Source organism: Callospermophilus lateralis, chromosome 15 (genome assembly GCF_048772815.1).
Source record: "Callospermophilus lateralis isolate mCalLat2 chromosome 15, mCalLat2.hap1, whole genome shotgun sequence".
Classification (NCBI taxonomy): domain Eukaryota; kingdom Metazoa; phylum Chordata; class Mammalia; order Rodentia; family Sciuridae; genus Callospermophilus; species Callospermophilus lateralis.
The window spans coordinates 18,368,527-18,440,615 of record NC_135319.1 but is presented as its reverse complement, the minus strand read 5'-3'; the positions used below and the strand labels follow the sequence as shown (position 1 = coordinate 18,440,615).

The 72,089-nt window shown below is 41.3% G+C and overlaps 2 pseudogenes; both read left to right on the top strand.

Moving 5' to 3' along the window:
- Window positions 1-1,179, top strand: part of LOC143381531 (calmodulin-like) — a 16,128-nt pseudogene extending 14,949 nt beyond the window's left edge.
- A 29,445-nt stretch (window positions 1,180-30,624) lies between these two features.
- LOC143381529 (T-complex protein 1 subunit zeta pseudogene) lies at window positions 30,625-44,983 on the top strand (annotated as a pseudogene).
- Window positions 44,984-72,089: the final 27,106 nt, after the last annotated feature.

The window sequence follows — 72,089 nt, the reverse complement described above, 5'->3', positions numbered from 1 at the left end:
TATTAAATACTGTGAGGAAAGTGAAAAACAGAAGAGTTATATGGTGTTACATTCTCACACTGTCATAAAGTAAAACAAAAAATCCTAAATGGAGCCATCATAAATTGAGGATTGTGCATATGTTTTCTCTCATGTGTAGAAGCTAGAGAGGAAAAAGAAAAAGAAAGGTAGGGGGTTGTCTTATGAACGTCAAAGGGAGATTAGCAGAGGGAAAGTACCAGGGGATAGAAAGAGGGGAGGGAGGGGGAAAGTGTTAGGGAGTGATATTGGCCAAATTATATTGTGATATTGTGTGAACGTATAAATATGTAGCAAAAAATCCCATCATTATGTACAACCATAATGCACTAATAAAAAATGTGGAAAGAGAAAAAATAATCTGGAGACTATCTGTATCTTCAAGAAGCATGCTAGGAGCTAGGTGCAGTGGTGCACACCTGTAATCCCAGCAGCTCAGGAGGCTGAGGCAGGAGGATCTTGAGTTCAAAGCAACAGCAATTTAGCAAGGCACTAAGCAACTCAGTTAGACTCTGTCTCTAAATAAAAAATAGAGCTGGGGATGCAGCTCAGTGGTTGAGTGCCCCTGAGTTTGATCGCTGGGAGGAGGAGGAGGAGGAGGATGCTAGGTCAGAGCTCCCACATGGCAATTCCATTGAGTGGAGATGTCACTGCCTTGTGCAGGGTGCCCCACCCAGCCTGTTTTGCCAAGCATGTGTTCAATGCCTGGCAACTGTGTCTGAGACCCAGACATGAAATTTTTTTCTATGTAATATAATAGCTATATGATATTATCACTTTATCATAGGTATCTTAAAACTGCAACATTAAAATGACAATAGGATAATAATGTTGGTAAGAAAATTTAAAACAAAAACACACATTCCGTTTCTCCAAAGAATTCTTCCTGGGTCATCATCAACTCTGGTTTCTGTAGTCCCTCTCTGCTCCTCAGCTCCCTGTGCCATCTCTAGAACCCCAACTACTTTTTCTGCATGGGTCCCCCAGATGTGTGAATGAAGACAAAAATCTGCAGAAGACTAAAATATTTATTCCATTCATAGGTTACCTCAGACGGAGCTGGAACTACAGAAGACACAAGAGTACTTTGAGGGATCTTGCAAGTGGATCACCTTGCATCAAGGGCCTGGGGAGTGCCACTCTGTGCAGAGTCTGGAGTGAATGAGGATGCACAGGTTCCACACACAGAACCAGAAAGCTCAGCAATGGAACATGAGCACCAGGCAGAGGGATCAGAAGCCAGTGATCCAGAGGTCCCCTTGAACTTTCCTGGTCTTCTCTGGGTGGGATTTCTTTCTAGGATCCATTACACATGCCTAAAATAATGAAACCAATACACCTCTGGTCAAATTCTCATGTGCTTTGGGGACCTCAGACATCAAGTCATTCCAGCTCCCCAGCCCCACTGGATTAAAAGGACAAAAACGATGGATTATCTTGTACTCCCATGTTTATAACAGTATTATTTACAATAGCTAAAAACATGGAAGCATCCACACTATGAAACATTCAAACCTAAAAAGGAAGGAAATCCTGAGGACATTGTGATGAGTGAAATAAGCTAGCCACCAAAAAAACAAATATTGTAGGAGTCAAATTCACGAGACAGTAAACAGGAAGGATTGCCAGAGTCTGAAGGGTGAGGCAATGGGAGCTGTTTAATGGGTATAGAGTTTCAGTTTTAAAGAATGAAAAGTTCTGGAGCTGGATGGTGTAACGGTTGTATGCCATTATGCATGTACTTAATATCATTGAACTGTACCCTTACGAATGGTTATGATGGTAAATTTTATGTTATATATATTTTACCATAATAAAAATGGGAATAAAATTAAAAATATTAAATTGAAGGAAACAAAGTTCAACTTTATCTAGTAGAAAAAAAAAAAAAAACAACTAAGTCTAAGAAGAAGAAAGTCACAATTTAGAAAGAGTGTGTATTTGTGTGTGACCCAGATGACAGAAATAAACCCAGAGGTTGGAATTTAGAGGGAGCTAGAGATAAGCTCAACAAAAAGAATGGTCTACCATTCATATGCCCAACAGGTATTTGTTGTGCACCAGGCACAGGAGATACAAGTATATATTAGGCACTACAGTGTGACAAGCACTGGGGACACAGGTTTGAATAAACAGAAAGGCATCCTGGGAGGGCCTCCCAGGATGCCTGTCCCACAGTGGACTTCTCTGTCACCAGAGGAAGAAACTGGACCATTGCCTCCCAAGAATGTGTGGAATGAATTGAGATTTACAGGCAGGGTCTAAACTCAGACTCCTAGTGAGCCCAGGAGTGGTGGATGACAGGGTAAGTCTTAAGAGCTGCTTGGGCCTCTAAGGTACTCATGTCTGCAAACTCAAAAGAGAAAATACATCTTTCTCCCTTTTAATCAACCCTCCAAATTCATGAAGGGGCCTACAGTGTTTATTCCTGAAATGACTGTTATGACAGAAAGATGGGAACAATTTCTGGTGACATGTGTCTCTGGTCATGCACTGAGGACATATCAGCTCCTTGAAACTCTTCCCAGTCTAATCATGAGAAAATTCCAGACAAACCCACATTAAGGGACATTCTACCAATTAACTGGCCAGTTGGTCCCATACCTCCATGAGTGTGAGTCTCTCAAAAATGTTAAGCACACTAAAGAAAAAGGAAAACCTGTGGTGCCGTTGCATTTAGAGGAGACTGAGAAGACACGAGGACTAAATGCAATGTGGAATCCCAGATGGGATCCTGAACAGGAAGAGGACATCTGTGGAAAGACTGCTGAAATACAAATAAAGGCTGCCACTGATTAATATTTGTACCAGTGCTCATGTTTTAGTTTTGATCATCATGCTGTGGTTCTTTAAGATGTTAATATTGGTGAAAGCTGGTTATAGAATAACTCTTTGAACTATTTTGGCAGTTTTTGTTGAAGTCTAAAATTATTTCTAAAAAAAAAAAAGATTTTAAAAATCTCTACCCCTGGACCCAGCTTTGGGGTACCTAGTCACCAGGCTAAGGTTGTGGAGGGAGGTCCTTGCTGTCCTTGAACAGGTTGCTAAACAGCCTCCATGTAAACATTGACAGTCCCAAGACCTATGAGTGATGCCCCTTTGGGTCTCTCCCATCCTGTGCCTTTCCTGTGAAAGCAGAAGCAAGATTTAGGAATTCTGGAAAGAATGATGCTTAAAACAACCAGAAATATTCCCTTCTCTGCCTCCCCTTCAACTGGCAGCTGCAGACATCTCCCTGCCCCTTCTCTATCTGGAATGGAGGGTTTGGTCCATCTTTGACCCAAGCTCTTGGGGATATTAAGGAACTAGGAACCCAGGGAGATTTAAGAAGGGCTAGGAGGACAAACCCAGAAAACCAAAGGCAGAATGTTTTCTCTGATAAATAGATGCTGATCCACAGGGGTGGGGGCGGTGGGGGGAAGGATAGAGTGGGAAGAATGAAGAAACTTTGGATTGTGCAGGGGAAAGTGAGGGGAGGGGAGGGATTGTGGGGTTGAGAAGGACAGTGGAAGGAGATGGACATTATCACCCTATATACATGTATAATTACACTACCAGGGTGTTTGCACCATGTACAGCCAGAGGAATGAGAAGTTGTGTTCCATGTGTGTACAATGTGTCAAGATGCATTCTACTGTCATGTTTAAGTAGAACAGATTTAAAAGTATATGCTGAAAAGAAGAAGGAGAAGGAGGGGAAGAGGAGGAGGAGGAGGAGGAGGAGGAGGAGGAGGAGGAGGAAGAGGAGGAGGAGGAGGTCGGCTGCTAGGAGGAAAAAGGAGCCAATATTTCCAGGTTTGCTTAAAAAAAGCAAACCTGACTGAGACCCCTCTTGGCTCCAACAGCTCTAACATTTCTCCCCTCTTGACATAAGCCTGGTCTGACCTCCACATCACTGTACACCCTGGCCCTGGTCAAGGTGAATCGGGGCCAGCAATTTCCCTTAAAGACAAGAGTCATTTTGTCACTGTTCCACCCATAACCCTCAAACCTCCTGCTCCTCCCTCACCTTCTGCCTCTGAGGCTGCTGCTTCTCCTCTGCCGGCTCCCCTTCCTCCCTGGAGATTTTCCCCTAGTGAGCTGGTTGAACACAGAGATTCTGGCCCAGAGGGAGTATCACCTATTGTCTTTGTTCTTTCTTTCCCTCTCTCACTCAACTACACTCTGGAGCATCCAAAGGAAAGTCCTGCCTAATCACTTCCAGGCTTCCCTCCTAGGGGGCAAAGGCAATTGACTTAGAACCCTATTATGCCTGGAAATCCACGGAGCGCAAACATTATCAACAGAGATGTTACACATCCTGTCGCAATGGCTAAACATAACTCAATTTTACATATAAAATTTTAATTCAAAACTGATGAATCAGGAACCATTTTACTCACGCTCAATGACTCTTAAGAGCTTGTTTTCTTTCTGCCGTCCGTCCCCCCCCCCCAGCCCTCAGCTCAGTTAAGTGCTTTCTTCCCAGAACTCATTAAATCATTCTTCCACTTTCATTTCTTTCCTTTTCCCCCATCACCCCCACCTCAGATTTTAAGATTTGTTTCCTTTTTACCACCCACTAAAATAACCTTGCTCTGGCCACATTAAGCATCATTCTTTGCAGAATTCCTAAATCTTGCTTCTACTTTCACTTCTCCCCTCTGCTTTCTCCGGTCCCCCCACTCCTGGGGTGTCTAGTTATTTACTTTGGATCTGTTGGCGCTTTAAATCTTTTGTAGGTTGAAAAGAGAATTGCACGTGTGTTTTGCCAGACACTACTTCCCGGCTTTTTGTGATTCTGTTTATGTGTCTGTTTGCTTGTTTCCTGCCCTTCTTAGCAGGGTGCCCTGCCAACATGCTTTAGGACAGGCTGCATGGCTCTCTTGTGGACCTGCCCCTGGGTCACTCAGGGCTCACTAGGAAGCAGTTCAATGTCATCCCTATCCCCTTCCCACATGCCCTGGCTGATCCTTCTTGTCACAATTCTAGAAGCCCTGTTCAAGACCCAACTCTGGCTTATTGACCCTATTTGATTCCAATCATTCCCCCAAATAAGCAAATCAGGACTTCTGTGTAAATTTAGCCCTCTCTAGCTTCCATGGCAACCTGAACACATGGATTTTTATCCTTGAAAATGGTCTTAAGAACCCTCTGCCAAATTCCCTGTGTCTCTCCAGCAAATGTACACTTTCTTCTATTGAGGTGCTATGTATAGAAGAGGCACCTACGGTCTGTGCACTATCAACTCCCCCAGTGCAGTATGACAATCTGCATGCCCTAGGATGCGTGGATGCAGGCAGATTAAGCACTGAGTTTAGAGTCAGAAGAAAGATCGAATGTTGTTTCCATACTTCTATGCCTGTGAGGACTCACGATTGACAACAATGATTCAGCTTACAATCATTTGACTTTATGATAATGTGAAAGCAGCATGTATGCATAGAAATGATACAATTTTTTATACCGAGGATTGAACCCAAGAGCCTTAACCATTTAGTCACATCCCCAGCCATTATTATTTGCATTTGCATTTGCATTTTATTTAGAGAAAGAGTCTCGCCAAGTTGCTTAGTGCCTTGCTTTTGCTGAGGCTGGCTTTGAACCACAATCCTCCTGCCTCAGCCTCCTGAGTCACTGGGATTACAGGCATGTGCCACCACACCCAGCATGATACAAAATTCTGAATTTTGATCTTTTCTGGGCTGGCTCCTGCTTTACGACAGTCTCTTAAAACACTGGGCAGCAGTGGTGAGCCACGGTTCCCAGTCAGCCATGTGACCAGGAGAGTGAACCACCGATGCTCTAAAGTGTGCTGTGCTGCTAAACTGAGGTGTTCAGAAGGTCAGGTTTATTAAATGCAATTTCAACTTACAAGATTTTCAACTAACAATGGGTTTATCAGAATGTAAACCTATTGTAAGTAGAGGACCAACTGTAGTTACCAAGCAAGTAAAATCCCTGCTCTGAACATCACTTGCTTAAGTTTTTCAAATAGGATGACAGTACCTCCCCTACTTAATCCAAAAGGCTGTAGTGAGAATCAAATGAGATAATGAGTGTTGGAAAAATGGCCGTGTAAAGACTCCATGATGAGAGGAAGGGGAAGTGGAAGAACTGGGGAGTGATACTGGCCAAATTATAGTTACAGTTTTATAGTCATAGTGCATGCATGTACAGACGTGCACCAACAAATCCCACCATTGCGCATAATAATATGTATCATACCAGTAAATACGGAAAAAATACTTCATAACAATAATAAGTTGCAATGCGATTATTGTATTTTTATTCAAATAAGTGACTGTACATTCCTTTGTGGGCCTCTATTTCTTGGTTTGATAAGTGACATGACCCTGTCCTCTCATACGAGGGATTCCTGGGGCAACCTAGGACACTTTAGCCAGGGGAAATGGGAGTGAACCTACAATTCCTGTTGAACATCTCAGAATATTTCACACAATAGGATAAAGATGATCTAAATTCCTATTCTCCATTCATGGGAGAGTTTATTTCAGTTAGGCTGAGAACATTTTCATCATAGTTGGAATGGGCTACCCTGGATAGCAATTCCCCATCACTCTGATTCTGCCATTCCAGACAGTCTACTGCAAAAACATCCAGTACTCACCACACTGCATGCCCTGCAAAGTGCTTCACAAATATTATTTCACTTAATCCCCACCACAACCCTGTATGGTAAGTAGTGATATATTCTTTAAGCTGAGGAGCAGAGAAGCTAATTAACTTCCCCAAAGTCACACAGCAGAGCCACATCTGCCTAACTAGACAATCCAGGACTTCCCCACCATGCTGCGTTCTTCACAGATATATGTGGTCATCTACCTTGGAGATGATGGAACAGGTCATTTTAAGGGCTGCTGCCCAGTCTTAAGCTTCAGGGGTCCTCCCACTCCTTTCCATTCTGTGATGTTTAACTTGTCTTTCTTTTTTTTCTTTTTTTTTTTTTTTTTTGACTGTAGTTTATAGGACTCATGCTTCCGACCTCTGAGAGTCACAATGATACTCAAGTGCTCAGTGATGTCCTCTTTAGTCCCTGCTGTAGAGCCATGAATTAAATATTTACATAGCCTCTCCTTTCTTCTACACTCTAGTAAATCCTTAAAAGTACAAATTGAACCATTCCAAAAGGCATTTTCTGTCCCTATTCTTTTCTTTGGAAACTCATGCTACTTCAAACTCCTTTCCCTTCCCAGGAAATGGAACCTTGAAGCCTGTCTCCCTTGCTCTCATCACTCTGTCATTACTATAGAGGGGGCAATAATAGTGATAATGAAGTAAGGAACGTGTCATGCACCAAATAGGGGGTGAGATGCTCTGTTCATTGCTCATGAAGAAAGTGACACTTAGAAACCTGCACACGGATGTCTGTAGCAGTTTATTCATAATCCAAAACTTGGAAACAACCAGGATGCCCTCAGCAGGTGAGTGGATAAACAAACTGTGGTACATCCATACAATGGAATATTATTCAACTCAGAATAAAGGGGCAGGGGCTACCAAGCCATCAACAGACATGGAGGAAGTGTAGATGCCTACTATTAAATGAGAGAACTCAGTGTGAAAAAGCTACATAGTATATGATTCCAAATATAGAACATTCTGTAAAATGCAAAACTATAGACACCTTAAAGAGATCAGTAGTTGCTAGAGAGGATAGAGCAGATGGAGGGATGAATATGAAGAGCACAGCAGATTTTGGAGGCAGTGAAAATACTCTTTGATACTGTCATGACAGACACATGTCATCTTATATTTGTCTTAAACCCAGAGAATGTCCAACACCAAGACTGAACCCTGATGTAAATCATGGACTTGCGGCAAGATGGTGTGTCACCGCTGTAGGTTCATCCATGGTAACAAACAGCTCTCCAGTGGGGAGGGTTGATAGGCAGGTGGCTGTGCATGTGAGAACTCTGCATTGTCCACTCGGTTTTGCTCTGAACTCTTAAAAAGTCAATTTGAAAGAAAGGAGGGGGAAAGGAAATAAGAAAAATGTGAAAATCAAGGACGTTTAGGACACTTAGCACAAAGGAAATGCCAATGACTATGAATCATCAGGTGCCTTCTGTACATGGATGAGTACAGTGGAGAAGAGTAGGGTCCCGGCTGGAGCTGACAGGCAAGCTCCGCACACTAGGAACAATGGCCACATTGGGTAGGGGTATCCCAGAGCAGCCGGGGGCAGCTATCGTCTGCTGTCAGGATGAATGAGATCAATCTGAGAAAAATGTCTACACAATAGTCACAGGCTTTATTTATTGGACAAGTGTGACTTCTCTGCAATCAGGATAATTTCATCCATCACCTCTTAAGGGCAAGACATGAATGATCCTTGCACTAGAGGAAATTCTGCTCAGAAACTGGGTGCTTGTTGGGGAAATTATTTTGTTAACTATTCTGGATAAATATAATACTGATTTCAAATAACTGTAGCTGAAGTCATCAACAAGTACAATGGTCATTGTAACCCACAAGAATCAGGGCCCTATTTTATCTCTAGGTAAAAACTATTTTTAAGGCACTTCATCAATCACTAGCAAGGTCAGCCGTACTAAACATTCCAGAACACACAGGGGAAATCTCCGTGGGCGTGCCCAGGCCCGGGCCACAGCCACTCATTGTTTCCCAGCTTCCTGCACAGAGCGTCAGGGAGTCTGCAGGGCCTACGAGGAGCCTGCCAGGCTCTGGGCAGCCCTGACGCACAGGTGCAGGGCCACCTCGGTCCGCACAGCTGGTCACTGTCACCACCGCCCTGCAAGGGCTCACCCCCTGCAGGCCCCACTGTCTCCATACAGTAAACCGGATCGTGGCAACTCATAGGGTCATGGTGAGCATTACATGGAATACCAAACACGGATGGTTTGCAGTCAGCTCCTCACTGTGACGGTGCTCAGCGGTGGTTGTACATAAGCACCATTCCTTCCTATCCAGGCCACCCTGGTCACCATTTCTCAGGCACATTCAGCAATGTGTTCGACACTAAGCATACCATTTCATGCATATATACTTGTCATAGTTCATGAATAAATGAGTGTGCATGAATAATGAATCACAAATGAGTGAACTCCTTATTTTTGAAGATGAAGATAGTAAGAATTAAAAAAAAAAATGTATTATGCAGCTTCCCTTTCAATGGAGGATGACCAATGAGATGCAGTGGAAGTTCTAAGTGGAGCTTCTAGGACAACAGATTAAGAAAGAGGCTGACAAGTACCAAGAGACTTTCTTGTTCTTCTGTCCTTTCTTTTTCTAAGTGTGAGAATACCAGTGTGATGGCTGGAGCCCTAGAAACCATTACAGACTCTGAGCTGACCTTGAGGATGAAGTCACATACTGAGGGCACCAAAATACAAAGACAAAAAGTATCTCAATCCCCAACATCTCTGGAGCCACTAGGTTGACCCTAAGCATACAGCCTACTTCGTACATGATAAGGGAGGGGGTTCTATCTGATTTCAATCACTATTTTTTTTTTTCTTTTTGGTACCAGGGATTGAACTCAGGGACATTCGGCCACTAAGCCACATCCCTAATCCTATTTTTGTATTTTATTTAGAGACAGGGTCTCACTGAGTTGCTTAGTACCTCACCATTGCTGAGGCTGGCTTTGAACTGTAGATCCTCCTTGTCTCAGCCTCTGGAGCCGCTGGGATTACAGGCGTGCCCCACCGGGGCCTGGCATTTCTAACTTCTAGGAAACTCCCTCCAAATTGCCTGCCCTTTCTTGGCCCCTCTGGCTGGACCCTGTTCCTCCCCTTATCTCTGAACACCAGACTGACATGGGGCTCAGGCCTGTGCCTTTCTGAAACCCCACAGTTCAGACTATCACCCACAGCAATGTACAGAATGGTATTAATGGCTGGGACCTCTCCCTGAGCTCTAGGCTCGTATCCAGTCTCTAAGTCAGCATGTCTGAAAGCAAACCTTCATTCGGCTCACCCTTTATAAACCCGTTTCTCTTCGCACTTCCCCACCAAAGGGCTGAGAATCTCCAGGATTCTTCTTCTTTCCTTCCAGTCTTCAGAAAGTTCTCACCCCTCAGGCACACCCCCATTAGCCTACATCTTCCCAAGCCCAGGTGCCTGTCTAGACTCCCTGCAACCATGCCAGCCCTTACAACCTGCCCTGCACTTGGCCTCAGGGGGTCACTTTTCGGGTTGTGTGAATTAAGAGTAAAATCCACATACCTCGCCATCTGCCTTCACCTGCCTCCTGTCCTCTACTCCCTTCCACCGCCCATAACTATACCTTCCAGCCACAGCAACTGCCCCCCTCTTTTGCAGGCCTGCTACCCCATGCACTCACTCTCCACTGCCTGTATATCTTTCCCCAAGACCAATGGAAACACCGCAGCTGCAACTCACATGCAGCTCAGAGACCACCTCCTCAGCATCTCCTGCCCACTAGGCCCAGTGGCCCCCACCCTCCCCTTTCCTCCCAGGCAACCACCTTGAGTTATTTTCTTTTTACTTACTCTCTCTGAAATCATTTCATTAAGTTATTTGTTTCCTGGTCTATTATTTAGAACATATACCCCTATAAAAGCAGGGAATCTTTTGTCTTCATCTCCAGTTTTTAAGTGGTGCCTGGCTCTGAGATTTCTCAGTCTGTGACCATCCATCAGGAATCAAAGAGCTGAGGTGTTGATGTCAAGTCATGGTCTTCGTTCTGTGTCTTTGGCCTTTATTCTGACGGCCAGCTTCTGTATTCAGTGTAGACGTTTATGTGTTGACTTCTCCATTCCTGCAGTCTGTGTTCAATTCTCTCAGTTATAATACTATCAGGTTTTGCATTCTTCCAGTACCCTTATATATAAAATTGTTTTTTTCTGTCTTTTATAAAGTTAAATTTGGGGTAATAAACACAGTTTCTCTGAAAAGAGATTTTTTCCTATTGTCTTCTGTAATTAACTGTTATGAATGGGCCTAACATCATGCTGACTTGTGGTTTGTTCCTTGTTGAGTAACATGTACTCTCAGACTGGACGCTTTTATACCTTTGGAGTTTTTTGTTTTGGTTTGGTTTTGATATGAGAGATTGAACCCAGGGGTGCTAACTACTGAGCCACATCCCAGCACCCTCTTTTTTTTTTTTTTTTTTTTTTTGAGACAGGTTCTCAATAAGTTGCTTATGCCCTCATTAAGTTGCTAAAGCTGACTTCGAACTTTTGGTCCTCCTGCCTCAACCTCTCAAATCACTGGGATTATAGGTGTGCACCACCCTGCCTGGTTATACCCTTTTTTTAATAATAATTAAATTATTGATTTTTAATCATGGACAAAGGATATATCTTTGTTGGTTTATTTGATTTTTAGCAAACTGGCCTGAAATATATTACTTAAGTCAAACTCTGGATCAAGAATATTTATTCTCAACTCAGGAGCATTATCAAACACTATTGTACTTCTTTGCACTTGTCTTGATTTCTCCCTCACAATGTTACACAAAGGTGGCTTCTCCTCTTACCATTTTTATTACTGATATTTTTTATTATTGTTTTCATCCCCTGGTCCTTTTTCTCTGGATTCTAGGAGAGCAATTCAGATTTACCCTCATAGCGTGCTTCTGCAGGTTCAGCTGTCCCCGTCACTGCAATCGTGGACATCTGGGCTTTGCCCCTTTCACCCCAGCCTGCTGCCTTTCCATCACCCTGAGCAATTCTGATAACCACAAATGTCCTTATAGCTCACTGGGAATATGAAATGTAGATCTTTGAAGCATTATTTCTTCTGAAAAAATAGATTTTTCAAAAAAAATATATATTCTCAACCATATTCGGGGTGCTCAGTTCAGAAATACAATCATTGGTTTAACTTTTCGGTTTATTCATCTCCAAAAACTCTGTGAACTGAAGACGTGTAGTGCAATGCCCCCCTCTTTGCCTGTCCCCTGGCTGAATGCCCCTTGGAGAGCTAAAGCGGAAGGCACAGTTAGTTCAACCCAGTCCGATGTCATCACCTGGGTCTCCGGCTCTTGTTGCTTTGGTGTGGTTCTGTGGGCTGAGGTCGGTCCAGTTCTGTGACACACTTAGGGACAGCGTGTGCCCTTGTGAGGGTGGGGTGAGCTTGCACAGAAGGCAGAGCAGGGCTTGCTGCACTGCATCTTGGGCCTTCAGCGTAACATGTGTGTCCCCTCTGCATCTCCCATATTGTAAGGTGGAAGGCCCTGTCCAGACTCCGGGCAGACTAGCAGCTGTCCCTGCACAAGAGAGGGGGTGGGGGCTCTCCAGGCCTCGGCTGGATTCGATGACCTCTTTAGACCTTGACTGGAGCCACAGAGGCCTCTTCTACCTCTGACCAACTGAGCCAGTAACAATGAAAAAGCCCTCAACTGTGCTCCCGAGTCTGTTTTATTGTTGCCAAAGATGATGAAAATCCCTCCCAAGGATAACAATTGTTGACATGGTTCCTGTGCATGTTTAGTGTTGCTTTTTTTGTCAATTTTTTGGAACTTTCATGTGTATTTTAAGGACAAGTTGAAAGAGAGATTATTCAGGGTTAAAACGACCTCAGGCCCCAGGTAGTCTCATTCTCTTCAAATCCTCATAACACAGAGCCCAGAGGCTCATGTCTAGTAGGGTCTCAGGAAGAAAAATACAAACAAATTCAGAGCTTGAGTGAGATCATCCGAGGCAGAACTGATCTGGAGCCAGGCTGGGAGGGATCTAGGTGGAGGCAAAAGGAACCGATCACAAAAGAGGAACAGCAGTAAAAAGCCATCTGAAAGCACAGACACCATCTGGACATCGGCAAAAAATGAATACAAGGTACAAACCAGGTTGACAAGGAAGAAAATGGCTGATGTTCAGAACTGTCAGCTCGGGGAGGCAGGAGCCCGGGACCCATGTGGAGCCAAAGTGGAGCTACGGCAGATCAGGAAGCACTCGGGTTCTCTGAGCGTGCCCCCCAGGAGTTCATGGCTGGAAGCTTTGTCTTCCACATGGCATGTTGAGAAGTGGTGGGACCTTTAAGGGGTGAAGCCTAATGAGAAGCAATTAGGTCACTGAGTGAACTGCCTTCTGAAAGAATTGATATCGTTTTCATAGATTGTTAATTGATGTGGTTTTCATAGATTTGTTATAAAAAAAAAAAAAGTGAGCCCAGTTCCTCCCTAGTTGCTGTCTCTGGCTTTCTGTCTCACCATGTGACCTCTCTAAACTCAATATTGCCATTATGATGGCTTCTGCTATAATGTCTCACCATAGCCAAGCCAATGCTAGCACCATCCCTTGAACCTCAGAACTGTATGCTAAAAAAAAAACCTCTTTCCTTTATACAGTAACCAGCCTCAAGTATTTCATTATATCAACAGAAAACTTACTAATACAGAAAATTTGTGGTCTCCCTTCAGGTCACCCTGAAGATAAAGTCTAATAAAGTCTGAGGCACAGGGCACCAGCTGCTGGTAAGCTAAAGGATATGAGACACAGATGTGGGTAAGACTGGATAGTACCTCAGAGCAACATCTCCATACGTAAGCCTCCAGCCTCCATGTGAATTCCTTGGCATACAGGGACCCAAGGTTCCCATTCTGGGTTGGACATCATGCCTGGTTTTTATGAGGCCTAAGGTTGCAGCCATTTGTCCTAATTCTACACATTAGATTTCCCCCAAGACACCTCCTCTTTCTACCTTGAGACTTCCAGGCTGGTGTCATGGAAAATCTGAGACTGCTCAATGTCTTTGCAAAACGTGGCTTCTAGATCCCAAGCCCCTTGGTTAGCCTCTGTATGTGTTCACTGAGCAAACACAAACTCAGTGATAGCCCGGGGCAGTGTCTGGAGGCTGGCTGTGGCCAGGAAAGAGGCAGGATGGCTGAGGGAAGCCACCTTTCTCTTGGCAGCAGAAACAAGGGAAGCTGAACCGGAGAAGGGGTGGCATAAGGGTTCTCTATTTCCTTGCCCCTGTTATTCAGGGAAACAACAAAAAAAAAAGGAGGAATGAGGAAGACTGGAAGAGTGAGCATGCTGACAAAGAGCTCAGGAAGGGTGTCTTACCCCTGCCCACATGCATATGTGCCCCTTCTCTGCCTCCCTCCTTCCCTGGAGAATGAGTCTTTGGCAGAAAAATTGCCACCCATCCTATTTCTGGTGGGTGCTAGCAAACATGTCCCAGGCCAGAGGCAGCCAGTCCCCAGAACTTTGGCCCTAGATCTTGACCACAAGTTATCATGACTATGTCTGTAAGAGCTTGGAGGGTCTCCCACACCTGCCCCATCTCACCTCCTGCAGCAGTCATGATGAAGGAAGTCTGTATGTGCCTCCAAGAAAGAATAATTCTTTCCTGGGACGTTGCCAACTATAACTAATTACTGTACAACACATTAAACATAAGCATTAAAGGGAGGTTAAATACTGTGCCCAAAGCAACAGAACAAACTTCTGGGAATTCTGAAAACCCCTGCTCCCATACATTCCTCTTGCAAAGAAGAGACTACAACCTTTTCAGAAGGTGAAGATATGGGTGGATGGAGGGGACTCACCTGTTAACACAAAACTTCCATTTCCAATACCCCATTCTTCCTAACTACCCACCCCATGATGGTGACAGACAACAATATTAGAAAAATATTAAGACTTACTGTGATGCAAAATGCCAAAGAAGCTCCAAAACAAAATTCATATCCATATTAAAAGAAAGGGGAAGCTGGGCGTGGTGGCACACACCTATAATCCCAGCAGCTCAAGAGGATGAGGCAGGAGGATCTCAAGTTCAAAGCCAGTCTCAGGAACTTTTTGAGTCCCTGTCTCAAAATAAAGAATAAAAAGGGCTAGAGAGCTAGGGATGTGGTTCAGTGATTAAACATCCCTGGATTCAACCACTAGTACCAAAAAAAAAAAAGGGAAGGGTGGGAGTCTAACATTTTTAAACCACAAGATTTTCCCACCTATAAAAATTATTTTTTATGGGGATAAGTTGGGGGAAATGGATAGAGAAATATAAAGTACAATACATAAAAGAAATTTTGTTAGTAGAGACCAAAAGGATTAAATAATGTACTTGATATTAATATTACAGTAGTCTCCCCCCTTATCTGTAGTTTTGCTTTTAATAGTTTCAATTACTCAAGATCAACCTTGTTCTGAATATATTAAAGGAATTTTTCAGAAATAAATAATCCGTAAGTTTTAAATTGCACCTCATTCTGAACAACGTGATAAAATCTTATATCATCCACTCTGTTCCACCCAAGACCTGAGTTGCTCTCTTGTCCAGTGTATCCATTGCTATATACACTATCCACCCATTAATCACATAGTAGCTATCCCAACTATCAGATTGACTGTAGTGGTATTACAATGTTTGCATTCAAATAAAAATCAAACTTTACCCTAGGTGGATAGTGCTAGAAGAAAAAAATCATATATATATATATAGGAATGGTATATTCAAGGTTTCATTATCCACTGGGGGAGGGTCCTTAGAATATATCCTCCTCCGTGGATAAGGGGGAGGCTACTATACTAAAAATGTAAAAAAGTTAACATTTAAGTAAATCATTGAGCTGAGTATACATTTGGACATAATCCCAGGAAAATAGCATTGCAAATTAGCAATGTGGCAACATCTTATGTGCTTATGATTTCCTCTTGCCCCGAACTCTGATCTCTGTCCCTCCCTCAATTTTCTGTATAAAATGATGTTTCATTTTTCCAGTTATAATAAAGTTCAGCCTGCATTGCTGCCTACATGAGATTCTTTCATAACCATATCCAAACATCTACTCATTGCCCTCAGTTCCTCCCGGACCTAGCTCAGACCATTTTTCTCATCCATCTTCTCAGGGTCCCTTCCATCCCAGGAACCTAGGCTGGAGCCCACATAGAGTACCTGTCCCCTCCAGGCTTCTATTAATCACAATGGACCACCCCCATATTTACCAGAATTCTGCCAAAATTCTACCCAGACTTCAAAGACAGCTTAAATTCTGTCTTCTTCAGAGAGCTGAGCCTGAAACCCCTCCAAGCTCTGGTTCCCCTCCTGTCCTTCCCTGTGGATGTGAGTGCACACACGCACTCCTCCTCTCTGCACATCTTAACTCCGGCCGCAGTTCCTGGACTTGGATGCTCAAGAGTTTTGAGGGTGATGAGAAGAATGAAAAAAGTTGTAAGCTCTTTGTGTGGTCTGGTCCCCACAAGTTTGTCATGGCTGGAGGCACATGCTTGAGCATTTTTATGATAAGAAAAGAAGAGAGAAGAAAAAAGAAAAAGATGAAGGAGGGGAATGGAAATGGAGACTTGGAAGAAACTGGTGATATTGAAGTTATTGCTCGTTGTTGGTGCCTAGAATCCTGGAAATCTTCAGGGAACAGTCTTCTGAAAGGATTGACAGTGAGCTCTTTTCTATGAAAAGAAGCGCATCAGACAAAAACAGCTTGAAACAGACTTACTTGGCTGTGAGTTTTATGTGTATAGTTAGGCCGGATAATGTGTTGCCCAGAATTCCTATTTGCGTCTTCAGATTTATTTTTTTAAAAAATGATTAGGATGATGAAGGGTAAGATCAGAGTATCCTGAGGAAGGGGCAGGCCTCCCAGGCCTCCCACCCCAAAGACACAGAAGCCACAGGTTCTTGTTGTCTGTGGATTTGGGAAAACCACCGGTGAGGAGGACGCCCTGCCCATACCCACTGTGTGTGGAAATGCTACCTTAGAGGCAGGGTAGCAGCTCGAGGCCTGGGGCTCGTGGATATGGTGGAGTCCTTAACTATGGCAGCCTGATTTGGACCAATCACACCCACTTCTTAAGAGGCAGTGATGGTCTCTGTTTTCACTCATTTACACACACACACACACACACACACACACAAGCTTAGCACCATGCCTACAACCAAACAGGTGCTCTATGTGTTCATTTGGATCAAACTGAGTGGAGCTGAGTTGAAGTGGCGAGTGGCAGTCAGTCTGGGGCAGAGTGCCATCCCCATGACCCTGGGAGCACCTGAGTCTGGATGAATCTGAATTGGGATCCTCACTGCGCTCCCCTGAGCATTCAGCGGGGTGCCCCTCTCCCTCTTGGATGTGTTCTCTTAGAGCAAGGGTTCTATAGCTGTACTTCTGGCCTCATGAGTCCATGTGAAGGATGATTAAAAAGGAAAGGGAAGGATGAGATGCTAAATAATGTAGAAAATGGAGTCTTGTTTACTTTTAAAATGGAAAAAGAGTTTGCCAATGAAACACAGCTCCCCATTTCCCTCTAGAATTCTGTTATTAAAAATAATCTGTGATGAACTCCCAGCATCTCTCTCACAAGGCCTTCCAAAAGCTTTAAAAATAATGAAGCATTCTCCAGAAGAGCAAAATGCATTCCAGCAGGACAGCTGGCCCAAATTGCCTTCTGCTCGGCTTGGGCTGGGGGTGGGATGGGAAGAAAGGCAGCTGGCAGTTTCGTAAATTAAGCGCGTGGAGCACAAAATTAGTAAATGTAAGTAAAGAAGTGTGGTCCTTCCAACCCTTCAGATACACTCAGAAACACTGTGTAGACAGAAACACAAATTCAGCAAACATCTCCACTCACGCACTTGTACGCAGGCTTCACACACACAAAACTACACTGAGAAACTTGCATCATCCTGATGTGACACACACAGAGAACACATGTTTGCACACATGGGCACAGCCCTAAAAATAACATATGCAGACATTAGGAAACAAATGCACCCATTGCAGAGGCGTCAATGTCAGTGCTAGAGCAACTGAGTGGCATGAGGAAGGGTGGTCAGAGGCTCAACCAAATCTCCTAGAGACCTTCCTGGGCAGAGTGAGCCTTTACATTATCCTCTGGCATAATGGGTGAAGCAGTGGTGCCCGGAGAGCTGCTGAGATCCTCTCCTTTCCCAGCTGCCTCAAAGGGACCATGTGACTGAACGATGCAGAAGAGCACCTCAGGATCTCCGTGGTCTCTTCCCTGGAGAGCATCCATCACTAAACACGCCTGTGGTGGCCCAACCTGGCCGACAGTTTGAGTTCAGGGCTGATTAATGCAGATAAGGTCAAGTCTACAAGACCAATGCTGTTAAACTCAAATCTTAGTATCATGCCTCACAGTGTCTCACATGGGCATTAAAACCTCTCTGGTAAGGACGACTCTGTCACTGGAGGTGAAACCAGGATTTTTCAGGCATTGGAGAAATTCTTTTGACAGGAGAAAAGGTCATGAGGAAAACAAAAGGGCAGATGGGCAGGTGGGACGGTCTTTTGACAGCCTGAGATAGGATCCCATGAGGCTTTGCTGAAAAGTGACATTTGGCTCCTTCAGAGGTTGGCTCAGTCATGTCAGCAAGGAGGCCCCAGCGTCCGGGCTGCACTATTGTCATGAAATCTGCAGAGATGATCCAGGCACCATCCGGGAGGAAGAGGCAGACAGGACATGGCCACCCCACCCCCCAGCTAATCAGTACATTCATTTATGTGGGAACCTATCTCTTTTTCTCTTTTAGAATATAATACCTAGTAAGATCCACATTCTAGAAGATATTTTTTAAACTAAGTAATAATAGGATGAACCTGTAGAATGAACATGCTTTTCATATGTTTGTTCCTAGATGCTTCAATCCCAAATAAATCAGAATAAAATATTCTCAGTTTAATGTAATTTTATCAATTCAATAGATTCCTTTCCTCAAATCAGTCATCATAAAATTTTAGGGAACCTTCCCTATGTTGTTATAAGTGGAAATATAAGTGATATTAGTTTTCTTTGGAAAATATTTGCTGAATTTTAGAAAAGCATGTTGGGATCTTTTCAATTATCCGGAATAAACTGATGGAATCAATTTCCTTCAAAATGTTAAAGAATGATCCTAAACTATAAAGCTACTAGAAGAAAACATAGGGAAAACACTTCAAGACATTGGGATAGGCAACGATTTTTTTGGATAAGACCCAAAAGCACAGGAAATGAAAACAAAAAATAGACAAATAGAATTGTGGCAAACAAAGAAACTTCCGCACAAAAAAGGAAACAATCAACAGAATGAAGATATAACCTGAAGAATGAAGGAAAAAAGTTTGCAAATATTCATCTGACAAAGGATTGGCATCCAGAATATAGGGCTGGAGATGTACATCAGTGGTAGCATTTGTCCAGCAAGCACAGGGCACTGGGTTTGAGCCCAAGGGCAAAATAGAAAAACAAAATACATAAGAAACTTTTAAAACTCAATAATGAAAACTAAATGATCCAATTTTAAAATGGGCAAAGGATGTGAATAGATCTCTCAAAAGAAGAAAATGAAATGATCAACCAATTGATGAAAAATGTACTCAATTTCATTAGCCATCAGGGAAATGCAATTCAAAACCACAGTGAGTTTGAATGATTATTATCAAAAAGACCATGATTAGTGCTGGTGAGAATGTGGAGAAAAGGCAACCCTCATACACTGTTAGTGGGAGTATAAATTTGTATAACCACAACGGAGAACAGCATGGAGGTTCCTCTAGAAACTAAAAATAAACCTAACATGATTCCGCTATCTATCCCACATCTGAGTATATATCCAAAGGAAATGAAACCAACATACCAAAGAGATTACTGCACATCCATGTTTATTGCTTTGCACAATATGGAATCAATACACATGTCCATCAACAAATGAATGGATAAAGAAAATATGGTAAAAAGGAGGAACTGTGATTAGGTAAAGGGGAGGGAGGGCGGGGAAGGTGCATGAGAGCAGGAAAGATAGTAGAATGAGATGGATATCATTACCCTAGGTACCTGTATGACTGGTGTGATGCTACATCATGTACAATCACTGAAATGAAAAGTTATGCTGCAATTATGTACAATGAATCAAAATGTATTCTGCTGTCATATATATACTAATTAGAATAAATTTTTAAAAAGAAAATATGGTATGTAAGCACAATGGAGTGTTATTCATCCATTTAAAAAAATAGAATGATGTACTACCATTTGCAGCAAACTGGATAGAACTGAAAGACACTATTAAGTAAAATATGTCAGACACAGAAAGACAAATATTGTATGTTCTCTCTTCTGTGGATGTTTTCTAAAAACTAATCAGAGTAAACAACAATCATTGCAAGAGGCTGGGGAAGGTAGAGGGACCAAAACATATTTAGAAGTAATAAGATCTAGTGTCTCACAGCATAGTGGGGGGATTTTAACCTGTTACATACTTTATGAATAACAAAAAGAGAGAACCTAGAAGACTCCAAACACAAAGTAATGATAAGGAGATAGAAGCATTAATTATCCTGATATGATCAGCACATTGTTTTCAGGTACTGAAATATCACACTGCACCCATAAATATGTACACCTTTTAATGTTTGAAAAATGGAAATGTTGACTATCTTAGTTTGATCCTTACACTGATATTTCTGCTATTTACTTATAGTTTTTATTTTGATTAGTGTCTTGTGGATGTACATGATGGCAAGATTCACTGTGGTATATTCATATGTGTACCTAAGAAAGTTAGGTCAGAATCATTCCACTGTCTTTCTCTGTTCTATCCCTCCTTATTTCCTTTCATTCCCCTTTCTTTACTCCACTTCTTTCATCTATTATGTTTTTTTATCCCCCCCACCCTTATTTTGGATTACCTTCTGCATAGCATGGACTGGCTTATTTCACTTAACACGATACTCTCCAGTTCCATCCATTTACCAGCAAATATCATAAAGTCATTCTTCTTTATGGCTGAGTAGTACTCCATTGTGTATATATACCACATTTTCTTTGTCTATTCACCTGTTGAAGGGCACCTAGATTGGCTCTATAGCTTAGCTATTGTAAATTATGCTGCTCTTTTTTTAACTTCAAAGACAGTGCCTAGACAGTGTGTGCACAAATATGCACACACCCAAGCGTGCACACACACACTCACACACACACATTTATGCACACACATTGTGGAAAGCAGGGTTCTAAGATGCTCCCCCCCGCCTCCCACTGTATAATTCTCCCCCAGGAGTGTGAATGTGATGGGCCTCACTCCTGTGATTCTTACCTTCTGCTATTGTTTGAATATAATTTGTCCCCTAGCAAAGCTCACACTGACCAGCAATGTCAGGAAGTAGGGTCTAGTGGGACATCATGGGGGTGGAGTTCTCGTGAATGGATTAATGCCTTCTCGTGTGAGTTCTTGCTCTCGCGGGGTTGGACAGCTGCTGCAACATCAGGTTGCTATGAAGTAAGCCCAGCCCTCATGCTTTGCCTCTTCCGCCCGCCTGTGCCCACTTGCCAGCTCCTCTCCACCATGAGTTGGGCAGCAGGAGGCCCATCCTGGCTCACACTCTTGCACTTCCCAGCCTCCAGACCCTCAACCTAAATAAACTTCTTCCTTATAAATTGCTCAGTCACAGGTATTTTTTATAGCAACCGAAAACAGACTAAGAACCCTTTTATGGCAGAAGGAATTTCACAGATGTAACTGAGGTCCCCAACAGTAAACTGTAACTTAACCACAGGAAGATTATCCTGGGTGGGCCTGACCTAAGCCAAGTCCTTAAAAGAGCCTTTCCTGGTGACCTCTAGGAGCTGACAGGGACCCAGTGGCAGCCAGGAGAAGAAAAGCATCTCGCAAACTGCAAAGATCTGAATTCTATCTGAAGGTTCATGGCCCAGGTAACACCTGGACTTCAGCTGCATGAGACCCTGAGCAAAGATTCAGCTTTTAGGGGCCTGAACTTCTGACCTAAAGAAAGATCTTAAACAGACATTATTTTATAAGTTAACTTTGTGGTAATTTTTTATGCAGCAATAAAAAAACATACACAAAAACACCACCATTCTTCCCTCAGAATACCCACTCCTTCTCAGTCTATTCCTTAAATGAGTCCAATAACCAAGACCCTTCCAGAGGGGGTCTCTGAGCAGCCACCGAGGGGGAGGAACTGCCGGTGTGTGCACGTGTACATGTGCGTGAGCACGGGCAGAGAAGTGGGGGCAGCCCTCCTTGGATTCCATCTGCTATTCTTTTCTTTCTCCCCACCCCCCATCTGTCAGGTGGTAGTGGGTGTTTATATCTGTGTTTCGCTTCACACATTTCCAAATATTTTAAAATTTTATAGGAAAAGTGTGCTTTTACTATTTTTGCCTTATCACTCTAATTAAGATGCACTAGTCTTTTAATGATCACATTGTATGTCGAGAAAAAAATTCATTGATACTCCCTCATTAATTAATTCTCTAGCAAATAATTATACCTAGAATCTTAATTTTTCTAATTCAACTTCATTGTATTAATAATTTTTAGTCCAAAATTAAAACATGATTGCTATTATTCAGTTGGGTACATTTCATTATGAGATTGTAAAGCTATTATAAATTGACTGAAATTACAGTCTGCTGTAATATGAAATGACAGTGGTCTCCTGAATAAGTTGATTATTTTTTTAGAAATGATCCAGGGATCTTTAGTTTAAAGGCATTGAGAAGCCAGTTTAGAAAAAAAATGGCTAAAGGTATGGATGGGGTTTTTTTTGGGGGGGGGTTATTTTTTATTTTTGTTTTTATCACATGAAAGAAGTTGGAAGGTAGAAGCAAAATAGTAGAAGTTCTATTCAGCAATATACCTGTGGGTGTGGAGGAGGTTCTAGACAGTAATATAGTTCATGGATCTTGTGGTGACTGATAAGATTTTATTTTTGAAGAAAAACTGCTTATGTGAAGTGCAGAGACATGCAGGCAAGTCCTTTCTTCAGGCTATAGATCATGACACACAACAGTCGTTTATCTTGCTTTAGGTGTGCGTTCTTTCATCTCCCAGCCATTTTTTTATTATTACCTTCCCTTCTTGTTTCACTCCCCTCTCTCTAGCCCAGAAAAAAGTTGGAAACTTGTGGATATTCAGAAAACCTTTAGCCTTATACCTCAATCACCTTTTCAGACCCATCTGAGTTTTAAGCAAAGTGGAAGAATCTGAGAATTGGCTGAGGTCTGAATATTATTATTGATACAGTTTTACGTAGCAAGCTGTGCTTACTGCAAATCCTTCTTGGCTGCCAACATGTGAGGCCATATTAGTAAAAAGAAAAGAAGCAGGGGAGGCTTTGGGAAGCAGCATCAACGTTCCTCAAAAGTCAGAATGATTGCCTGTTGATAATTAATGAGACATTCCAGCGAAATTTTTAAGTTCGCCTCCCAAATGATCTGGATACCAACCCTGCTCAGTTTTATGATTTTTCTGAGTAGAACCTTTAGTTATTCTTCCTATGATTTTTTATCAGATATAGCATTTAATTAGAATACAGTAGGCAACTGGGAGAATATTTGGGACTTAATATTAAAATTAAGATTTATTTTCAAGTGAATGTCCATTAAAGTAGGAGAATATTTGGGATAATATTTGCACATGTAAGTGTGCACTCACTTACATGGCTGCTAAGTAAAATATGATAAATAGACAAGCATGCTGGAGGGTCCATGTTCAAGGCACTTGCTTTTATAATTGGCTACAATTTTTTCTTTGTTTTGAGTATTTGTAATGTTTTTCAAAGTTAGTGTGAGCAAATTAATTGCAGTTATGCTTCTCCACTGGGACACATTTAAATTACTGAGTACTGCTGCTGCTAATTTTTACTTTAAAATTTGTGACTTGGTGTTTTAAAGCAAAAAAACTGAAGTTATTTGTGGAAAAACTAAGATGGTTGCAAAACTGACTGAAGCAAAACACTTGGGAGAAATTTAGTAGGGAGATCAGAAACTATAAAAGATTAACATTTTTCTCCTAATTTTAACAATCAAAATGCCCTGCTTTTGTCTCTAAGAATCCTCATTACATAGTATGCCAGATTATAAAATACTTATCTTTAAAATGAAATCTACACATTGACTTTCTTATCAATCATCTAATTGTGCAATCAAAATTAGAGTTCTTTGGTTTGAGAACAACACTTCATGAGTCTCCAGATAACTTTTTAGACCTATTTAGTTTTGTGGATGGTATTTTTATGCAAATAAGTAAGTGGGGTTCCTATTTTTGTATAAGTTTTTAGATCCTATTTTAATGCTATTTGTATGGCAGTATGTATATAGTGGTTAAGTTCTTTGAGAATCTCGCCTTTAAAACTTTGAAGTTACTACTTTTGTGCAACTGTGGTTTTGAATAAAGCTATGATAGTGGGTTTTTTTTTTTTTAAGTCATTAAAGTTAAGGACAGTGTCACATCTGTAATCCCAACTACTCAAGGCTGAGTCAGGAGGATGGTGAGTTCAGGGCCAGCCGAGAAAACCTAGAAAGATCCTATATTGAAATTAAATAAAAAATAATCGAATGCATGCATTAACTCCTCCATGTTTTCATCCCAATGTTTACTGAAGCTTAATTGAGTGTCTGGCAAGTACATGTCACACATGCAGCTCTGAAGTAGCTGCCATGGGGAAATTAAAAATTAACAAGACGCAGCAGACTTCCCACTACTGCAAGAGCTGTAGCACACCCATAAATAATCCTACAACAGGCCAGTCTGAGAAGGCCAGAGCTGTGTGACAGAGGAAGCGCACTCTGAGGGGGGATCTGAACACAGGAGGTGTTTATGGGAGGGGACAGAGGAACATGAACATACTCAAAGGCTGGACTTTGGGTTGTAGTCTGTGAGCAGATGGTGGTGGGTCCTTGGTTTCTTCACCCAGTCTGGACACTGTTTCACAGGCAAAAGACAATCAGTGAAGGCCGAGAGCCGAGGGGGACACCCTCAGGCAAGTATGAAGACGTTCTAGTGGCCATGTGCAAAATAGGCAGAATTGAGTGAGCCTAGAGACCGGGAGAACTGTCCAATGCCAGGTACATTAACCAGGTCAGAGATTCAAGAGGTTGAGGCTGGAGAACTGGGAGGGGGCTGCTGAGATGAGGCCTGTGGAGGGAAGCAGAGTTTGTTTCAGACAGCAGAACCAGTGTGAAGAGGCATCAAAAATTCTACCAGTTAACAAAAATAAGTGCCATCAACGAAATTTAAAAGAGAGAGAAAGAGTCTAGGTATTCCCAAGAAATTAGTTCTAGAGAGAAGGAGTGGCCCCTTATCTGATGGGAAAGTTCCACCCATAGAGGAAAAAAGAATGCAATTCTCCTTTATTGCCTTCTATTCTCAACTAAAGAACCATTAAACCCAAATTGAGGAGCTAAGAATGCTGCTCGTCTGCAGAATGTCAGGCGTGAGCTATTCTGGTACATTCATGCGGGTTTCAAGAAACCAAAATCCACTCTGTTTCAACTTCTTTTTAAAATAACCAACTGGGTGGTTCTGCTTTGGCAGGATCTGTCTTTCACTTATAGCAAACCCTTTGCTCAACTTCCTCTTGCTTCCTGCTTGGATTTTAGTCATGGGCAGTCCTTCAAACACACTGTCGCACTGGCTTCCCCGGAACTCCATTGTCATTTAGCAGTGACCATGTCCTCATATTGTGATCGAATTATTTCCTCTGGGGAATAAAGTAGTTCAATGAGACCATAGTGAGGGTAATTACTATACAATTTCTTTACAATAGTCCTCCTTCCAGTCCTTTCTTATGGTTGAAGTCACTAAGAAGATGGCTAAGGGTTAAACCCAGGGAGAGGAACTGAGAGGCAGAGGGAGAAAATGAGGGATGAGTTTGGAAGGCAAGTTTAGAGACCCAGGAGTATAGATCCCAGAGTCACTCATAAATGCAGAGGATACACTTTCCCACTCCCAGCCCCTCTGCTTGTTACCAAAAGCAGATGGACTGGAAACCATCACTCACAGTCACCATTCAGAGGGCAAGACGCAGCCTATAAGTTGAAAGGGAAGAGGAGGTCCTGGGAGGATTAAGGCCCACACAGGCTGGGGTTCAGGGAAGGGATAGGGTACAGGGAAAATTGGTGTGGGGAGAAGCACACTGTGGGAAGTCCAAGGGAAGGCCCTGGAGTCCATGTCCAGTGCTCTCCATCCCTATCACAATGGCCAACTGACTGGTAGAGACTCAATCTCTGCTTCACCATTCACAATTCTGCCAAAGAGAAACTCGTGACTTCTGAGATTCTCCCCAGCTGAAAGAATATGGACTCCATTGACTGAAATCATTTATTCTGTTGTCAAACTTACCTCAAGTGTTCCAGGATGCTTATAAAACAGAGCTTCACTGGGCACAGTGGTGCTATTTGTTATCCCAATTATTTGGGAAGCTGAAGCAGGAGGATCACAAGTTGGAGGCCAGTCTCAGCAACTTAGTGAGACCTTCAAAACTTAGTGAGACCCTGTCTCAAAATTTAAAAAATAAAATTAAATTTAAAAAGACTGGGGATGTAATTCAGTGGTAAAGCATCCCTGAGTTCAATCCCCAGTACCAAAAAGAAAAAAAAAAAAAACTTCTATTTTAATCTTGACCAATGACAGAAATTCTGATAATATTACTATGTATGTTGGCATCCCATGTCAACATCCATAGAATTTTGGGGTTTTTTAACCAACTCTAATTTCACTGAATATTCTTTTAACAAAAACACATATTTTCCTAGACCTTGAGTCACTCCATAAATACCTGGGATTATTGGCACATATGCTGAGGCAAAGACCATTGGAGAGAGAGTGTGTAAATTCTGCTGCTCTAAGACTTGCTGCTGGTCATGACTGATGTATTACTCATGAGAGATAAGAGAGCACCAATCACATAGGCACAGCCCACCCAGCAGGGGAGGTCCAGGAAGACCTCCGCCTGGAATAGAAGCAGGATGGGGAAGGGGTAGCTGGTAGGAGTTTGCTGGGAAGAGAACTGCTCCTTGTGCAAAGTTCAAGATGTTGAAGAATTTAACTAAGGACATGGCAATATAAAGAGAAAAGGTGATTAACACAAGATCAGCTAAAGGAGAGTGAATCAAAAAGACCTTCCATAATGGATAGGGTAAGGAGCTGAGATGTCAGGTCACTGGCTGAGACTGGAAATGGGGAGAAGACACAGGTATCAGGGAAGGAAATGAGTTCAGTCTTGCCTCTGTCGGTGGGACACCCCAAAGCCATTTTTTGATGGACTGCCCACTGTGTTCATCTGGGGACCTGGGAGCAGGGTCTATGATGAAAAATCCCCAGTATGAGATACTCAAAAAGAGGATCTGAGAAATCAGCAGAGAACAGTATAGTGTAATGCACATGTTCTCTCGGAGTTTGTAGAATAAAAATAGATATAAGGTGTGTTCAAAAGCTTAAAGATCTGGTTGTAAAGATAGATGATGAAGAAGAAACATAGCGAGGCATAGAAAACAGAAATGAAGTGTGGGCCCCCAGGCATGGCAACCATAGGTTGGGGAGTAAAGAGCATCCTGGGCACCACTACTCCACCTGCAATGCCCCCTCAGTCTTTCCCAAGACTGTTGAGTTAGTTGCTCTCTGCACCATTTAGAAGATGAGAAAAGTGAGCCTCATAAATGGTGCATGATGAGTCCAAAATCACACAGCTATTCCCTGATGGAGCTGCAGTTCTTACTTATCACAAAGAACCTGTTTCTTCCATATGCCAGGAGGCACTGGAATTGCCCTAGAAGAATGGAAAGGTCACCTTCAGATGCTGAAAAGGGATCTGGTGAGAAGACCCTTAACTGCCCGCTCACCTACCTGTGAATAGTTCAGGCTCTGGTGGGGTTTGATTGGCAGGAGCCAACTGCAGAGTCTAGAGGAAGGGCTAGAAGGGGAGCTGCATGGCTGGGTTCTCTTGCTAGAGGCTCAACTGAGGGAGAGACAGGCCTCTCAGGGGCTTCGCAGCAACATCATGTTTTATACCTTTTTTTTTTTCTTTTGTTGGCATTTTAAGCCTATACAGGCTCATAACGGGCAGGCAAAAAAAAAAAAAGAAAAAATATTTAATGTTTGAGAAAGTAGGGGGTTAAATATAGAAAAGAACAAAGCATCTAAGAGAAGGAGGTTGAAGGTGTCAAGATCCCAGTTGGAGGAATTACCCCTGGATGAGAGGGTGGTATCTTTGTTTCAGAGCCTTGGAGCAGAGAGGAAAGGACATTTGTGGGTTTGGGGCCAGGAAGCTGAAATAATTCTCATTCAACATGAGGAAGGATGAGAGAGCAGATGCTGAGTGGGGGAGTGAAGAGAGAGACTGGGGGAGAATGGTAATGGGCAGATGCCAGTCGGAGTCCCATATGCAGTGGAGCTTAAAGACCACAAGCTGGTGGCTGAACCAATAGTGTAACTCTCCCATCATCTTGACCATCCCTCAGCTGCAGGTGAGCAAGAAAGGAAAGCAGACGGCTCTCGTGATTCACAGTGGGGCATTGGCAGAAGGTCAAGGAGGAGAGGAATCAGCCAGGGCGGGAGTGACCTTGAGAAGACACTTACGAGAAGAGAGGCATGTTGCAATGTGTGTTGTAATGAGAATTGGGGGGGGGGGAACCTTTATATAATCAGGCATCTAAGATCCAAGGGTCCATTTTTTAATGATGTCAAGATAGTTCTCCATGAACCTTTGTTAAAGGTTCCCTAATCTTGTCCCCCACCCCACATCTCTTTCAACGGTTAGTAAATAAATATTCAATAGACAAGCTTCCCAGTTAGCCTTAGCAACAGGGGGAAAACAAAGCTCTAGGGTTATCTGAGATGCATGAAGGAAAAATGTGAAATGTCCACAAGCAGAGGCAGCTCATGGTGCCTTCGCGTGACTCCAGGTCTCTGGGAAATCAGTCAGGAGCACTAACACGGCCTCCCCCAGAACTGGTAAGCCTGTCCTTTGGGGCTTAGTTTCCTTGGAATCATCTTCTTTCACTTTCCTCGCCTGGCAGAAGGCTTTGTTTCCTTATCTGCAAAATGGGGTCTCAGACCTCAAGCAGCTTGACCCCTCCAAACTTTAGCAGTTTGTGACCCTTTCTTGTCCCTGAATGACTGTTCTATAGCCTTTACTTCTGCATCCTCCAAAGATACCCACCCCCAGCCCATTCAAAGTAAAACACATTCAGCTCAGTGTAGGGTTTATTTAGAGAGAAAAGGAAACCTATGTGGAAATTATATTTCTTTTAGGCAAAAAAAAAGATAGCAAACACCATAAGAAAGGACATATCAGGCTCCAGGGTGTTGGGTAACTCAGCCCCTTCCATGCCTCCTGATGAATAGCAAGTTAGAGATTAAAAGCAGGGCTTGAGCATGGGACAGGCAAAAAGCAAGAACAAGAAGAAAGGAACCCTTTGACCATTTTCCCAGAGGCTTGCACCTCTTCACCCCAGTCTTAAGAATACTTGATCCAAAATAATCTTTGAATATTGTTTTAAAACTCATGCAACCATCACTGTGGAAAACAGGATGGCAGTTCCTCAATATATTAAACCAGAATTACCATTTGATCCAGCAATCCCATTTCTAGGTTTATATACAAATGAACAAAAAGCAGGATCTCAAACTAATTTTTCCATATACATGTTCATAACAACACTATTCACAATAGCTAAAAGGAGGACAAAAGTCAAAGCATCCTTCTACAGACGAATGGATAAGCAAAGGGTAGAATACACACGCAGTGAAATAACATTCTACTAAAAGAATAAAGGGAATTCTGACACATGGTTCAACATGGATGAAGCTTGAGGACACGGTGCTAAGTGAAATAAGCCATCACAAAGGACAAATACAGCATGATCCTATTTACATGGGTTCCTAGTCTAGTCAAATTCATAGACAGAAAGAATGATGGTGGCCAGGGATTGGGGAAGAAGAGGAAATGGGGAGTTACTGTTTCATGAGTACAGAGTTTCAGCTTTGCAAGATTAAAGAGTTCTGGAAATGGATGGTGGTGACAGTTGCACAATAATATGAACGTTACTTAATGCCACTGAACTGTACGCTTAAAAATGATTAAGATGATGATAGACTGCTGCATATATTTTACCACAATAAAAATGATTTTTTTTTTTAATTCATGCAATTGTTTTCTTCTCCTTCCCTAATCCAAGACCACCAGTCATGCTTCTCTCCCAAGGAGTGAGGGTGACCAGAGAGTGCACCCTTCTGCCTAGAAACTGATGACAGATCCAAACAAACAGGAGTCCCCTACAGAATGGCCGAACATGGGAGTGCCTCCAGCTCGGGTAGCAGCTAAGACTCCTTGTGCCCCACCCAACCCGGGATCTGCAAGCCGAGCCACCAGTACTGAGCAGTAAGTGCTTAAGTGCGGGCTGGGCTCCGCTCTCCACCTGGACTTCACAGCTATGGATTTGCGACCCCGCCCCCACCTCGGCAGCTCTTCATCACTGAGGCATGGCTACATTTTCAGGCATCACCTAAGATAAAATTCCCTAAAAAGTGCAGTTTGCTCCCCTGGAAACAGCGCGCATGAGGTGCCAGCATTGGACCGGGAAGCACGCTCGGACGCGAAGGCGGAGACCAGCCCCACTGATGTTCGGCAGCGCCCTCTTCCGGGAAGACTCGCAAGCTCAGCTTCTCCGCAAAGATCCTGGGAGCCCGCTGCCTTCTCTCCTATGGACCCTATGGACGGGATGCATCAAGCTCCCAACAATGCCTGAGTCGGGCAAATGCAAAGCCCAGCTGTCTGGATGCTTTGGGCTTCGGGCGGATGTATCCTCATCCATTTCTTCAAAAGGTCAGGAAGTGTTGAGAAATCTGGACAACATTCTATTTGTGTAAAATTCCAAAGCAAGCAATAAATGATGGAAGTCAGAATAGTGGTCATGTTTGAGGGGTCAGTGACTGCCAAGAGGTATGAGAGAGGTTTAGGGGTACATTTGTTGATCTGTATGGTGATTGGTTATATTACAATGAAATTTTGTTGACCTGTACACTTACCTATACTTCTTTGTTTGCATTTTATACTTTAATTTTTTAAATGTTTATGGTGGCTATAACTTGGAGTCTAAATGTACCTCAAAGGCCCATTCAGTAAATACTCAGTCCCCAGCTTGCACTGTTGAAAGGTGAGGGAACCTTTAAGAGGTGAAGGCTAGTGGGAGGACGTTAGGTCAATGGGAGTGAGCACTGAAGAGGGGGTTGTAGGACCACTGTGCCTTCCTCTCTTTCATTCCTGGTTACAAGGTGAGCTGTTTTTCTTTGCCACATATTTCTTCCATGTGTGCTGCCTCACCACAAATCCAAAGCTAAGGGACCTGATCATTTGTGAAATGGAATCTCCAAAACTATGATCCAAAATAAACCTTTTTTCTCTAAGGAGAAGAAGAGGAGGAGAGGACAGAGGAAGAATTCTTGGTTGAACCCCTCTCCCAATGAACTGAGTCAAGGAAGATGCAAGAGTAACCTGGGCAAGAAGGGCACTCCCAACAATAGCCACAATGAGTGGGACTGGATGTGTGAGGAGTTATACAGACACCCTTAAGAAGAGTTCATATAACAGTCAGTAACAAGGAGAGATAAGGCTTACCTGCTGCACAGGCTCTCTGCTAAGAGTCCAAGGAAGGTGAAATGCTCCACCAGGCCACCCCAACATGAGGGAGGGAGGGAGAGTGGGCACCTGGCCTTGATCCTCCTTTCCTCCACACTCACAGCTCTTTGACCCCAGGACAAGGTAGGCCAGCAGGACTGACACTATGGACTTCATCCTATTTGCAGTGGTCACCCAAGAAACTCAGGTGGCCAGATTTGTTTTCCTTTCAGACCTTGTCTCACACAACCCCAGCCCCTACCTTCTCTTATGGTGCCCTCTGTACCCAGTCCAGTAGTCCTTCCTTCAGTCCACTGATCTCGCCTCTGACCCTTGCCACTTCTATTCTCCTCAACTTGAATTCCATAACCTTTTTTTTATTTGGCACTCCTTTGAAAATGCCTCAGGAACTTGGCCCTCCCTCAGCTCTCCGCCTTCGCTCATTAATCCTTCTCTCCACCTGCTTGCTGCCTGCACCTGAGCAGCTGGATGTGCAGGACACTGGTAGCACTGTATATTAGTGATCATGTAGGTATTCAAGGATGCAAGGGGCCAGGCTGCCTAGAAATAACTCCTCCTGCCGTCCTGCACCTTTCATTCTCCTGCTGTCCTTGGGGACTCTCCACACCCTCTCCTTTCTCAGTCTCCCAGCACCAACTGAGCACACTTGCCCAGCCTATTTCCCTGAGAAGATGGAGCCGTGAGAGGATCCCCACCAGCTGCTTCCACCTGCCCCCATCATCTCCAGGTTCTCACCTAAGTCCTTGCTAAGAATGCACCTGGGATCCCATCCAAGCAGTCCTGTCTGTTCAGTCACCCCAGTAATTCGCTCTTCCATCCAAACCCCTCCCGCTCTACTAGATTGTCTCAATGAAGTCTAAATATGGATGGATTTATACACCTTGTTAAAAAAAGAGGCCCTCATAATCTCATGCTCCTCCCAGACACAGCCCCGTTTCCAACTCCCATTTTCTACACAAAGCTGATTCCTCTCTCTTTACTGTCCATCGCATTCACCATTTACTGCATCACTTTACCAAAGTCACTTGATGGGGTCACCAATGGGGTCACTGGATGGGGTCACTTTTCCATCCTCTTCTTACTGGACACAATAATTATTCCCACCCCTGCCAGGTTCTCCTCCCACCCCCTGGGCTTCTTCCTGACCTTCCTCCTCCCTGTCCCCAGCTTCCTTGCTGCACCCACCTGTTGCATGGTGACCCTGCTTCAGCCTTCAGTCTCCACTCCCTCTGTGCACTCACTCCCCAAGATTTCATCCACCCTCACTATTTAAACACACCTGTCTACCCCTGGTTCATAAAGGTATATTCCTCTCCCAATCAACTTCCCATACGAACACCATACTTGTATTTCTAAAAATCTACCAGATAGCTCCTCTCAAATGTTGAATCTTAAAATGAAAATCAAAAAAAAAAAACCTTCTGATCTAGAAAGAAAGATTGTTAGTCTGTTCCCCAGGACCTTCTTTTCCTCAGTAAAGGGCAGTTCCCTTCTCTCTGTTGCTCAGCTCTGAATCACAGGTATCTGGCTGTCTGTCCTGCTCTGCCTCCACTGCAAACTCATCCATCAGCCAATCTTGTTGGATTTTCCTTTAAAGTAAATACACAAATTGATCACTTCTCATCACCTCCATTGATACCAGCTTGGGCCAAGCCACCCCCATTGGGCCCCAGAGTCATTTTAAGTCCCCTCCTTCTTCTGCCCTGCCTCCCTATCTAGTCACAACAGCCAAACTAACCTTTTAAAAGAATAAATGAGATCATGTCACTCCCTTATTCAAATGCCTCAATGCCTTGCCCTCTCAAAGTCCTTAAAATGACTGCTCACCTTGATCTGAAGTCCCTCCCCACCTAGCCCTCCCCAGAGCCTCCTCTTTGGAAACCTTTCCTGGCAGCACCCACACTCCTCCCATCAGTCTCAGGCTCTTCACAGCACACCCCCCAGTCTCCTCCCAGTTGGTCCCCTTTACCTTTGCACTCTCTGCCCAAAGCTACCTTCACAGTGAAGTGTTTCCTGACTACTTTATTTAAGAATGCCAACTCTCCCTCCTCATGCCCTCCTCACTCATTCCTCTTCCTCACCCGGTGTGTTTGCAGAGCACAGATCTCTTTCTCTCATTTGACACATTTTAGCTTGTTTATTTGTCTAATTTCTTTCTTCCACCTATCTCTAGATAACAGCTCCAAGCAATCAGGGACTTTTCTATTCTTTTCACTGCTGAATGCCCATTGCTAAGACCAGGATGAGAACTCCTATGGATCCATTTGTTCCATAAATTCAAGAAAGAGTCTTGTCTATTTTCCCTTTCTCTCCTTCTTTGCATCCTCTTTCCTATCATTCTCATCATTTGTTATATTTACTCTCATCTGTAAGAATCTGAAATGGTTTAGAATGAGGTACCCCCCCCAAAAAAAATTACATGTGTGAGATTTATTGTTCAGAGGTGAAATGATTTGATTATGAGAATTGTGACCTAATCAGTAGATTGATCAACTGAAGTAGATTAACTGGGTGGTCACCATAGGTAGGTGGGTTGTGGCAGGAGGAAGTAGGTCACTCGGGACATGACTATGGGATTTATATTTCATCCCTGTAAGAAGAACTCTCTCCTTCTGCTTCTTGGATGTCATGTCCTGAGCTGCTTTCCTGTGCCATATCCTTCCACCATGATGTTCTGTCTCCCTTGGGCCCAGAGCAGTGGAGTCAGCTGACTATGGCCTAAAACCTCTGAAATCATGAACCAAAACAAACTTTTCCTTCTCTGAGTCATTCTTGTCAGGTCTTTTGGTCCCAGTGTCAAAAATATGACTAAGACAGAATTCCTCAGTTGTACCCTTTGGTGAGTGTTGATTTCATTGGGCTGTTTCATTTCCAAAAATACCTTCTTTTCTTGGTCTCTTCCTGCACCTCTTTCATAGCTACCTATACCTGTATGTGAGCAAAGTGCTGCTCTTTAACACCTTTGAGACCCCAGACTAGAATTGTATCACTATTCTCTTTTCTGCATTAATGGTTTGGGTCAGGTCCACTAGTGGGTTGCTTAGCTGGACCTCTTGTTGTGGTTGGGATATGAGCCCAAAAGCCCCTGTGTTAATGCAGGAATATTCTGAGATGAGATGATTATCTTCCGGGAGCTATAACCTAACCAGTGAATTAATCCATTTGATGGTTAATAATTTGAAGGGAGTACTGTATTGGTGGTGACTATAGGCAGGTCAGGAGTGGCTGAAGGAAGTAGGTCTCTGGGGGAGTGCCCTTGGGGATCATATCTTATCTGTCTCCTCTCCCACCCTTCTGTGCTTCCCAGCTACCGTGAAGTGAGCAGCTTTTCTCCACCATGACTTTCCATCATGATTTTCTCTCTCATCTTAGGCCCAAAGCAATGGAGTCAGCCATCCATGGACTAAACCTTTGAAACCATGAGGAAAATAAACCTTTTCTCTTCTAAGTTGTCCTTATCAGATATTCTGGTCACCACCAACTAACACAAGGATTCCTCTTACACACTGCTACCTCACCAACCCTCTCAAGAGTTCTCAGTGACACTTCTACATTTGAAAACTTGATTGACTGACCTGGGGCTCTTGGGATTCTCTCAGCAGCATTCACCAGCAGCATGCTGAGAGCTGTCCAATGCTCCCCTGGAGGCATATACCAAGATTTTTTTTTTTTTTAGTTAGAGGAGAGGCCACTTGAAGGTGTATGGATCTTATACTTTATATCTTTCTCCTCAGCTATTCCAGTAAGAAGCTGGCCAACAGAATGAGATCTTGTAAGAATGGACATAGGTGACTGCATGAGACCCTCAGGGGAGCACCCTGCTTCATCTGACAGGTGGCCAAGTTGAGGGCCCCTCAGGAAAAACCCTCTTCTTTGCTCTTTTGTGTGTCATAAAAGAGTTCCAAAAAATTTCTCCTTTATTCTCCCACAACTGCTTCCTGACCCACCCATTCCTCCAACTCTGGATTCTATACTTTTTATTCAGTTAGATCTATAATAATAATAGCTAAAATCATCCAAACACTTGCTCTGTGCCAAGCATTGTTGTTAGGATTTTACAGAAATCTATTTGTTTAGTCTTCATACCAACCCAATTGAGCAGCTACTATTATTTTCCTAGTTGAAAGATGAGGAAGGTGAATCAGAGAGAAGTTAAGACCTGCCCGTGGTCAGGCAGCTGGTAAGGGCAGGTTTTGAGTACAGAGCTTGCTCTTGTGCCAGTGGTAAGGACAGAGCAGAAGGCGTATGTTTGAGATCTGTGCTGCTATTCTGAGCCTTTGAGAGCGTGTCTGTGTATGGTGTGGACGTGCACAAATGGGAGGCACCTGGGAAGCTGGGCCAGCACCTTCTTCTTAAGAGCCCGATCCGTCACAGTCCCCCCATTCTATCAAGACATGGCATGAAAATAAATCATTTGCATGCCAAAGTTAGAAAAGGTACTGGTTGTTCAAAGCCAGTGAAAATCTCTTATTTGACTTTATAACCACAGTTCTAGCTTTTTGTACATAGTAGATGCTTAATAAATATTTGTTGGAATAAAGAGAAAAATTAGAAGTCTCTAGCCAGGCACTGTGGCACCTGCCTGTAACCCCAGCTACTTGGTAGGCTGAAACAGGAGAACTGCAAATCAGAGGCCAGTTAGTGAGACACTGTCTCAAAAAAATAACAAAAATTAGAAATCTGTATAAGTCTGTGTGCGTGTATATATCATAATATACATGTATGGATATCTATATTTATAATAGTCAACACATACATATGTGAGTGTTTTGACTTGTCAGTACTCCTTTGCAATAAAACGCTACCTAGGGACATATGAGTTTTCCTAATGAAGGATTCCCAAACCAGTAGGAAATCAGGACTATGCTTTCAGTCTTAGAAAATAAATACAACTGGGATCAATTAGAGTTAAGAATATTCTTTCTCAGCAATATCTCATGTTATCATGAGGGTTATCCTGAAAAATCAGGCTGCTAAATGTACTAAGCTTGTGGTTGAATCCGGTTCTGTGAAATCCTAAGTCTTCTAAAGTGTTCCATTTGCAAAGTCAAAAACATAAAGATTTTAATGTTTATTTGATGTTGGAAAGAGTATTGCAGAAATCCATAAATTTCAGCACTGACCAATTCAGGTTCCAGGCTGCACACTAATACATAGGAACTGTTTAGTTATAAAGTTCCCATCCCCATCTTTTCAATGGTCCTTAAAAAGCAACGGAGTGGACAGAAATCGTAGCACACACCTGTAACTCCAGCAACTTGTGAGGCTAAGATTGCAAGTTCTAGGATAGCCTCGGCAACTTAGTGGGAGCCTAAGCAACTTAGCAAGACCCTGTATCAAAGTAAAATAAAAAGGGCTGGATGTGATCAGTAGTAAGCACCCCTGGGTTCAACCCCTGGTACCAAAAAATAAAAAATAAAGTAGCAGCATGTCCTTATACCCCAGTCTGTAAAGTATATAACTGATTAGCATCACTTTAATATTAAAAATAGATTGGGGCTGGGATTGTGACTCAGCAGTAGAGCGCTCGCCTAGTATGGGTGGGACCCGGGTTCGATTCTCAGCACCACATAAAAAAAAATAAAGGCATTGTGTTGTGTCCATCTAACAAAAAAAGATTCTCTCTCTCTCTCTCTCTCTCTCTCTCTCTCTCTCTCTCTCTCTCTCTCTCTCTCTCTTTCCTTTAAAAAAAAATAGGTTGCCCATAAAACCCAATATGCAGCCTTATTAGCACATTTAGAGAAATTTCTGCTATAAGCCAAATATACAAAACTTTTTTTTTAATCTCACACTAGGGGTTACATCGAGGATAATCAGTTGTTTTTATAAGAACTTGAATAAGAAATTGGCCAGAATATGGGACAACCACATTTGAAAGATTGCAGAAAGTATCCTTGAAGTTGGAAGTCAAGAAGGATGACTCTTCCTTCCACCATTCTTGGGGTTAGAATCTTTCTAATTGTGCTTGGTACACAATGCAAAGACCTACTCAAGTGTTTTTGTTTATCTCTCCCGATGTATATTGGTTCTGCTTTGACCCTAGTAAGAAGAGGGACAGGCGCCCTCATTCACCGTAAAGCTATAACTCAACTGCCAGGGTCTCCTCTTGTGCACCCTGGGCTTCCCAGACCTTCACCAGGCTCTTTCATTGTCCTCTCCTTTCACCCCTTAATCCACTGCTTTCTGAGTCCTGTCCTTTCCCAAAAAAAAACTCTTTCCATCGAGGTCACCCAACTTTGTTGAACACTGAATCAATCAGCTGCATTTTAGTCCTTAGAGACTGACCCCTATTATTCACTCATCTCCCCAAGTCTCCACTTCAGTGTCCTAGTGGTCATCATCCCTGGAGTACTCTCGGATACTACAACCGCGTGGGCAGCCCTTATATGTGCCCCCCAAAATCCTCTCCTCAGCCCATCATCAATCTGTTACTCTTCTGTCTCCCTCACTGAGTTATGAGCTCTCTGAGAGCAGGACTTGTTTTTTTCACATTACACACGCCAGTACCTAGTAAAAAATAGGTACTCGGTAACTAGGTGATGAATTAGTGACTGAACACATGTTAATCACTCACAGAGTAACCAGATCAATGGCACCTGGACATTTGCCTCCTGTTCTTATTAGAAAGATGACTAATCTCACTCATGCCTTCATCCAGATACCCCTCAACCACAAGCTGTCTGTCCCTCTAGTGGACAGATATACAGAGGATGCCCAACCTCCTCCTTCCTCTCTGGTATTCCTAACCTGTCCATCGGTGATCATATGGCTGTACACATACTGCCAGCTTAGAACAATCCAATTACTGGTCCCTCCAGTTGGTATAGGGAGGAGAACCAAACTGGAAATCAGACATCAGGCTCCTTCGGAGTTTTCCCTCTGGGGCCCCATTGCCCAACCACCCAATGCAGAGGTGACACAGGTCTTTTCGCCCCCCAGAGTCCCGGAATAACGCACTTAACAGCATTTGATAGCTATGAGATGATTTTCTTATCATCAAGGTAATCGTTGAGGTAATTCCACTTCCTCATAACCATCACACAATATTTATAAAGTACCTTGCTGAATATGGGGAAGAAATCATAGCTTTAAAATATAAAACTGATACTTACTGAACACCACTGGCTCCAAAATTTTAGATTTTCAAGGGACATAGTCCTTGTTTCTATGAAGTTTAAATACTCACTGAGGAATGTTCCAGTTATCCATAACTATGGAACAAACAGGTCTAAACTTAGTGGGTAAGAACAACAACCACTTTACTATATATTATGATTTCATGGCTCAGGGAATTTGGCAAGATTTGACTAAGTAATTTTTCTGTTCCACATGGCCCTGTCAAGGTCACTCAGAGTCATTTAGCTGGCAAGTGGGTTCTTCTGGAGGGACCAAGCTGGTTTCACTAACATATCCAGCAACTTAGAAGAAATGGGGAATGGCTCAGTTAGGTCTATTGGCCAGAATTCCTACTCCCACCTTTACCAGCCTGGGCAACTGTACTTCTCAAATGACAGCTCAGGATTCTGAGGGTAGGTGTTCTGGCAAATAAGGCAGAAACTTCCTGACCTTAGATGACCTAGTCTCAGAGACACAGAGCATCACTTCTGCTATATGTTATTGCCCAAAGCAGCTCACACAGATTCAAGGGGAAGAAAGATAGATGCTACCACTCAATGGGAGAAGTGTCAACGAATTTTCACCCATGCGTTAAAACATCCTCAAGGAATAGTGATACTCAAATAGGAACCTCTGAAAAAGGAGCTTCTTAAAAACAACTTGGCCTAATTTTTTAAAATAAATCTACATGGGAGACCAGTCAGCAGAGTAAAAGAAGAGGACCAGAGTAAGAAAGGAGAGAGGAAATGGGGAAGTTCTGGGAAATGAGATTGATCAAATTATGTTATGTACATGTATAACTATGTCACAATGAATCTTACAACATAATTATACGTTGTGTATAATTATAACACACCAATAAAAACCACAAAAAAATAACTTGATCTATATTGAGTGTTTATAGCAGCTTTATTCATAATCAACAACTGAAAATAATCCAGTGTCCTTTGATTCATGAAGGATAAACACACTGTGGTAACATCCATACAATGGACTAGTATTTAGCAATAAAAAGACACAAATTACTGATGCAATAAGTTAACTGAAACTCAGAGGTAGGACACTGATTAAAAGAAGCCAATCTCAATAACCACATACATTGTGATTTCACTTATACAACATTCTTGAAAAGACAAGACTATAGTGATAGAGAACAATTTAGTAGGCGCCAAGGACTGAGGGTCATGGGATGCTTTGACTATAAAAAAGCAGCACCATGGTGAGATTGCAAATTGGTGCAACCACTCTGGAAAACAGTAGAGAGATTCCTCAGAAAGCTTGGAATGGAACCAACATTTGACCCAGCTATTCCACTCATCAGTTATACCCAAAGGATTTAAAATCAGCATACTATAGTGACGCAGCCATATCAATGTTTATAGCAGCTCAATTCACAATAGCTAAGCTATGGAACCAACCAAGATGCCCTTAAACAGATGAATGGATAAAGAAAATGTGATATGTATACACAGTGGAATATTATTCAGCCTTAAAGAAAAGTGAAATTATGGCATTTTCTGCTAAATGGATGGAACTAGAGACTATTATGCTAAGTGAAATAAGCCAGTCCCCAAAAACCAAAGGCTGAATATTATGTCTAATATGTGGATGCTAACACACAATAAGGGGTGGAGGGAGTAGAAGTTCATTGAATTAGACAAAGGGGGATGAAGGGAAGGGAGGAGGAATGGGATTTGGAAAGACAGTAGGACGACTCAGACATAACTTTCCTATATTCATATATGAATACACAACCAGTGAAACCACATCACGTACACCACAAGAATGGGATCTAACTAGAATAGTTATACTCCATGTATGTATAATATGACAATACACTCTATTGTCATATATATATCTAAAAAGAACAAAGAAAAAAATAAAGAATAAACAAAGGATTTTTTTCAGCTTTTTCTTTCAAAGAGCCGCCCGGCCACTTGCCACTGGCTAGAGGTTCTGGGCGTGCCTATATTCCTTTCTTAGGGCAGCTATTGTGGCCATAAAGACACTGAACCCCAAGACCAAGGTGGCCCACGTGCAGGCAGTACTGGCAGTGAACATCAGTGCACGCAGGCTACAGGACGTGCTACAGACCATCCTGGGGTCCAAGGGCACCGTGAAGATGCTAGTGTCAGGCGCTGGGGACATCAAGCTCACTAAGAATGGCAATGTGCTGCCACACAAAATGCAAATTTCGCACCCAACAACCTCGCTGATATCAAAAGTATCTATAGTCCAGGATGACATCGCTGGTAATGGCACTGCTTCCAACAAACATCCTCATCATCTGAGAGCTGCTCAAACAGGCAGATCTCTACATTTCTGAGGTTCTTCCTCCTAGAATAATCACTGAAGTTTTTGAAGCTGCAAAGAAAAAGGCCCTTCAGTTTGGGGAGCAAATCAAAGTAAGCAGAGAAATGGACAGGGAGACACTTTATAGAGGTGGCCAGAACATCTCTGAAAGTTCGTGCTGAACTTGCAGATATCCTAACAGAGGCTGTAGTGAACTCCATTTTGGCCATTTAAAAAAAAAAAAAAAAAAAAAATATAAGCCTATGGACCTATTCATGGTTGAGATCATGGAGTTGAAACATAAATCTGAAACTGAAACAAGCTTAATCAGAGGGAATCATTTTGGACCAGGGGTCCAGCACCCTGACATGAAGAAGAGAGTGGAGAATGCATACATTCTCACATGCAATGTGTCACTGCAGTACGAAAAAAACAGAAGTGAATTCTGGCTTTCTTTTTTTTTTAACAAGAGTATGGGAGAGAGAGAGAAACTAGCAAAAGCTGAAAGAAAATTTATTGAAGATAGAGTGAAAAAAAATAGTAGAATTGAAAAAGAAGGGCTGTGGTGATGCAGATAAAGGCTTTGTCGACATTAATCAAAAGGAAATTGACCCCTTTTCTTCAGATGCTCTTGCAAAAGAAGGCACAGTAGCTCTGCTCGGAGCTAAATGGAGAAATAGAGAGAGGCTGACTCTTGCTTGTGGTGGGGGTAGCTCTGAATTCTTTTGATGTCCTAAATCCTGACTGCTCGGGACATGCAGGACTTGTCTATGAGTAGAAAACAAGAAGTTCACCTTTATTGAGAAATGTAACAATCCCCATTCTGACACATTTTTAGTCAAAGGACCAAATAAGCACACACTCACTCAAATCAAAGGTGCAATACGAGATGTCTTGAGGGCAGCTGTGTGGTTCCACGTGTCAGTGCAGTAGAAGAGGCCATGGCAGAAGCCCTGATAATTTAGTTTTTGAAGTACTAGCCAGAGCAATTAGACAGACAAAAGAAATTAAAGGCATAAAAATAGGAAAAGAAGAACTTAAATTATCGCTATTTGCGGATGACATGATAATATATTTAACAGACCCAAAAGGGTCTACAAAGAAACTGCTAGAGTTAATAAATGAATTCAGCAAAGTGGCAGGATATAAAATCAACACGCATAAATCAAAGGCATTCCTGTATATCAGCAACAAAACTTATGAGATGGAAATGAGGAAAATCACTCCATTCACAATATCCTCAAAGAAAATAAGATACTTGGGAATCAACCTAACAAAAGAGGTGAAAGATTTATACAATGAAAACTACAGAACCCTAAAGAGAGAGATAGAAGAGGATCTCAGAAGATGGAAAAATGTACCCTGTTCATGGATAGGCAGAACTAACATCATCAAAATGGCAATATTACCCAAAGTTCTCTACAGGTTTAATGCAATGCCAATCAAAATCCCAATGGCATTTCTTCTAGAAATAGATAAAGCAATCATGAACTTCATATGGAAAAACAAAAGACCCAGAATAGAAAAAGCAATTCTAAGCAGGAAGTGTGAATCTGGAGGTATAGTGATACCAGACTTCAAACTAGTAACAAAAACAGCATGGTACTGGTACCAAAACAGGCAGGTGGACCAATGGTACAGAATAGAGGACACAGAAACCAATTCACAAAATTACAACTTTCTTATATTTGATAAAGGGGCTAAAAACATGCAATGGAGGCAGGATAGCATCTTCAACAAATGGCGCTGGGAAAATTGGAAATCCATATGCAACAAAATGAAACTAAATCCCTTTCTCTCGCCATGCACAAAAGTTAACTCAAAATGGATCAAGGAGCTTGATATCAAATCAGAGACACTGCGTCTGATAGAAGAAAAAGTTGGCTACGATCTACATACTGTGGAGTCGGGCTCCAAATTCCTTAATAGGACACCCATAGCCCAAGAGTTAATAACAAGAATAAACAAATGGGACTTACTTAAACTAAAAAGTTTTTTCTCAGCAAGAGAAACAATAAGAGAGGTAAATAGGGAGCCTACATCATGGGAACAAATTTTTACTCCTCACACTTCAGATAGAGCCCTAATATCCAGAATATACAAAGAACTCCAAAAATTAGACAATAAGATAACAAATAACCCAATCAACAAATGGGCCAAGGACCTGAACAGAAACTTCACAGAGGAGGACATACAATCAATCAACAAGTACATGAAAAAATGCTCACCATCTCTAGCAGTCAGAGAAATGCAAATCAAAACCACCCTAAGATACCATCTCACTCCAGTAAGATTGGCAGCCATTAGGAAGTCAAACAACAATAAGTGTTGGCAAGGATGTGAGGAAAAGGGTACACTTGTACACTGCTGGTGGGACTGCAAATTGGTGAGGCCAATTTGGAAAGCAGTATGGAGATTCCTGGGAAAGCTGGGAATGGATCCACCATTTGACCCAGCTATCGCCCTTCTTGGACTATTCCCTGAGGATCTTAAAAGAGCGTACTATAGGGATACTGCCACATCAATGATCATAGCGGCACAATTCACAATAGCTAGACTGTGGAACCAACCTAGATGCCCTTCAATAGATGAATGGATAAAAAAAATGTGGCATCTATACACAATGGAGTATTATGCAGCACTAAAAAATGACAAAATCATAGAATTTGCAGGGAAATGGATGGCATTAGAGCAGATTATGCTAAGCGAAGCTATCCAATCCTTAAAAAACAAATGCCAAATGTCTTCTTTGATATAAAGAGAGCAACTAAGAACAGAACAGGAAGGAAGAGCATGAGGAAAAGACTAACATTAAACAAAGATGAGTGGGGGGAGAGAAAGGGAGAGGGAAGGGAAAGCATATGGAAATGGTAGGAGACCTTCAATGTTACTCAAAATTACATATAAGAGGTTGTGAGGGCAATAGAGTATTACTCTGCATTAAAAAATGAGAAAATCATAGAATTTGCAGGGAAATGGATGGCATTAGAGCAGATTATGCTAAGTGAAGCTAGCCAATCCCTTAAAAACAAATGCCAAATGTCTTCTTTGATATAAGGAGAGTAACTAAGAACAGAGTAGGGACCGAAGAGCAGAAGAAGAAGATTAACATTAAACAGGGATGAGAGGTGGGAGGGAAAGGGAGAGAGAAGGGAAATTGCATGGAAATGGAAGGAGACCCTCAGGGGTATACAAAATTACATACAAGAGGAAGTGAGGGGGAAGGGGGAAAAATATAAGGGGGAGAAATGAATTACAGTAGAGGGGGTAGAGAGAGAAGAGGGGAGGGGAGGGGAGGGGGGATAGTAGAGGATAGGAAAGGCAGCAGAATACAACAGACACCAGAATGGCAATATGTAAATCAATGGATGTGCAACTGATGTGATTGTGCAATCTGTATACGGGGTTAAAATGGGAGTTCATATCCCACTTGAATCAAAGTGTGAAATATGATATATCAAGAACTATGTAATGTTTTGAACAACCAACAGTGAAAATTAATAAAAAAAAAAAAAAAACAGTGATCAAAAGTGATCCTGAGACAGTAAAAAAAAAAAAAAAAAAAAAAAAAAAAAAAAAGAGGTTGTGAGGGGAAAGGGGGAGGGAAACAAGGGAGAGAATTGAACCACAGCAGATGAGGTAGAGAGGGAAGATGGGAGGGGAGGGGAGGGGGGATAGTAGGGGATAGGAAAGGTAGCAGAATACAACAGTCACTAATATGCCATTATGTTAAAATGTGAGTGTGTAGCCGATGTGATTCTGCAATTTGTATTTGGGGTAAAAATGGGAGTTCATAACCCAATTGAGTCAAATGTATGAAAGATGATATATCATGAGCTTTGTAATGTTTTGAACAACCAATAAAAAAAAAATAAAATTCAAGCCCAGTGTAAAGGGCAGGGCCCACCTTGGAGTCCAGGCTTTGCTGACGCATTGCTCGGTATTTCCAAAGTTCTTGCTCAGAATTCCGGTTTTGACCTTCAAGAAACATTAGTTAATATTCAAGCAGAACATTCATAATCAGGTCACCTTGTAGGCATGGACTTGAACACAGGTGAGCCTGCGGTTGCAGCAGAACTGGGCGTGTGGGATAACTATTGGGTGAAGAAACAGCTTCTTCATTCCGGCACTGCGATTACCACCAACATTCCCCTGAGATCGTGAGAGCTGGAATGTCCTTTTTAAAACCTCCCTGTGTCATCTGGATCTTGAAGACTACGAAATGATCCTGAGGGATATAGCTGTGGATTTTCCTCCAAGCCTGAAATGGTTGTTCAAGGAATTTTCTTCTCCCATATGAAAAAAAAAAAAAAAAAGATTGGGCACATATTGAAATTATAGTGTGAAATTATAATTACATTATTTTTAATTGCACTGCTTATACATGCATAAAGCAGCTCCTTTTTACCCAGTGAACAGGATCATTCGTTTTTCTTATAGTGACATAAAATTACATGTTAGATAAACACTGTATCTGCCTTATTAAATATTCCTTGAAAAAAAAAAATAAACAAAAATAAGTTCAAGTCTTTTCACTAGTGACCTTTATGGACAATTTTCGAAAGACAGATATGAGCTGAAGTTCAGAGTAGTTCGGGTTTTCCACACAAAACTTAATTCAAAATAGAATACACTTTCCAACAAACAAACAAATTAATTAATCCCCTCTGCTATTAACTGAGTTGTTTAAAATATTTTGGAAAGTATTTCTGTAGTGTCAAGATTAAAAGCTACATGTGACATTAACAGATAACTCAGAATTTATTTTGTCTCCCTTTTCTCCAAACACATGCATCACTTCAATTAATCAATAAAGGACTTTTGAGTGTATGACTAAAAGGGAGACTTGCTCGGGGCTCTCTGGCCCAACACATCAAACCCTCCAATTTGTCCTTTGACCTTTATAATTTTACTCCTTCAGACCCTCAAGAGTTTTGTTTTTTTTTTCAACTTTACTGTATTTTTTCCAGATTTTTAAGGTTTTGGGTAAACATTATGTTTGAACATCTATCTTGAGTTATTATATAACTAATTGGTGATTAATTACTAAACAGCTGAAAATTAGATTTCCAGGACCATATGCTGGCAGAAAAAGGTCAATAGGAAAAATGCAACATGTATATTCAGATGACTTGAACCAAAATCTTGGCTGTATTACTTTCAGCATTATTTTTTTTAATCTTTGAGCAGGCACTTATTATAATGTCAGTTTTGTCTATTTGCAGGAAAAAATGTATAAAGTTGCACTGTGATTAATGTATGCTCCCATTTCCTTAGTGAACTTCCCTATAGGTCAAGAATCAGGAAGGTGAATAAAAAGTAAAGTGAAAAGAAAGAGAGAGAGAGAACACAGCACCAGGGAGCACAGTGTTTGTGATTGTGGTTGCAGGCTTACATACATTAAAACTCATAGAACTATGCAGCCCCCCCGCCAAAAAAAAGTTACACTTACTGTTTTTTTTAATTTAAAAAAAAAAAAAAAACCAACTTCTTCTGGATGGAGTAAACATCAGCATGGAAGAAATTCTGAATAGGAGGCTGAGCAGCTGTATAAAGGTCATGATGTGCCAGGGAAGAGTCTTGGTCTGTTCGGTATTACTATAATAAAATGCCTGAGACTGAGTAATTTATAAAGGACAGAAACTTATTTTTTTGTGGTTTTGAAGGCTGGAAAATCCAGGAGTAAGGCTGTGGCATATAGTGAATGCCTTTTTGATGAGGCATCCCATGGTGGAAGATGAAAGAACAAAAAAGAAGGAGAGAAGGCAAGGCATGGGCAAAAAAAAAAAAAAAAAGATAAGATGAGAGGAGAGAAAGGGACAGAAGAGGGGTAACTCTCACCTCTTATAAAGAAGGAATCCACTCCCACAATAATGAACCCATACCCATAATAAAAATCCGCCCTCATAACTATCTCTAAAATTCTCACCTCTTAATACTGTTACAGAAGAAATTAAATCTCAACATGAGTTTTGAAAGGGAAAAGCATTTCAAACCACAGCAGGAAGTGACAGAGGAAGCCCTCTCCTGTTCCTCACCCCCTCACTCTGAGGAGCTGAACACAGTAAGTCCTACCATGTCCCCACAAGCATGCAGGAACAGAAGCACAGAAACATAGGACCCTGCAGGAGTCCCCGACCAAGTCAGCCTGCTCTAATTGCCAGTGTCTCCTGGTTACCAGAGCTCCCACAGCCATGCCAGCACTTAACAGCATGCGTACGGACACCAGCCAAGCGTCTCAAGACTACCTCCCCAAGTTTCATTTTTCAGCAATTAAAACATTTTCTAAAGAGGATTGAATCCTAGTGTTGTGAATTGCTACATCGAAAAGATTTGGCTCAGTGTTTTTTTGAAATTCTATGAAATGGCTACTCCCATCAGTGATTCACTTATGTTACTATGACTTTAAACAAAACAGCCACTTTAAAAGATCATATTTTAATGCACCAGAAAAAATAATGTTGAACCAAAGAATCAAAAACACTTTTGCAAAAAAAAAAAAGAGGGAATTGAGTCCACTTGTAAGCGGGAGATTTAATTTCTTTTGTAATAGCATTAAGAGGTGAGAACTTTAGAGATAGTTATGAGGGCAGATTTTTACTATGGGTATGGCTTCTATTGTGGGAGTGGGTTCCTTCCTTATAAGAGGTGAGGGTTACCCCTCTTCTGTTCCTCTCTCCCCTCTCCATCTAACCTTTTCCTCCCCTGCCTTGCCTCCTCTCCTTCTTTTCTGTTCATCATGTTAGGGAACATGGTGTCTCAGAAAACTCATAAAGCAAAGGAAAAACAAATGAAAACAAAAGAAAGCAGAGGTCTTGTCAGCAGTGCCGAACCGTGAAAGAGAACGACTCTTTCCAAAAACATCCCTTTACCTTCCTTTCTATTCACCAGACTGTTCTGTTTCTTTAAATCAGAAAAAAAAAAAAAAAAATCTGAAAAAGTGTGCTTATCGTGAATCTGAATTGCAGACCGTCCCAGGAGTCAAAATATATTTGTAAGCAGGATATGTTTGTGTAAAAAAGTAGCCGGTGGAGAACAAGGTAGGCAAAGGGTGGCAGAGGTGTGGAGGGCACCCTGGGTGGGAATACAGAAGCAGACAGAACACCTGGCGGCCGGCCAGGAAGCTGGCGGAGGCGCAGCTCGGCAGGTGAGGGACATGGACGCACCTGAACACGGCTGGAGAGCAGACAGCACGCACAGGGATGGAGAATGTGGCAGAAGGGGAACAAGGTTCACTGGGGCGGGGCGATGTAAGCCCCCAGGCGGGATCATGGCAGCAGGTGGTCACTGGCAGACAGAAACTGTGATGGGCAGAGAAGAGAGGACATGGTGAGTGGGGCCACAGCCTGCAGCCCCACAGTAAGCTCGGATTCCAAAGGAAGGCCCTGTGGGTAAAGCTCTCCTGCCTTGACTGCACCCAGTGGAGCAGATAAATGTGTCATACCAGGCACCCAGAGTGGGCCACCCCACTTCGGTTCCCAGGGTCACTCTGGCTGCTTCTTTCCCTGTGAGCTCCTCCAAAACAGTCACATTATCATCCCCTCTGCTGGCTCCTCAGGTTTTGCTCTCTCCTTTTGCTTTTGTTTGTTTGTTGTTGGCAAATAAGAAACAGATGAGGAATAAGTAATCATCTAAAGAAGCCAAGTTGTGCCTTTTGTTCTTGGCCCCCAAGTCAGGTTAGGGAAGGTGTCTGGAAAGATTCAATTAAGAATCTTTTCTCTAATATACAGAAGCTAACCCACAATGAAGGGGTGGGGTGAGGGGAAGAATAGAAATGCAGTAGATTAGACAATGGGAAATGTCAGGAATGGAGGGGGATAAGCAAAGGGAAGACAGTGGAATGAATCTGGCCTAATTTCCCCATGTACGTATGAAACCAACACGGTGAATCCCACCTCCATGTACATCCATAAGAATGGGACTCTAAAATAAGATATGTTCCATGTTTGTATAATTATACCAAAATGGATTCTGATGCCACATAATGTCGCGATGGACATGACTAAAACACTCAGGGGTCACTCCAAGTGAACTGGGCTGCGTGAAATAACTACACAAGAGACAGAGATACCTTTTTCTTTGGGGGTCCTGTGACGGCTCCTCTGACCTTAAGGGTCCGCAGAAAGAGAGAGAGAGCTCATGCTGACTCCTTTTATTGAGGAGAAGCCATTGAAATGAGGCAAGGGGTCAGGTTTCAAGAGGCTGAGTCATCATTTCATGATGTCTGCTATCAGCAGGTTGACTGACATCTAGGAAGGCCACATCCAAGGCCAGAGTAAGAGAAGGGGACACACAAAGTCTGTTTCCATGAACATTCTATCCCAAACAGGGCAAGGGGTAATATCACAAAGGAACAGGTGAGCATAGCTCGATCCCTGGGGATGTAGGAAGGCACGCCCATGCACAAAGACACATTTGCGTTTTCTCTACTTTCAAGATCTGGGCTACCGTCTTCTGTTACTTAAGCAACCAGATCACAGGGTGGCCGACAGTTCCTCAGCTGACCAGGAGGGGAAGAAGATTCTGGTCACATGTTATGTCGGCCTCCCACAATGTATAACTAAAAAGAACCAATAAATTTTAAAATAAAAAAGGACCTTCACTAGGTTTTTTTAATTCCTAACACACACACAATGTAGAAGTCTGGAAGAAGGGAAGGAAAGATATGCAAAGAAACAAAAATATTATGATGACTGGAGGCACAAGCAAAGAAAATGCATAGCCCTCACTATCATTTCAGACCCAAATAACATAGCAGGCCAACACATAAAATAACTCCTTAAGGCTGGGCTTGGGGGTACACACCTGTAATCCCAGCAGCTTGGGAGGCTGAGGCAGGAGGATCCCGTGTTCAAAGCCAGCCTCAACAAAAGCAAGGTGCTAAGCAACTCAGTGAGACCCTGTCTCTGAATAAAATACAAGATAGGGCTGGAGAGGTGGCTCAGTGGTTGAGTGCCCCTGAGTTCAATACCCAGTATGCCCTGGCCCTCCCACCACCAAAAAACAAGAAAGAAAGAAACTTCTTTAAGAATTACAAGGACAAAATAGAACAAATGAGCATCCTGGAATGTTTTAATGTGCCCCATTTTAATATACATTTTTAACAGACTAAGTACATGAAAATAAAGATATAAAAGACCTGAATAATATCAGTCCTTGGTTCAGACTGTCTCAGACTAATGCTTGAGGGGTACAAAGAGCCATTAACCATAAATTAAATTGTGAAGAAGAAATGAAATGTTAATTTTGAATCTTCCCCATAAAACTTCCTTCTCTGCTTAGTCTGGAGAGGCCCACACAGGAAGACTGAAGTGCACAGTCCCTGAGACCAGACCAACCTAGGACTGCCTGGGTCCCCTGTGTCACTAATGGTGTAATCTCAGCATCTCATTCTACCTTAGTCATCATCTTGTTTAAAGCTGGGGAACAGTGGCCTCAAAGTGTTATTAGTGATTACAAAATACACATAAAATGCTTAGGAGCCAGGCACCATGGCCTACACCTGTAATCCAAGAGACTCAGGAGGCTGAGGAAGAAGGATCATAAGTTTGAGGCCAGCCTCAGCAGCATAGAAAACCTTGTCTCCTTTGAAAAAATAAATAAGATCGACAGACCCTTAGCCATGCTAATGAAGAGAAGAAGAGAGAGAACTCAGATTACTAACATACGGGATGAAAAAGGCAATATCACAACAGACACTACAGAAATACAGAAGATAATTAAAAAGTATTTTGAAACCCTATATTCCAATAAAATAGAAGATAGTGAAGATATCGATAAATTTCTTAAGTCATATGATCTGCCCAGATTGAGTCAGAAAGACACTCACAATTTAAACAGACCAATAACAAAAGAAGAAATTGAAGAGGCCAACAAAAGACTACCAACTATGAAAAGCCTGGGACCAGATGGGTATACAGCAGAGTTCTACAAAACCTTCAAAGAAGAATTAATACCAATACTTTTCAAGCTATTTCAAGAAATAGAAAAAGAAGGAGCTCTTCCAAATTCATTCTATGAGGCCAACATAACCCTGATCCCAAAACCAGACAAAGACACTTCAAAGAAAGAAAACTATAGACCAATATCTCTAATGAACTTAGATGCAAAAATTCTCAATAAAATCCTGGCGAATCGAATGCAAAAGCACATCAAAAAAATTGTACACCATGATCAAGTAGGATTCATCCCTGGGATGCAAGGCTGGTTCAATATACGAAAATCAATAAATGTTATTCACCACATCAATAGACTTAAGGATAAAAACCATATGATCATCTCGATAGATGCAGAAAAAGCATTTGACAAAGTACAGCATCCCTTTATGTTCAAAACACTAGAAAAACTAGGGATAACAGGAACTTACCTCAACATTGTAAAAGCTATATATGCTAAGCCTCAGGCTAACATCATTCTAAATGGAGAAAAACTGAAGGCATTCCCTCTAAAATCTGGAACTAGACAGGGATGCCCTCTCTCACCACTTCTATTCAATTTAGTTCTTGAAATACTAGCCAGAGCAATCAGACAGACAAAAGAAATTAAAGGCATAAAAATAGGAAAAGAAGAACTTAAATTATCGCTATTTGCGGATGACATGATAATATACTTAACAGACCCAAAAGGGTCTACAAAGAAACTGCTAGAGTTAATAAATGAATTCAGCAAAGTGGCAGGATATAAAATCAACACGCATAAATCAAAGGCATTCCTGTATATCAGCAACAAAACTTCTGAAATGGAAATGAGGAAAACCATTCCATTCACAATATCCTCAAAAAAAATAAAATACTTGGGAATCAACCTAACAAAAGAGGTGAAAGATTTATACAATGAAAACTATAGAACCCTAAAGAGAGAGATAGAAGAAGATCTTAGAAGATGGAAAAATGTACCCTGTTCATGGATAGGCAGAACTAACATTATCAAAATGGCGATATTACCCAAAGTTCTCTACAGGTTTAATGCGATGCCAATCAAAATCCCAACGGCATTTCTTGTAGAAATAGATAAAGCAATCATGAAATTCATATGGAATAACAAAAGACCCAGAATAGCAAAAGCAATTCTAAGCAGGAAGTGTGAATCTGGAGGTATAGCGATACCAGAGTTCAAACTGTACTACAAAGCAATAGTAACAAAAACAGCGTGGTACTGGTACCAAAACAGGCAGGTGGATCAATGGTACAGAATAGAGGACACAGAAACCAATCCACAAAATTACAACTTTCTTATATTTGATAAAGGGGCTAAAAACATGCAATGGAGGAAGGATAGCATCTTCAACAAATGGTGCTGGGAAAATTGGAAATCCATATGCAACAAAATGAAACTGAATCCCTTTCTCTCGCCATGCACAAAAGTTAACTCAAAATGGATCAAGGAGCTTGATATCAAATCAGAGACCCTGCACCTGATAGAAGAAAAAGTTGGCTCCGATCTACATATTGTGGGGTCAGGCTCCAAATTCCTTAATAGGACGCCCATAGACCAAGAGTTAATAACAAGAATCAACAAATGGGACTTACTTAAACTAAAAAGTTTTTTCTCAGCAAGAGAAACAATAAGAGAAGTAAATAGGGAGCCTACATCCTGGGAACAAATCTTTACTTCCTACACTTCAGATAGAGCCCTAATTTCCAGAATATACAAAGAACTCAAAAAATTAAACAATAAGATAACAAATAACCCAATCAACAAATGGGCCAAGGACCTGAACAGACACTTCTCAGAAGAGGACATACAATCAATCAATAAGTACATGAAAAAATGCTCACCATCTCTAGCAGTCAGAGAAATGCAAATCAAAACCACCCTAAGATACCATCTCACTCCAGTAAGACTGGCAGCCATTAGGAAGTCAAACAACAATAAGTGCTGGCGAGGTTATGGGGAAAAGGGTACACTTGTTCATTGCTGGTGGGACTGCAAATTGGTGCTGCCAGTATGGAAAGCAGTATGGAGATTCCTGGGAAAGCTGGGAATGGAACCACCAGTTGACCCAGCTATCGCCCTCCTCGGACTATTCCCTGAGGACCTTAAAAGAGCATACTATAGGGACACTGCCACATCAATGATCATAGCAGCACAATTCACAATAGCTAGACTGTGGAACCAACCTAGATGCCCTTCAATAGATGAATGGATAAAAAAAAATGTGGCATCTATACACAATGGAGTATTATGCAGCACTAAAAAATGACAAAATCATAGAATTTGCAGGGAAATGGATGGCATTAGAGCAGATTATGCTAAGTGAAGCTAGCCAATCCTTAAAAAACAAATGCCAAATGTCTTCTTTGATTTAAGGAGAGCAACTAAGAACTGAACAGGGGGAAAGAGCATGAGGAAAAGATTAACATTAAACTGAGACGAATGAAGGGAGGGAAAGGGAGAGGGAAGGGAAATTGCATGGAAATGGAAGGAAAACCACATTGTTATACGAAATCACATATATGAGGTTGTGAGGGGAAAGGGGGGGAGGGAGAGAAAGGAACAACAGCAGAGGAGGTAGAGAGGGAAGATGGGAGGGGAGAGGAGGGGGGATAGTAGGGGATAGGAAAGACAGCAGAATACAACAGTCACTAATATGGCATTATGTAAACAATGTGAATGTATAACTGATGTGATTCTGCAATTTGTATTTGGGGTAAAAATGGAAAAACAAAACTCACATGAATCAAATGTATGAAAGATGAAAAAAAAAAGAAAACCTTGTCTCAAAAAAATAAATAAATAAACAAATAAATGAAAAGGACTAGGGATGTAGTTAAGTGGTAAAGCATCTCTGGGTTTAATCCCCAGTACCAAAATAAAAAATTTCAAAAATGTTTTAAATTTTAAAAGAATGCTTAGGAGAGTGCCCACAACATAGTAAATTTACAATAAATATTGGCTATTATCATTATTACTACTATATTACAAGTACATGGCCTCAAGGCTTAAAAAACAATATTAAAAAAGAAAGGCTGTGGTGAGTATAGCTCAGAACCAAAGAATGAGCTCAATATATGGAAGGCCTGGGTTCAAAACTCAGCACCAAAAATTAAGTGAGAGTGTGTGTGTGTGTGTGTGTGTGTGTGTGTGTGTGTATAAGACAGAGACAGAAAGAAAGAAGAGAATTCTTTCTTCTAAAGAAGAAACAGTTTGAAAGATTTGTAAGTTCAACTCCATAAGTGAGGAGGCACCCATAGAAAGGAAGGTAAAAGACTCAGAAAATCACAAAGACAATTCCCACTTTGTACTACTCAAGATCTTTTCAGTACACGTAAGAAAAAGCCCAGCTCAGCCTATCTTAAAAAAAAAAAATTTTAAACACTTAGCTGGAATTCCAAGAGTTAAACTCACTTTGGAAGCAGTGACCAAGGAGCTCTTCCATATCATGGAGTTCTACATTCCCTTCTCTCTGCAGTATTAGTTCCATCTCCTCATGACTGAAATTTGGTTTCCTTTTAGAATAGACATTCATTGGCTTAGACAAACGGGGAATGAAGGGAAGGGTAGATAGGGACAGGAAAGAAGGAATGGAACGTAACTTCCCTACGTTCTTATATGAATTCACAACCAGTGTAAATGGTCATGTATATCTTAAAAAAAAAAAAAAAATCAGACTTAATGCTTCCTCCTTCTCACCTAGCAAGAGGTTCCACTATTTATGTACTCCCTTCCAGGAAGACTGCGCTGATCCCAGGAAGCAGATCAGTTTCCACAGCAAAAACTGGGATGGGTCTTCAGCTTCATCCCAAATAGCAGACAGTAGAAAACAGGAGAATTTCAAGAGAATGTAGGTGAGAATAAATGCTGCACCACTCGGTCTGCAGTCTCCCCAGGTGGGTTTTCCAGAATGCAATGGCTGCACAGTTAATCCACAGTGTCTGCTGCACACACACTTTGGGATAAATTTGCCACATGTTCAAGTGGGCCAGTGCTGCCCACAAAGTGGTCATTGAGTTATTCTGCCAGAACCACTTGCTGATCTAATTAAAAGCCTGAAGTGAGTAACTGGCTTCTCATTTGATCCTTTTCAGCCAAGTATTTCTGTGTTGGGTGCCATGAAAATCCATGTGGATTGTTCCAGCAGCCTCAAGATGGAGATGTGGCCCAGAAGGCCATGGACTCGCTGAGAAAAAGACTGGGTCCAGAGTCCCATTGCTGACCCAGGCTGAATCATGCCTCATCCATCCTACTTCCTCAAATCCACAGTCCTGATTTCATAAATTACAAAGCTTACTAAATTCATCCAAAATCCTGACAAAACATTTTTTCCAAGTCTGGTCTATTTCCAAAGGTGAAAAAGTCTAAATCATAAAATATTACAATGTCTCAATGAAAGTAAACAAAGGAGAATTAGGTGAAATATCATGGAAGTTTATAAAAACCCCTTCACAGAATAAAGAATTCTCAAGAGCATTTTGTCTGGTTCAAATTAATAACTTATGCTATGATTAAAACACCATTTGTATGAATCCTCCAGTTACTCCACATCATGAGAAAGGTCAAGGCTTGACCATTTGTGTTGTATGGTTTGGGGCTTGCTCACTTTCTTCCATTTGGAATGAGAGCTCTCCTAACTTTACCTGAAGCTCTGAGCAATCAGCAGTATACACATGCCTCTTGGAATCTCAACAACCTCCACTTCTACCCTGGAATGAAAATCCCTATGGACCCTAAACATTTATTTTTTAAATTCTGTATATATTTTTTACCATATATACACATACCCCCAAGTCAAAAAATAAAAAAGAAGAAGCTGATAGAGTCAGCTATTTATTAACTGACTCAGGCAGAGTCTTTCAGAGAATCAGAACTTGGAGAAAACATTATTTTAAACAAGCAAGTATTTATCTTGGGAACAATGAAGGGCCACTGTCACATCTGTTTAGTGCCATCTGTTTACCTTGCCAAGCACTGCCCTCAAGGGTGGCCTTGGAGAAGAGTTTTACAATTTCCCAAATGTGTTTCCTGGCATCCATTCAGATCACTCAGTTATTTTATTTCCATTTAGTTACATGGTGAATAATTTTCACAGATTTCCTTTTGCTGAACTATCCTTGCATTGCTCGTATAAATGGTCTCTATCGAGATGCACTGCCTTTTAGGGCCCTGCATTTTTTATTTGCTCACATTTTAACTAAGATCTTTGTACCTTTGTTTTTGAGTGGAATTAACCTATATATATTTTATTCTCATGAAATTTTTGTCCAGTACGGGATCTGGATTATGTAAAACATTAGAAAAAAATATGAGAACTGTTTCTTTGTTTTTCTGTACTCTGAAACAGTTTAAATGATAGATATTGTCAGTTCCCTAAAAAATGATGACATTTTAGTGTTAGCTTTCCATTACTCTGAGAGAATCAACCTAAAAAGGAGAAAAGGTTTGTTTTGTTTTCGTTTTTTGTTTTTTAGGGGAGTGTTGTTTGTTTGTTGGCTCGGTTTACATTTCTTTTCACATTTTTATTGGTCCTAATAGTTGCACATAATGATGGGATTCGTTGTTACATATTTATACATGCACACAATATAACAATATAATTTGACCAATATCACTCCCCAGCACTCTCCCCCTTCCTCCCCTCTTCCCACTCCCTGCTCCCTTTCCTCTTGCTGATCTCCCTTTGAGCCTCATGAGACCCCCACATACACACCTTTTTTTTCCTTGTATATACTGATGGGATTTTCTGTTACATATTTGTACATGCAATCAATACACAAATAATAACATAATTTGGCCAGTATCACTCCCCAGCATATCCCACCTCTCACCCTTTGGTCCCTTTCCTCTACTTAACTCCCTTTGATTCTCATGAGATCCTCAACCCTCACCTTTCTTTTTCTTTTTTCTATCCTCCACATATGAGAGAAAACATATGAATCTTGAACTTCTGAGTAGCTTATTTCATTTAACAAAACAGTCTCTAGTTTCACTTTCCTAAAAACGACACTTTCATTTGTCTTTATGACTGAATAAATTCCATTGTGTATATATATATAGATCACATTTTCTTTATTCATCCATTCTGCTGATGGACACCTAGGCTGATTCCATAGTTTGGCTACTGTGAATTGTGCTGCTCTAAAAATGGGTAGGCATGTATCTCTGTAGTGTGATGACTTTAATTCTTCAGGGTAAATACTAAGAAGTCATATAGCTGGGTCATATGGTGGTTCCATGCCTGGTCTTTTGAGGAAACTCCATACTGGTTCCCTCCATGGTTGTACAAATTTACAATCATCACCAACAGAAAAATATTCCTTTTTTCCCCACATCCTCTCCAGCACTTATTATTTGTATTCTTGATGACTGACATTCTAACTGGAATGAGATGAAATCTTAGTGAAGTTTTAATTTGCATTTCCCTAAATGCCAATGATCTTGAACATTTTTTTATATGTTTAATAGCTATTTGTATTTTTTCTCTTGAAAAGAGCCTATTTAGTTAATTTGTCATTTATTAATTGGGTTATATGGGTTTTTTTGGTGTTAACTTTTTGGGGTTCTTCATATATTCTAGATATTAATCCTCTGTTAGAAAGGTAGCTCGCAAAGATTTTCTCTCATTCTGTAGGTTCTTTCTTCACATTCCTGATTGTCTCCTTTGTTGTACAGAAGTTTTAAATTGATGCCATCCCATTTATAAATTCTTAGCATTATTTCCGGAGTTTAGGGTCCTTTTGAGGAAGTAGTTCCCTGGGGTTATATTTTGGAGTATTGACCCTACCTTTTCTTCTAGGTCTTGCATAGTTTCTGGTCTAATTCTTAGGTGTTTGGTCCATTTTGAGTTGCCTTTTGTCCAGGATGAGAAATAAGGGTCTATTTTCATTCTTCTACATATGGATATCCAGTTTCCCAGCACCATTTGTTTAAAAGGCTGTCTTTTCTCCAGTGTATGTTTTTGGCAACTTAGTCAAGCGTCAGATGACTATAGATGTGTGGGTCTGTCTCTGTGTCTTCCATTCTGTATCATTGGTCTATGTGTCTGTTTTTATGCTAGTACCATGCAGTTTGTTACTGTAGCTCTACAGTATATTTTGAAGCCAGGTATTGCGATGCCTCTAGTATTGCTTTTTTGGATTAGGATTGCTTTGGTTATTCTGAATTTTGGGATTGTTTTTTTCTAGTTCTGTGAAGAATGTCATTGGTATTTTGATGGAGATTGCATTGAATCTGTATATGGCTTTTGATATTACAGCAATTTTAACACTATTAATTCTGCCTATTCATGAACATGGGAGGTTAAAGGAGGAAAGTTGTATTTTGACTCACAGCTCCAGAGGTTGCAGGCCACCATCACTTGACCCTATTGGTGGACCCATGGTGGCATAATACATTATAGCAGGAGCACTCACCTCATGACAACCAGGAAGCAAGAGAGGGAAGAAGCTAATCTCCCCAATCTCCCCTTCAAAGACACATGTCCAGTGACCTAATTTTCTTCCATTAGCCCAATCTCTTAAATGCTCTACCACACCTCCTAATAGCACCATAGACTGGGGGCCAGGCCTTTAACATATGGGCCTTTGGGGGGCATTTCAAATCCAAATCATAGATAGCAGTGACTATTGGAGGACTCATGGGCTGTGTGTTAGCCACAAGGGTAATTATCCTGAAGATGAAATAGACCAACCCACTCAAGATGGCTCCTTCACTATAAAGAATTGTTCAAGCATGGAACCTTGCTGTTTACCAGGCACTGTTCTAATCTTGGCTGAGTCCCGGAGGTTCATGATAGTCTAATAATATTGACTTTCTCTCTCTCTGCAGCCTCCACTGCACTGAAGTCTGAGAAGACTTAAGAGCAGAACCCCAGATAAGGCATTGCTGCCATAATATCCCTGATCTTCTGGCTCTGGTGCCCCAAAACATAGTGGTCCCCCATCTCAGAAAGCTGAGCTCGCACTGAGGCCAAGACTAGAACAAAGCCTATGTGAAAGAAAGTAACAGTCTTAAGTATGTTGGTGCCAGATGGTGAATTTCTTTGGCGTCGATCGTAAAGGAAATGGGGAACCACTGAAGGTGCAGCAACAGGAGGCAAATTAACGTCAGGTTGGCGAGAGGGCCGGCATCTCAGCATTTAATTGAAAAAGACTGAAAAGTTTGCGAGTTTTCCTAAAGTGGATGCCAAATGTGACAATTTAGCCAAAGGGAAGCTATTGCAGACCGCCAGAAAGAGTGTCCTCTGAGACATATCAATCCTTCCTCTGGATGTTGAATTTCTAACATCTTTGCCATTTATAAAACTCCCTGACCCTGTGATGCCTGGATGTTTTATGTTCGTCTTTCCACATGTTTCTGGAGAATAAACATGCATTGTCATTTATATCTTTTACTTATAAGTGATAAACTACTTACTGATTATATCTTAGCTTACAGAACATATACACAATGTGAGTATATTATCAAAAATGACCATTCAAATGCACAATAAAGGTTTCTGTTCCAATCATCCTAACGATATACTCATGGGGTCTGTCATACAGAAAATAATATTACTTCCATTTGGTGTGCCAAATTAAATGAAATTTGCCAAAATATTGCACTGGTCATGGTTGTCAGGCTAAACTAAATTAGTTGAAATAAAACAACTCAGAGTGAAATGATTGTGCATGTTCTCTAACCCAGTTCTTGAAACCATCCACATCAAGTCGCCAAAGTTATTCTCCAGTCTTTCCGTCACAGTCTTTATGATGATTTAATCACAACCACATTCATGATGAGTGTAGGTACAGTGTTGCTGGGTGCTTCCATACATGACTTTCTAACACTACCCTGAGAAGATGGTCATTGCTCTGATGGGAAAACTCAAGTTCAGAGAGCTTTGTCTCTCACTTAAAGAAGTTGACTCATGAATTCCAACCAGGAGTCCTGTTAAAACAATACCCAATCTTTTCTTTCTTTTTTTCCTTATTATTTTATTTTTTTGTTCTGATGAGCAATACATGACAGTAGAATACATTTTGACACATCATACATAAATGGGGTATAACTCTTCATTCCTCTAATTGTACATAATGTAGACTTATACCAGTTGTGTAATCATATATACACATAGGACAATAATGTCCTATTCATTCTACTGTCATTCCTATCCTCATACCCCGCCCCTCCCTTTACTCCCCTCTGTCTAATCCAAAGTACCTTTATTCTTCCCTAGCCACCACCTTCTTATTGTGAATTAGCATCCTCATATCAGAGAGAACATTTGGCCTTTGGTTCTTTGGGACTGGCTTATTTTACTCAGCATGATATTCTCCAATTCTATTTATTTACAAGAGAATACCACAATTTCATTCTTCTTTATAGCTAAGTGATATTCTATTGTGTATATAGACCACATTTTCTTTTTCCCATTCATCTGTTGAAGGGCACCTAGGTTGGTTCCATAGCTTAGCTATTGTAATTGGAACTGCTGTAAACATTGATGTGACTGCATCATTGCTGTAGTATGCCGATTTTAAGTGCTTTGGGTATAAACTGAGGAGTGAAGTGGGTCAAATGGTGGTTCCATTCCAAATTTTCTAAGGAATCTCCATACTGCTTTACAGAGTGATTGCACCAATTTGCAGTCCCACCAACAATGTATGAGTGTACCTTTTCCCCACATCCTCACCAATACTTACTGTTGCTTGTACTTTTTTTTTTTACACAAATGGAGCACAACCATTTCTCTGGTTTTACACCATTCGTGCATTCATACCCATACATGGGGTAATCATGTCCATATCATGCTACCATATTCCCACACACACACACTCTCCCTCCTCTCCTTTCCTTCCCCTCCCTCCCCTCTGCTCAATCCAAAGTTCCTCCCTTCTTCCCTTTCCCCTTCCCATTATGGATCAGCATCCACTTATCAGAGATAACATTTGGCCTCTGTTTTGGGGGGATTGGCTTACTTCACTTAGCATGATATTCTCTAATTCTGTCTATTTGCCATAAATTCCATAATTTCATGCTTCTTTAAGGCTGAGTAGTATTCCATTGTGCATATATACACACACACATATATATACACCACAATTTCTTTATCCATTCATCTATTGAGGGGCATCTAGGCTATTTCCACAGTTTAACTATTGTGAATTGAGCTGCTATAAACAATGAGGTAGCTGTATCTCTGAAGTGTACTGATTTTAAGTCATTTGGGTACAGATCGAGGAGTGGGATAGCTGGGTCAAATGGTGATTCCATTAATCAAGTTTTCTGAAGCATCTCCACACTGCTTTCCAAAGTGATTGCCCCAAATTTGCAATCCCACCAGCAATGAATCAATGTACCTTTTCCCCCACATCCTCGCCAGCACTTACTGTTGCTTGATTTTTTGATAATTTGTTGCTTGTATTCTTGGTAATTGCCATTTTGACTGGAGTGAGATGGAATCTCACTTTAGTTTTAATTTGCATTTCTCTAATTGCTAAAGATATTGAGTATTTTTTTCATATATTTGTTGGTTGATTGTATTTCTTCCTCTGTTGAGTGTCTTCAGTCCCTTGGTCCATTTATTGATTGGGTTATTTGGTTTTTTTTGGTGTTAAGTTTTTTTGAGTTCTTATATATCCTGGAGATTCATATTCTATCTGAGGTACATGTGACAAAGATTTTCTCCCATTCTGTAGGATCTCTCTTCATGTTATTGATTATTTCTTTACTGTGAAGAAGCTTTTTTTTGTACTGGGGATTAAACACAGGGGCACTTAACCACTGAGCCACATCTCCAGTCCTTTTTTTATATTTTATTTAGAGACAGGGTCTCCCTGAGTTGCTAAGTGCCTTGCTAAGTTGCCAAGACTGACGTTGAACTTGCAATCCTCCTGCCTTAGCCTCTTGAGCCACTGGGATTACAGGAGTGCACTACCTTTCCCATCTATAAAGAAGCTTTTTAGTTCAATTCCATCCCATTTATTGATTCTTGATTTTACTTCTTGTGCTTTAGGTTCTTGTCAAATCCCAAGCTAAACAATACCTAAGTGTCTTGAGCAAATGGGTTAGTAAAAGAAGTGCTTATACTTCTAGCACAGTTTTCAGTACTTAGGCACACTAACATCTCAAGAATTCATTTCTGCTGGAGGTGGAAGTGCACACCTGTAATTCCAGAAATCCAGGAGTTCAAGTGAGGAGGATCACAAGTTTGAGTTCAGCCTCAGAAACTTAGTGAGGAATTAAGCAAATTAACAAGATCCTGTCTCAAAATAAAAATTTAAAAAGGACTGGAAATATAGCTCAGTGTTAAGTGTCCTTGGGTCAATCTCCAGTGGCCAAAAAAAAAAAAAAAAAAAAAAAAGAGACAGAAAAAGAGAGACAGAGAATTCATTTCATTCCTTATACATCCAATAGATATGTGCTAAGCACATGCTATGTTGCAGATTCTAAGCGCTTGGGGCGTATCCATGAGCAAAACATGCCTTACCTCCTAGAGCTCACATGCTAGTAAGGGAAAGCAGTTGACCAGCCGTAGTTGACAAGTAAGCAAATCAAATAGTATGTCAGAGTGGCTAAGTTCTGCAGTGAGATGAGAGTGGGGGGGATACGCTACAACGTTAAGAAGGACGGATATAGGCCTCATGAAGAAATTTATATTTGAGCAAAGGATTGAAGGAGAATATCCAGGGAGGAGTGTTCCAGAAAGTGGTAAGCAGCAGGATGAATGTTCCTAATGTGGTTTGTGCCTGGTATCCCGGAAAAATAACAAGGAATGAGGCTGGAATGAGGGGAGGGCACAAATGTGTGAGGTTAGAAAGATAAGGAGAGACTGTACAACTGGAAGGATTTCAGCCTTTGCTCTCAGTGAATCGGAAGATGCTTCAATATTTTGAGCAGAGGAGGGTTTGTGAGCTCTCTGAAAGGTTAGTAGTCACTCAAGTTGATCCCTTGAGAGCAGACTAGTAGGGTAAAGGCATAAACAGGGGAACATGTAAGGAGCTTCTGCAATAACCTTCAGCAAAAAGATGCAGTGCCTTGGACCTGATGGTGGTGCAGGAGGAGGCAGGTGGCTGGATGCTCTACATTCTTCCAAAGGAGTCAGATTTCCTGAGCGGGTGGTAGATATTTTATCAGATATCATAAACATATCTGTTTTCACAAAATATAGTCAAGGAAATCAACCATTTTGCTGTGCAGAGTATTCTCACCGAGTTGATCTGTTGAGGTTGCTTGTATGGAGAACCCAAGACCACTGGACCAGAGGCTATAAGTTTAGGTTTTATGAGTTTAGCAACTTCTTGTCTGAGTACATTACCCTATTATTCAGAAGGTCATAAAGGATTTCCTTACATATTGTTGGAAAACAGCTGGAAATTTTCTTAATTAATGCAGAAATTTTATGTATTTATGAGGTTCCCATATGATGATACATGTATAATTGGGCAACATTCAAATCAGTGTAAACTCAATAAATAAATTTAGCAAAATATGGGCTAGGGTGGTAGTTCAGTGGTAGAGTGCTTGCCCAGCATGTGTGAGGTACTGGGTTTGATTATCAGCACCACATATAAATAAATGAATAAAATGAAGGCCCATCAACAACTAAAAATACATATAAGAATTTTGTCTTTTAATTAGCAAAGTAGCAGTTTACAAAATCAACAAACAAAAGTCAATATTTTTCCTATACACCAATAGTAAACCTGATGAGAAAGAAATCAGGAAAACAATCCCATATACAATAGCCTCAAAAAATACCGAGGAATAAATCTAACCAAAGAGGTGAAAGACCTCTACAATGAAAACTATAGAATGCTGAAGAAAGCAATTGAAAAAGACACAAAAAGGTGGAGACCTCCAATATTCATGGAGAGACAAAATTAATATTGTTAAAATGATCATACTAGTTGGGTGTGGTGGCACATCCCTCTAATCTCAGCAGCTAGGGAGGCTGAGGCAGGAGGATCACAAGTTCAAAGCCAGCCTCAGCAACTGCAAGGCACTAATCAACTCAGTGAGACCCTGTGTCTAAAAAAAATACAAAATAAAGCTGGGGATGTGGCTCAGTGGTAGAGTGCTCCTGAGTTCAACCCCTGGTACAAAAAAAAAAAAAAAAACAGTCACACTACCAAAAGCAATATACAGTTTCAATGCAATCCCCATCAAAATACCAATAACATTCTTCACAGAACTAGAAAAACATGATCCTAATTTTTTTTTTAGAAGAATAAAAGACCAAAATAGCCAAAGCAATTCTAAGCCAAAAAAGCAATGCTGGAAGCATCAAAATACCTGACTTCAAATTATACCACAGAATTTTAGTACATGGTACTAGGGGGAAAAAATACATGCACCAATGGAGCAAAATAGAAGACACAGTGACAAACCCATATGGACACAGACATATGATCCTGAAAAAGGCACCAAAAGCATACAGTGGAGAAAAGAAAGCTTTTTAAACAAATGGTTCTGGGAATACTGGGTATCCATATGAAAAAATGAAACTACATCTCTTTCTTCACCCTGCACAAAAGTCAACTCAGAAAAGGATCAAAGACCTAGGAATTAAACCAGAAACTTTGCAACTCCCAGAAAAAAACATAGGCTCAACACTCCAACATATAAACACAGGCAACAACTTCCTCAATAGGATCCCTAAAGCTCAGGAAATAACGCCAGGAATTAATAAATGGTATGACGTCAACTTAAAGTTTTACACAGCAAAGAAACAATTAGGAATGTAACAACAAAACTTACAAAATGGGAGAAAAAAATCTTTGCTAGCTACTCTTCTGGCAGAGGATTAATATCTAGAATATACAAAGAAGTAAACACCACCAAAAAAAAAAAAAACAAACAAATAACTCAACTAATAAAAGGGTAAATGAATTAAACAGTTTTCAAAAGAAGAAATACAAATGGCCAATAAATATATGAACAAATGTTCAACATCTTTAGTAATTAGGGAAATACAAATCAAAACTATTCTGAGATTTCATCTTATTCCAGTTAGAATGGTGCCATCAAGAATACGAATAATAAGGGACTGGGGTTATAGCTCAGCGGCAGAGCACCTGTCTCACACATGTGAGGCATTGGATTCAATTCTCAGCACCACATAAAAAATTTTTTTAAAGTAAATATAAAAAACTTTTACAAAAAAAGAATACAAATAATAAGAAATTATGGAGAGGATGTGCAGAAAATGGAACACTTTTACACTGTTGGTGGGATTGTGAATTTGCAGAACCAATATGGATATCAGTATGGAGTTTCCTCAAAAGACTAGACATGTAACCAACAAAGAAAAGCCCAGGACTAGATGGATTCTCAGCCAAGTTCTACCAGACCTTCAAACCATTTCTAAATTTTTCCAGAAATAGAAAACAAGGGAACTCTTCCAAACTCATTCTATGAAGCTAGATATCAAAACTAGATATCAAAACCAGACACAGAGACATCAAGGAAAGAAAACCTCAAACCAATACCCTTGATAACATAGATGCAAAAATCCTTAATAAACTACTGGCAAATCACATACAAAAAAAAATATGTTAAAAAGATATTGCACCATGATCAAGTGGGGTTCATTCCAGGGATGCAAGGTTGGTTCCATAAAGGAAAATCAATAAACATAATTCATCATATCAATAGACTTAAAGACAATATCTCAATAGATGCAGGAAAAGCATTTGATAAAATTCAGCATCCATTCATTGCTCAAAACACTAGAGAAACTAAGGATAGTAGGAACATATTTCAGCTTTGTTAAAGTTATATATGCTAACCCCAAGGGCAACATCATTCTAAGTGGATAAAAATTGAAAGCATTCCCTCTAACAACAGGAAAAAGATATGGGTGCCCTCTTTCACCACTTCTATTCAACATAGTGCCTGAAACCCTAGCCAGAGCAATTTGACAAAAGAAATTAAAGGGATACAATTAGGAAAAGAAGAGTTCAAACTCTCCCTATTTACCAATGACATGATTCTATATTGAGAAGATTCAAAAAACTCCACTGGAAAGCTTCTAGAACTCATAAATGAATTCTGCAAAGTGAAGAAAAATTAACACCAATAAATCAATTGCATTTCTATAAAGTAATGACAAATCATCTGAAAGAGAAATCAGGAAAAATATTCCATTCACAATAGCCTCAAAAGAAAAAAAATATGTGGGAATCAATCTAACAAAAGAAGTGAAAGATCTCTATGATGAAAAGTATAGAAGAGGGCTGGGGTTGTGACTCAGAGGTATAGTGCTCTCCTAGCATGTGCGAGGCCCTGGGTTCGATCCTCAGCACCATATAAAAATAAATAAAATAAAGGTATTGTATCCAACTACAAATAAAAAAAAATTTAAAAATTACAGAAGACCCAGAACGAAACTAAAGAACTTAGAAAGTGGAAATATCATCCATGTTCTTTGATAGGCAGAGTTAATATTGTCCAAATGGCCATACTACTAAAAGTGTTATACAGATTTAATGCAATTTCTATTAAAATCCCAATGACATTGTTCAGAGAACTAGAAAAGGCAAAAAATCATTTGGAAAAATAAGAGACCCAGAATAGCCAAAGTAATTTTTAGCAAGGAGAGTAAAGCAGGAGGCATCACAACACCAGATTTTAAATTATACTACAGATCTATGTAACAAAAACAGCATGGTATTGGCACCAACACAGGCATGTAGACCAATGGAACAGAATAGAAGACACAGATAAACCCACATAAATATATAATCTCATACTAGACAAAGGAGTCATAAATATACATTGGAGAAAAGATAGCCTCTTCAACAGATGATGCTGGGAAAACTGGAAATTCATATGCAGTATAAGGAAATTTAACCCCTATATCTCACTGTTCACAAAACTCGACTCAAAGAGAATCAAAGACCTAGGTATTAGACCAGAGACTTGCACCTACTAGAAGAAATATAGGCCCCAGCTCTCCATCATGTCATCTCAGGAACAGACTAAAGTACAAGAATTAATAAATGGGTTGGTATCAAACTAAAAAGCTTCTTCTCAGCAAAGGAAACAATTAAGAATGTGATCAGAGAACCTTTGGAATGGGAGAAAATCTTTGCCACCTGCACCTCAGATAGAGCATTAATCTCCAGGATATACAAGAACTAATAAACTTAATACCAAAAAACAAATAAGCCAATCAATAAATGGCCTAAGGAACTGAACAGACACTTCACAGAAGAAGAAATACAACTGGTCAAAAAAAATGAAAAAATGTTCAACATCTCTAGCAATAGAGAGATGCAAATTAAAACTACACTGAGATGTCATCTCACTCCAGTCAAAACGGCAATTATCAAGAATACAAGCAATAAGTGTTAGCAAGGATGTGAGGGGAAAGGTACACTCATACATTGCTAGTGGGACTTCAAATTGGTGCAACCACTCTGGGAAGCAGTATAGATTCCTCAGAAAATGTGGAATGGAACTACCATGTGACCCAGCTATCCCACTCCTTGGTTTATACCCAAAGGACTTTAAATCAGCATACTACAGTGACGCAGCCATATCAATGTTTATAGCAGCTCAATTTACAATAGTTAAGCTATGGAACCAACCTAGATGCCCTTCAACAGATGAATGCATAAAGAAAATGTGGTACATATACACAATGGATATATTACTCAGCCCTAAAGAAGAATAAAATTATGGCATTTGCTTGTAAATGGATGGAACTGAAGAATCTCATGCTAAGTAAAATAAGCCAGTCCCCCCCCCAAAAAAAAAAAACAAAGTCCAAATGTTCTCTGATATGTGGATGCTAAACCACAACAAGGGGGAGTGGGGAGGGGAAGAATAGAAGTTCATTGGATTAGACAAAGGGAAATAAAGGGAAGGGAGGAGGGATAGGAATACAAAAGTCCAATGAAATGGACGTAACTTTCCTTTGCTCATATATGAATATAAACCAACATGTAACAACAAATCTCACTATTTTGTATGATATTAATGCATCATTTTTTTAAATGTGGGAAAAAATCAGGGTAAGCTCAGTTGGTATTATAGACAGTTAAGACAGTAGTAGATGTTCAAATCGTTGACACAGGAGTTTGAAAAGTTGGAAGTATTACTCTAGGCCCAGGAGTCAAAATCAGTACATGGACCTGGGACCCTAAGCCAAGCAGGAATTCTTTTTTGTTGTTGTCATTATTAATTGTAATTATTATCTTTTTTTTTCCTTTTTATTGGTGCATTATAATTATACACAATAGTGAGATTTGTTATAATATATTCATATGGTGCACATAATAAAACAGTATAATTTGATCAATTTCATTCCCCAGTACCTCCTCTTTCCCTCCCCTCCCTTCCCCTCAACCCCTTCTTCTATTCTACTGGTCTCTCTTCTATTTTTTTTAATTTGTTCTAATTAGTTATACATGACAGTAGAATGCATTTTGACACATTGTACACAAATGGAGCAGAACTTCTCATTCCTCTGTCTGTACATGGTGCAGAGTCACTCCAGTAGTGTCATCATACATGTACACAGGGTATTCGTGTCTGTCTGGTTCTACCATCCTGCCCATCCCCAGACCCCCGCCCTGTCCTCACTCCTTCTGACAATCCAAAGTTCCTTCATTCTTCCCTACCCCCACCCCCACTATGGATTAGCATCCACTTATTAGAGAAATCATTCGGCCTTTGGTTTTTTTTGGAATTGGCTTATTTCTCTTACCATGATGTTCTCTGGTTCCATCCATTTACTTATAAATGTTATAATTTCATTTTTCTTAAAGGCTAAGTAATATCCCATTGTGTATATATACCACATTTTCTTTATCCATTCATCTGTTGAAGGACACCTAGGTTGGTTTCATAGTTTAGCTATTGTGAATTGTGCTGCTCTAAACATTATGTGGCTGCCTTACTATAGTGTGCTGATTTTAAGTCCTTTGAGTATAAACTGAGGAGTGGGATAGCTGGGTCAAATGGTAGTTAGATTCCAAGTTTTCTAAGGAATGTCCATACTGCTTTCCAAAATGGTAACACCAATTTGTAGTCCCACCAGCAATGTATGTACCTTTTTCCCCACATCCTAACCAACACTTATTATTGCTTGTATTCTTGATACTCCCAAGCAGGAATTCTAAAGCAAAAAATATATCCTTGACAATTAGCCCTTAATGACTGGAGCCAGTCCTGGGGCTGAGAGGAGATAGATAGCTTCTCCCAGGCATTGCACCCTGTGGATAGGGGACTATGCCCTAGACAAGGAGGACCCGTCACCACCTTCTCCTAGGACCCACAGTGCATGCAGTCCATGATACTGCCACCCATCTTGGCCCTAGTTCACCCTCTGCTTATGTATGCACACCCAAAAACATCGTGACAGTTTTGAGGCCAGTGGAAATCCCTAAGGACTGATCCAGGAGTTGACAACACAATTCTGTCAAGGACCTGAGATAGTTTGGATAAGCAACCCCCAAAGTGGGTTCATGGTCTGGTCTTCAGCCTGTGGCACTATTGGTAGAGGCTTTAGGAAGCAAGGTCTACCAAAAAGAAGTTAGGTCTTTATAGCCATGCCCTTCTCTTCCTCTTGCTTGGCTTCCTGGCTGATATGAGGTTAAGAGACATCCTCCACACTTTCGTCATGTTGTACTGTGCCACCACAGGCCAAAACAACAGGGCCAAGTAACTGTGAACTGAAAACTATGAAACCATAAGTCAAAATAGGCTATTCCTCCTTTTAAGTGGATTTTCTCCGGCATGTTGTTACAGCAATGTAAAGCTAACTAACACAGGGCCAGATAATAAATAGAGTGTCTAGCATGACTTCTCAACTCTGTTTTGAAGGACAGAAAAAGCCAGAAATGATACGAAAACAAATGAGTGCAGTTGTGTTCCAATAAAAAAAAAAAATTATTTATGAACACTGAGTTTTGATTTTTATTTCATTTTGACCTGTCAAAAAAAAAATTCAACCATTTTTAAAATTTAAAAACTATTCTGATTTTTCTAGCAAAACAAAAAATAGGCGGTGGTTGAATTTGGTCCTCCAGCTATAGATTGAGGACCCTTGAACCCATGTGTCTTGGGGCTCCAGTGACTGTGGTAGAAGGGAGCCCTGGTTCCCTGCTCCATTTGGGTACAGCTAGGCCAAGCACAGAGCTTGCCGGTGGTGCTAAATGCAGTTGTCTTTGTGCTGGGCCCTCAGCTTAACAGTGACTGATGTAAATCAGTTATGCCCTGTGAGGGCCCTAGCAAATCAATGGAGATGCTACATACTGCGAGGCACCTCTTCTTCATGGCACTTTACTGCCATCTGCTGGAATATTGCTATAAACCTTCAGCTATGAGTTTGTACCATGCCTCTTGGAATTTTGCAAAGTGTTGTTTACTCAGCTTAAGCTGTGGCCCTGCATTCAGGAAATACAGAAGAGAAGTCAACTAATTCATGGGATTCTCAGAAGTCATCGTGCAAATGGCAAAAATATCTCAATCCCATATCTTTCTAGAGTTTGGGGGAGAGGAAACAGAAGGGAAAAAAGAAGAGGAAAGGAAGTCATCTGATGCTCTGCAGAAATGGGAGGTGGTTTGCAAATAAGTGAAAGTCCCACAGACATGCCTCAATCAGATAGATACTAGAGATGAAGAGAAAGGAAGAGTCCATCCACGCCTCCTACTAAGCATCACTTGGTGACTCTGCTCAGCTCAGTGCTCTGCATGGCACTGGGTTCTGTTAATTCCAAAGGACTTCAGGGAGAACCAGGAGAACCTGAGAGAGGCTATGTTTTCCCTCCAACACTGACCTTGGTCAGCACTTACCCCACTCCTGCCTCAGATTTTGTCCCTTAGTGAGAATCACACTACTAGATGTTGCTATCTCGTGCAGGCTGTGTTACCACATCATAATTATGATCAACAATCCTTCATCTAAAAGGCTGTAGAAAAATAACAGGAGGTGAAAGGAGAAGGATCGGTTAAACTGTAATAGTGAAGGGTAACAGGAAAGCCATGAAACACTGGGAGAGAGTTGGTAACAGAACCCAGACTTCTGGGACCTTACAACAAATCCCTGACTATCAAATTGGAGAGGGAAAAAGTGAGAGACTGAGACCAAGGGATGTTTGTAAAATAAGATCCACTGTCTCTGATTTATTTATTTTTTTTTTAAAGAAAAAGTGAGAGAGAAGGAGAGAGAGAGAGAGAATCTTCCAATATTTATTTTTTAGTACTTGGCGGACACATCTTTTGTTTGTACGTGGTGCTGAGGATCGAACCCGGGCCACACGCATGCCAGGCGAGCGCGCCACCACTTGAGCCACATCCCCAGCCCCCTGTCTCTGATTTAAAACCAAAACGTTTGCCTTTGCTCTAGGGAACAAGGGAAGAGAGAAATGGAGTGATTGTTTGGCCCTGCTCTCCCAGTCTTCTGGATGCTTCCAGAACTTGTCAGCAAGGAAAGAGGCCAGGTCAAGACCCCACAACAAAACAGGTGTGCCCAGGATCCTCGAAGTCTTGGGAAACCTCTGCACATGTCCTAGGACATGGAGAGCCCTCTGTTCAGCCTGGGGTGGGGGCAAGGAAGGGCATCATGTACAAACATCATATCCAGATCTGATAACACAAAATTGTCCCAAAGAAAAGCAGGCAGGTCCCAATGTTATGACAGCTGCAGAAGGCAATGCAATGATAAAGTCATCTGCATGGGGACAATGAGTCCTTTATGGTAAAAGGCTGATTTGGGGGAATAAGGCAATACAAAGAGGCAGATTCATCTTAAGATCTCTGGAGGACCCCCAGGAAGGAATCATTGCATGAAGGGCTGAGTATTATGGTTCAACACACACTTTTCTGCCACAGGCTGACAAAGTGCTTGCTCAGATTTAAAAACTAGTTTCTATGACCTCATCCACTTATCATGATCAAATTTCAATGTTAATGCCTCTTTCTATGAACATATAGTTTCTGCTGGCCCTGGCATGTTGTAGAGATATGCTTCTTGGAGCACAGAAGGACAACCCACATAATACACATGACAGACAAGTCCCAGGCCTATGCCTGATCCCAGTCTGATCTGAAAAGGAAGGCAGGAGCCTCCAGTGACTCACTGGCCAGTGCTTTCTAGAATTATTTCAGGAGGCTCAACAGCAGGTCTCTTGGGCTCTCTTCTCTCCTTCCGTCCCAGCTGCTTTTATCTCCTGCCATGCCTTCACTGCAAGTGGGCCCCCAGGAATCAGGTTCATAGGGACCAGCTATCCTTGGCCACCACTGCAAGCACTGCTCTGTCTCCAGGACACAGGCACTGTTCCCCCATGCTAACTGACAAACTAAAGGCATAAAATCCTCCCCAGCCCCCAGCAGCCCACCACACTGTGGAACATAGATTGTCACATTCAGTGAGAATTTCCTGAAGACACAGGAACAAGCCAAGGG